Source organism: Phyllostomus hastatus, unplaced genomic scaffold (assembly GCF_019186645.2).
Source record: "Phyllostomus hastatus isolate PE091 unplaced genomic scaffold, TTU_PhHast_1.1 phas_contig_283, whole genome shotgun sequence".
NCBI classification, from domain to species: Eukaryota; Metazoa; Chordata; class Mammalia; order Chiroptera; family Phyllostomidae; genus Phyllostomus; species Phyllostomus hastatus.
The window spans coordinates 16067861-16138925 of NW_025333833.1; the positions used below are offsets into that span (position 1 = coordinate 16067861).

At 48.1% G+C, this 71065-nt stretch overlaps 2 protein-coding genes and 1 long non-coding RNA gene across 4 annotated transcripts; all 3 read right to left on the reverse strand.

Annotated features, from left to right (window-relative positions):
- Positions 1 to 284: 284 nt before the first annotated feature.
- Positions 285 to 5677, reverse strand: LOC123818519. The gene is made up of 3 exons (XR_006785636.1): positions 5470 to 5677; positions 2472 to 2644; positions 285 to 1813 (listed from the first exon to the last, which is right to left on the reverse strand). It is a non-coding gene; the product is annotated as an uncharacterized LOC123818519 (long non-coding RNA).
- A 2212-nt stretch (positions 5678 to 7889) lies between these two features.
- Positions 7890 to 11207, reverse strand: GARIN4 (golgi associated RAB2 interactor family member 4). The gene is given in 2 exon segments (XM_045838375.1): positions 7890 to 9621; positions 11167 to 11207. Coding segments are annotated over 2 exon segments (1773 nt in total).
- A 2567-nt stretch (positions 11208 to 13774) lies between these two features.
- On the reverse strand, positions 13775 to 26679 carry ATF3 (activating transcription factor 3). 2 transcript variants are annotated; one of them, XM_045838543.1, is made up of 4 exons: positions 26489 to 26679; positions 20297 to 20540; positions 16381 to 16488; positions 13775 to 15220 (listed from the first exon to the last, which is right to left on the reverse strand). In XM_045838543.1, exons 2-4 carry the CDS (start codon positions 20534 to 20536, stop codon positions 15023 to 15025), a joined length of 546 nt encoding a protein of 181 aa, XP_045694499.1. In that variant the 5' UTR covers positions 20537 to 20540; positions 26489 to 26679; the 3' UTR covers positions 13775 to 15022. The 2 variants fall into 2 exon arrangements, with proteins under 2 accessions (XP_045694499.1, XP_045694500.1); XM_045838544.1 differs by lacking the exon at positions 26489 to 26679 and adding an exon at positions 26241 to 26448.
- Between the last annotated feature and the right edge of the window lie 44386 nt (positions 26680 to 71065).

Here is a 71065-nt window from a genome sequence, read left to right on the forward strand (position 1 = left end):
CAGATCTCAGAGCAATGTGCCAACCCTTGCATTCTCTCCAGCCCCTGCCTGTCCTTCCAGGTCCAGCCCCTGTGCTGAGGGGCGTCTGGTGGCCCAGCCTCCCCTCTCTGGGCCCTTGCCTCCTCCTGTTTGCAGTTATCAGAGGAAACTGACTTTTTTAAAATTTTTAAAGATTTTATTTATTTTTAGAGAGGGGAAGGGAGGGAGAAAGAGAGAGAGAAACATCAATGTGTGGTTGCCTCTCACGTGGCTCCTACTGGGGACGTGGCCTGCAACCCAGGCATGTGCCCTGACTGGGAATCGAACCTGCAATGCTTTGGTTCGCAGCCTGTGCTCAATCCACTGAGCTATGCCAGCCAGGGCAGGAAACTGACTTTCACGTAACGGAGTTGCTTTCTCTTGGGCCTGGCCACAGACCTGTCCTCTTGCCCTAGGTCACCGCAGATTTGTCCTCAGCCTGACTTTAGTCAGATCAGCTTCAATTAAATTCACCATCTCTGGATGCCCAGAAAAAGTTCAAACTGGCTGCTAGTTGTTGCTTGAGTTCGGACGATTCTTGGACTTCGGGACCAGAAAGGACCTACTTGTGTCTGGGTTGCAATGAGATGGTTGGAGGGGGGCTGGCTGCTCCATCTGCAAGCCCCCTAACCCCCCACCTCCACTTCTGAAGGCCAGGACCCGGGCCGGGGCTAGGACAGGACTCTCTGGGCAAGACGCCTGAGAGTACCGATTTCACCCCTTGACCAAGAGGCTGAAAGAACATTGTAATATTGAGGCAGTGAACGTGAAACAGAAACAAGTAGCTTCAGTTTCAGGAAGTCAGAAATGGAAAAACAAGTGTTGACACTCTTTGAGACCCGCTGTGGGCTATATTTTGTGCTGTGCTGGCCAGAACTCTGTTTCTTACTTGAACTAGGACTTGGGAAAATCCCTCTCCTGTCTAGGCTTCAACTTCCTCATATGTAAAGTGCTTCTGGGATTAGCCAAGACCCTTCTGGGCTTGTCCAGCTACGGTGCGAGGGGTCCCAGTAATCTGTCACCCACGGGGCAAAGTGCTCGAAGACCTGAGGGGAGAGAACGGGAGGAAGGGCCTAAAACATGAGTGGGTGGCGGGGGGAGGGGAGTCCCTGTGGGCTTAGTTAACTGCAAGTGGGAAGAAAGAGAAGGGATTAAGAAAACAAAGTGCAAAGAGGAAGGAGGAAAGCGAGTGAGAGAGGGAGATAAGGAAAGAAAAAGTATGAGAGACCGGTGGCCGCCACAGACACCTCAGGAGTCCTCAGGCCTCCAGTGGCCGGGTTGACTGTTCACTTTGTCAGGCTGGGGTGGGGGGACAGCGTGGCAAACTGTCTTTTCCAAAGAGGGCCACAATAATGTCACCACCCCCACCCCCATGCTCTTTTACAGTGTGATCTTGCCATGTCCCTATGAAAAGGTGGAGGCTCGTTGCCCACCCTTTAAATCTGGGCTGGCCTCGTGACTTGCTCGTAACCAATAGAATGGGGGAGAAAGTTTTTGCTGTGGGACTTTGAGGCTCAGTCAGAAGCAGCCACCGCTTGGGGATCTCAGACACTTGCTTTGGGGGAAGCCAGTCTGACTACCTGAGACCATTGTGCTGGAGAGGCCACACCTAGGCATTCCAGTCCACAGTCCTGGCTGGGCCCCGCCTTCCGGCCGTCCCCCTCGCGACATCAAACACCTGCAGGAAGCTGTCTTCACCTCCTCCGACCAGAGTACCGACCAGTCTCACTGGAAACCGTGGGTGGCAGAAGAACTGTGCCGATGAGCCCTGTCCAGATTCCTGATGTCAGGGTATCTGAGATATAAGAAAGAAAAGGCTGTTGTTTTAAGTCACAAAGTTTTGGGGTAGTTTGCTGCAAAGCAAAAGGTGCTGGAACACGATAGTATGAGAGGTTTGAAAACATAAGCCTCCTTGCAAGGGAAAAACCCTTTGAAAAGTAGAAATGAGACTTAAGATTTTGGAGATGTTTGAGATTTCAAAACTGATTTGGATGCCAAATTTTAATTTCGCCCATTAAGGACATTAAAACAAAACTACTATTTTCAAGGTCACCATATTACTTTTTTTAAAGTGTCTTTCATTATTTAAAAGAAGAAGAAAAAGTGGTGCATCCCATCAGAAAGGCTAAAATGGAGAAGATGAGCAGCATCAGGTGTTGGCAAGGGCGCAGAACAACCAGAACTCCCGTGCACCCCGCTGGGAGCCCGAGAGGCACAGGCGGCTGTGGGAATGGCTTGGTGGTGCCATCCGAGCTGAACACATGCGTATATTCAGTTCCGTTCCTAACTGCGCACCCAGTGGAAGTTTCCACACTTTTTTTGCCCAAAGATCCGTACAGAAATGTTCAGACCAGCACTCTTCCTAATAGCCCCAAACTGGAAAAGAGCCAAGTGCCCGTCAACAGCTGAATGAGCAGATAAATTGCAGCATAGTCACACAATGGAATACTTACAATGTATTGAATTCTTGCCAGATGGAATTATTGTAGCTGTAATGAATTCTTATTGCCAGAGAAAAAATGATGGGCAGATTTCATAAATAGGATGTCAAGGAAACAAAACCAGCCAAAGAGTACATACTAGGTGATTCCGTTTATGTATCATTGAGGAAGCAAGCAGGATGAACCTACGGTGTGAGAAGTGAGAACGGGTTACCCTCGGGGCAGTGACTGGACGAGAGCGTGGGGGGCCTCCAGGAGCGTGGTGGCGTTCAAATTCTTTGGCAGGGGCCGGCTGCACCGGGTTGCTCGTTTTGTGAAGTGCCATCAACTCGTGCCCTTTTCTGCCGGTATGTTATACTGCCAACAAAACGTTAAAAACAGAAAGGAGGGCCTGATCTCGAAGCAAAGGATAGGTTTTTTAAAAAACCAAGTTAGTGCCCTTGCTGGTGTAGCTTAGTGGATTAAGGGTGGGCCTGCAAACCAAAGCATCACTGGTTCAATTCCCGGTCAGTGCACATGCCTGGGGGCCAGGTCCCCAGTGGGGGGGTATAAGAGGCAACCACAGACTTATGTTTCATTCCCTCTATTTCTCCTTCTCTTCCCCTCTCTTTAAAAATAAATTTTAAAAATCTTTAGAAAAAACTAATTTAGTTTTATGGAAGTTTTATGAAAATTTGCTATTTTTTCTCATTTTTCTAATTTCTCCTTGGACCGGTGTAAGTTGCATGACAGGGACCTGGGGGCTGAGACAATGTCACCAGGAAAGATACAACACGGAGCAGAAGACTTGGGACGCTAGGAGCACCGGCCCCTGGATAACTAAGTGGACACTGCTTCTGACCGAGTCTCAGAAGCCACCCCGCCCAGCTTCTACCCTGTTCAATTGGTTATAAGCAAGTCACCAGGCCAGCCCAGATTTAAACGGGGTGACGTGGTCGGCAGCAGCCGAGGCCTCGTGGGGCCAGCTGGCTGGCTGTCCAAGGCAGGCGCTTCTCAGCTGCTCCTTGCTGCTGCTGCGCCCCGTGGTTCGCCCACAAATTGCACCGTGCACGCCTGTGTGCACATCTAGAAAGATGCTTCCTGACCTTTTGCTGTCTGTGGCACACGTAGAAAATGACAACATTGGGATGATGGGCTCTGGACAGCCACAGCCGACTGGCCGGGTGCCCAGGCACCCTCAGGATGAGGGGTATCGATATCTTGGCACACCTGTGGGAAAACGTCTACTTGGACGGAGAGTGTGCGGGAAGTCACACGCCTCCATTACACACTTCAAGTTCTTTCGATTGGCAAAGGGGAAGCGTCTGGCCTTGCCTTGTCCTTTCACTCCTGGAGAGCCCAGCTCCCTGCCCCTCTCTCCCGATTACTGGTTCTGTCGTCACATCACGGCCTCCTTTCCTACCACCCCCTCGTCCCCGCCCCACATCCCTCTTTCTCCCCCGAGCGCATCACACCCTGGGCATGCTGCACTTGTCTCGTGGGTGAGCATCACCCAAGCCCCCCCCCCCGCCCCGTCTCCCAGATGCCTCTCTTTCTCTGCCGTGCCGTCCGCTCTGCCAGGAGCGCTCAGCCCATCGTCTCTCTGCTGGGCTCTTGCCTCCCCTGCGAACTCCGCCCAAGGCCGCCCAAACACTTCGACTTGTGTTAACACTACTGGGCTGTGCGTGTGAACATCTTTGTGGTCCCTGATTTCCTCTCTTGCCCATAGTAGGCGCTCCACAATGGTTTCTCAAGTGACTTCCAGGCAGCAGAGGGACCCCACCCCTATGTTTGGTGGTCGCTCATTGTCCTCTTGAGTCTGACTCCCCATCTCTCGGGGACCTGTCTTGTGGGTCGTTCCACACTCTGCAATTCCACTGCCAGGGGCTGGGAGCCACGCAGCCTGGATGAGACACGTCCTCCTTCCCCAGACCCCCCACCCTTCCCTGCCCCCTCACGCCTCTGGGATGAGCATGAAGTACGACAAAGGGAAAAGGTGGCTGGACTCTGTCTGCCTCAGACAAGGCCCCCCTCCTTCACGCAGCAACCTGCAGTAGCCACGCTTGGCCACAAGGAGCGCTGCACCGCGACTCTGCGGTCCGAGGGTGGCTGGGTGAGAATGCGTCCTGCCCCGAGAAGCAGGGGGCCGCTCGGGGGCTCTCTCCTCTCTGACATCTGCAAGGCCAGCGGCCCCACAGCCCCGCTGGAGGGCTTCTCCTGATGTTTTACCCCTTAGCCATCTAGGAGACACTGTTTTATATCTTGACATATTCCTCTTTGCTTTCCCATGAGCCTCTCTTCTTGCCGCCCCCTTTACTGACCACTAATCAATCAGCACAGGGGAAGACCCATCCACTTTCATCATGTCCACCTCCTTTAGATGAGTGCTGAGCCTAGACCCGGGCTCCCTGTCCTCCCGGGTGTGGGGTGGAAATGGTCCTCTTCCATCTCTTCAAATCCCTGACTCTGCCCCTCCCGTCTCCCCAGCACCACCCACGGTTCGGGGCTCCCCTTCTCTGACCCGGATTAATGCTTCCTGGAGGATCCCCTGTCTCCAAGGTCCCCTGTCCATGAACTCCCCACCCTGGGGCTAGAGCAATCTGACTCCCATTAGTGACTCTCTAAATTCTGGGACATTGACCCAGCACTCCAGCCCTGCCCCCTCCTATCCCGAGCCCCCCCACCCCAACACACACCCCACACCGCCGCCAGGATCGGGCTGCCTGACCCTCCAGCCTCACGGCTGCTTCCCCCCCGGCCCTCCGACCAACAACACTGAAATACTTGCAGTTGCTCAACGCAGCGTGGTGTTTCAAGCCCTTGCACTTTGCACACGTTCTTTCCCGTGGCCTGATGCTCTCCCGACCCCTCCTCTGCACCTCCCCCGCCTCCCCCCTGCTCCCTACACTTCCTCCACCTGGCAAACTCCCAATTCCTCTGGGAAACCTTTCCCCACCCACAACTCCTTCCCGTGTCCCAGAACCTCTCCTCCGGATGGCTCCTGTTCCCCGACACGCGTCTCCCCCCATACCTGTCACTCCTGTTTCCCCCACCGTCTCTGCGCCTCCGTGTGGGACCCAGGGATGGCACATAGTAGGCACTGCAAGAGAGCTGTTGTCCCGGAACTGCTCTCTCCGCACCGTCACCTGCCGCCTGGGACGAGTCCTTTAATTGCTCTAATTCCTGTTTGCTTATCTGCAGAACAGCAGGATGGGAGCATCCAAAGGGGCACGCTTATTGAGTGATATAAAAGGCTAAGTGCTGTGCACATGTGTTGGCTGCATTTTTTTCCCTTCCAGATTAGTGTTTACCTGCACCTGCCTGCGTGGAAATCATAAGGTGAAAGGAATGTGATGTGATCTTTTTGCAAATTCCCCACCTCGAGTCCAGGGAAAAGCTGGTCAGGAGTAAACCATTAATTCTGTCTCCCCGAGGCCCCCAGGCTTCTCTGAAGCTCCGGGTTAATGATTCTGAGGTTGTTTTCCTCACAGGGCCATTTCATCTCTAACCTCTGGAGCGCTGCCGTCTCTCTTGAGAATACCTTGACTCAGTGTAATAATCCCCCATCCTGGGCTCAGGAGTCTGTTTGGCCAAAGATGGGGGATGTGTGTAGGCCTCAGCCCTGCCCCTCCACAGCCCACCATCGCCTCGACCAACAGAGGAGACCTTCCCACCCCCGACCCGTGAGGAGGTCTGTGACAGTCACAAACTGTGAGGACCCAAGCGACGAGGATGCGTCCCCTGGGTCATAACTTCCTTCCCGAGAAGCGTGAGGATTTGTTTTCGGAACCCTGGAAGGAGAAGTTCCTGAAGACGTGGTATAGAGAAACCATTCTGAGCCTGGCTTTGGAAAGTTTAATTAGCAGCTGGGAGAGGACTGGGTTGCAGAGAGAGGCAGCCCGTCAGGAGTGGGCCGTGGAATTCCAGGCGGGCGGTCTGTTTGTGGCTGCAATGCAGGTCATGCCAGAGGCTTGGGACAGAAGTCTGGGGGCCAGACACAGCTCTGGGGGGGTCTGGACCCTCCTGAGATAAAACCAGCAAAGGGCTGTGTGCTCACTGAGAGTTCCCTGGAGTCTGCCACCCAGCTAACTCCCCGGCAACTGCACCTCGCCCTCCCATCCTGTAAATTTGGTGCTCATCTCGGCTGAGTTTTGGAGCAAGTTGGTAGGAATGCTGGTGTCTCAGGTTCTTAGGCCAGGTCAGCTCCTTAGATCTGTTTGCTCTGCCTCCTCCGCATGCCAGAGCCATGGCCGTGGTGAAGAAGTGGGCGGAAGCGACTTACCTTCTCTGAGCCTCGGCATTCTCACCTGTAAAACAGGGGCCTCACTCCTTCTTTCCCTAATAACAAAGAAGGGTTCTTGTCCTACTGGACCTAGAATCAGTGGAATTTAGAGGGACTAGACCTTTCAGATGTACTTTTGTGCAAACATCAGAGTGAGCATACAGGAAAAGGCATTGGCTGCAGTATCTCTGAGGCAATAATGTCATCACAACTGCCATGGTGATCATATCTCCGATTTCAGAGCATTACAGTATGGAAAAACATACAACGCCCGTGCACCCACTGCTCTGCTTAGGAAACAGACCAGTTCCCAGCAGCACTGATAGCCTGTGCTCAGCAATCTGATTTCTTCACCTTCCCCCTTAAGAAAACCACTGGGCTGAATTTTGTGTCTGCTGTTCTCTTTTTGACTGGTTTTAGCAAACTCTACAGGGTACATGTTTGATCTTGGTTTTGAACTGTTCTCTAAGTGGAATTATATCCTATTTTGTGACTTTTTTTAAATTATGAGTTTATCTCTGCTAACATCCTACTGTATTTTCAAGTCCGTTGTTGAAAATTTTGGCTGTTTCCAGTGTTTTGCTATTACGTTATTTTTGCTAGAAACATTCTCACAGGTTTCTCCAAGGTCCATACCTAGGAATGGATTGCTAAGTCTAGATGAGAATGCCCCCTGTTCTGACTGCCAACCAGTGCTGGTGTACCCCCTTCCCTTCCCTTCCCCGAGTGGCCCGAGGGGATGTGAGTCCTGTTCTTGCTTTGCCTATGCACCTTTGGTGGCGGGGAGGAATGTTTGTACAAAGGACAGGGCGATGGCGGATGGTCTGGCTTTCAGTCGTGGCCCTGGGGAGCAAGGCCAGAAAGGGGCTGAGGTGAGGGGGAGCCCTCCTGCTGGCCAGGCCCAGCAGCAATGAGGTGGGGCCACTCGTGACTGGACGCTGGGGTCTCTGGCTGCAGCACAGTTGACATCACGGAATCCACTGTGAGGTCACCGCTAGACCATAGGACACAGAAACTCAGACAGAAAGCAGCATTGGATCGATTATATTCAGACTGTACCCATCTTTATTTAAACTGCAGTAAGGAAAGCTGGAATAGGCGCTCCAGGGATCCTCCCCTGAGCCCAGGTCTCCTCTGCAGCTTCCAGTCCTGGGTTCCAGCAACAGGGGTCAAAGATCACAGGTATCCATGACCTCAGGTGCCACCCTGTCAATCCCCTCCAGCCCCTGCCCATGCTCTCCTATCTCTGTGATGGCTTCTGTGTTCCTCTCCATTGTCTTAGTCGAATTGTCCGCGCCCTTACCGCGTGGCGAGGCCACTGTTTTCGTAGTGAGATTGGCTTTCATGGTCCTCAAGAAAGAGCTGATCCTGCTGAGCCTCTGGGCTGTGGAAGCCGAACTACTTGCGGACAAGCTCCTCCCCGATTTGAGAGAGGTCCTGGAGTCCTTGGGGACAGGCCTGCTGCCCCTCGGGCTGCCACCGCCTTTCTCCTTTTTGTCATTCCTCTGCCGTGCTAAGGACCGGCCAGAGGGTTTTCGGAGTATCTTGTCACCGCCCGGCTTGTGGGGGCTCTCTGTCGCCCTGTGGTGGTGGGGGCTCCTGAGAGCTCTCTCCCTTGGCCTTTGCTCCCTCCCATCCCTTCTGCTCTTTGGGGCTTCGGCCCTGGCCGGGGGCCCTCGCTGCTGCCCTCTGGCCCCTTCACGCACACCACCTTCCCTGGGCAAGCTCGAGAGGAGAGGTCCTGTGGCACAATCGTTAGTTGTTTCTCCAGCAGCCTCGCTGGCAGGTTCTGCTTTTGCCATTGCAGCAATCAGGCTGGTCTCTGAGGAGAGGCTGGTGCTGGCAGCACTCTCTGAGGGCCAGTTTGCAGCACCCGCCCAGGCCATTTTAATGCTCTTGGGGGACGACGTGTTGGCAACAGCTGCAATGGCTATGCTGGTTCTGCTTCCTCCTGGATCCCGGGTGGCTGCCCCAGCTAGGGCCACGCTTAGTTGTTCAGGGGCAGCAGCCTCAGTTATCGCTGTGCCCGAAGCGCCTGCCGTGGTGTCTGCTGCCGCCCCAGCCACTGACACTGTGTCAGGCTCTGCAGGTTTGGTGTCTGGGGCGGCTACATCAGGCACGGCTACATCAGGCACGGCCGTGCACCCGTGGGAGTCATGTTGGATTCCCTGCCCCCCAGCAAAAGCTGCAGAGGTGGCTCCAGCCATCTCAGAGACCATGTAGAAGCTTCCTGTGCTGCTCTGGTCCTGATGCTCTTTCCCCGGGACATCGGCCGCTGCCAGGCTCCTCCTGGTCTCTTCCTCGAACGCGGGTGCGCATGTCCTGTCCCCAGCTAGGGTGGCGCAGGGACCGCGGTTACTGTCCACTGGTGGTCGCAGGATGTAAACCAGGTTTTCCCAACAGGCAAAGAGGTCTTCCCGAGCACCCACAGGGGTACAGAGCTGCAGGTAGCAGGAGCGGCCAGTGGGGAACTTCAGGCGCAGCTGTTTTTTCTCACGGTCGTGGACGGACATGCGCACGAACTTCAAGGGAAGCAGCCTGGTGAGCTCTAAGGTTTTCGAGGCCTTGTGGCCTTTTCCCTTGGGGCCTTTGCCACGCCCCACGTGCTCCTCAGAGCCAGGGGCCGGGCGGGCCAGCAGCATGACGTCCGGCAGGGGGAGGATGGGGCTGGTGGAGGTGATGCCCACGGTCACCACGCGGACGTGGTTGTGCACGTCGATCACTTCTCCCCTCTTCGTGGTCTGGATGAAGTCGCCCTCAAACACCTGCGAGTGCTTGAAAATGTCGTACTCCCCCTTGTACAGCTGTTGCTGCAGTTTCCCCATGACGCTGCTGAACATGGCTAGGCCGGAGCCGCACTGGGCTGCGGGTTATGGCAACAGAGGCTCACGCTTCCCGGCTCTGTTTTATCACGGCAGGCAGTGCTGGCAAGGCAGGCCCCCCACCCTCGGGTCTCCTCCTTGTTGGCCTCACAGGCAGAAGAGGGAGCGGCGATGCTCCCGCGTCGCACAGCGGGCTCTAGGGCAGGCCTCTCCTCCCCGCCCAGCCCCGCAGGACCCCCTCTGCCTCCCAGCCTCCCAGAGGCATGGGTGGGGTGCTAGAGGGTCCCTGGACCCCAGGCTGACCGTCTCCAAGGGTGTGGGGTGTAGAGTGGGAGTCCACTCGGCCTCACCTCGCCTCCACCTCTGATTTTTTATTTCCCCGAGAGGCTGTGAGCTCCACTCTCAGCCTGAACCCCCTACACAGCCATATTTATCCTCTGCTGCCCTTTGTGACCTGTCACTGTCACATACCCCTTTGTTCTCACCCCCTAGCCACCCCCTCAGGGCAGGGCCCCCATCACTTCCCCAGGCTGCCCCCACAGAGGACAGGCCCACCCTGCCAGGACTCAGGTGGGTTCCAAAGTGAAAACTGGACAAGACTGTAGGGACGTGAGAGGATGGGATACATTTGAACCATTTGAGCTCTACATTTAATTGTACCAAATAACCCAGAATTGGCAGTCTTGGTCCCTAGCCTATCCTTTCATAAAACCCCGGTAAAGGTCGACGACGACGGCCTGTAACAGTAACAGTTGCTTCCTCTAGGCACCGCGCTGTGTTCTTGCCCCAGGGTCGGAGGAATCCGTTGAGTTTGGTACCGTCGCTACTGCCCCTTTCACAGGTGAAGAAATCGAGGTCGTATCACCTGCCTAAATTCACACAACTAACGGCAGTGACGGCCGTGTTGGAATGCAGGCCCCGCTAATTCTAAGGTCTTTTTTTCGGAACCACTGAGGCAGTTTGCCTCACAAAGGAAGCTTGGGCCGACCTAATGGTTTCAAACTGGACTGAGTTAACTACGTCCAAGAAGACATTGTTAGAAATTGCATAATTAACTCCACGTATGTGTGTGTATTATAGAGAGAGTGCGAGATAGTGGCGGGGCTGAGAATCAGATTTTCCAGGGGGCTGCCTCCAGTCCTTCGCTCTATCGTACTTGCGCAAACGGCCTGTGTCAGCTTCAGTCCCGGGAGCCTGCCAAAGGACCTCCTGCAGAACCTTCTGCCTTGTCGCCGTTCCCACAGAGCCAGGCATGGGAATACATGATTTTTTTTAAAGATTTTATTTATTTATTTTTAGAGAGGGAAGGGAGGGAGAAAGAGAGAGAGAGAAACATCAATGTGCGGTTGCTGGGGGTCGTGGCCTGCAACCCAGGCATGTGTCCTGACTGGGAATGGAACCTGTGACACTTTGGTTCTCAGCCCGCGCTCAATCCATTGAGCTACACCAGCCAGGGTTGTGATTTCTAAGCTGTTACTTAAAAGTTCTGAGAAAGACCCCTGTTTCCAGCCCTCCTATCTCCCACCTTAGAGATTCATTCTTTGTGGATAAAGACTATCTTTCTGTTAAAATATCCCTGTCCATCAACAGATGAGTAGATAAACAAAATTTGGTCTACCCCTACAGTGGAATGACCTCCAGCCACCAAAAAGGGTACTGACACATGCCGCAACATGAATGGACCTGGGAAACGTTTTGCTAAGGGAAAGAAGCCAGATATAAAAGGCCACCTGTTGTAGGACTCCAACGGTAAATCCATGAAGACAGATTTAGATTCTTGGTTGCCTAGGACTGGAGTGAGGAGAGCATGCAGAGTGACTACTTAAGAGACACAGGACTTCCTGAGGCCTGGCTGGTGTAGCTCAGTGGATTGAGCGCAGGCTGCAAACCAAAGCATCTCAGGTTCAATTCCCAGTCAGGGTACATGCCTGGGTTGCAGGCCATGGCCCCCAGCAACTGCACATTGATGTTTCTCTCTCTCTCTTTCTCCCTCCCTTCCCTCTCTAAAAAAATTAAAATAAATAAAATCTTTAAAAAAGAGAGACACAGAACTTCCTTTTGGGGTGCGGAAAAATTCTGGAACTAGTGGTGATGGTTGCACAATATTGGGGATGTCCTGAATGCCACTGAATTGCACACTCTAACGTGGTTACAATGGTAAATGTTATGTGTATTTTAATCACACATACACATATACACATACACACACACGCACACACCCCCTGCTCAGAATGCTGGCTGTTAAAAAACATAGGCTTCAGCTTTAGAAAGGTCAACTGTGTGACCTTGAGCAAGCCACTCAGCTCTCTACTTCCTCATCTGTACAATGAGGATCATAACAGTTGCTGAGAGGATTGAATGATTTAACACATATGAAGGGTTGAGCATATTGTCTCAATAAACGTTAGTTCTTGTTGGCATTAGTCCTCAACTGGCCTTGAAGGCTCGGTGTGGATTCTTTCCTGAAAGCAGGTTGGATTAGAGAAGCCCCTGGGGCTGGAGCCCCCACGAGAGTACAGGAGGGTGTGCAGTGGGCAACCCTGGCCGCCTGCGAGGTTTCACTTCGGGCAGGTCCACAACCCTGTCCACTCCATAGAGGAGCTGCCTGAACACGACCAGACAGTATGGGGTGCAGAAGAGAGGAGAAAGCTTGGGTTCGGTTCCGAGGGTTTGTTAAAAGCCCGTGCAGAGAAATTGGGATAAAGATGAAAAAGTGTCAGCATTTTGGCCCTTGGCAGAAAGTGGAAGTTTCACTCCAGAACCCCTGTGCTGGGCCAGAACCCATCAAATCTCTTTACTCCGAAACAGGTACCGGGCCAGATCCCAGGGAGAGGCAAGGGGACAGGAGGAGGGGGAATGGGCTTCCCGACCTGGCAGTATGCTGTCGCCACGGAGGCAGCCCGGCGAAAAGATGTCATTCGGGCAGAGGTCCCACCCAAGTTCGTTCTCCCGGGTCCCCCACCCCCAACCTCTTCTCTTCACTGTGGAATGTGAAACAAGACGAACTAAATACCTTGATGGTAAATACAAAGTCATCCACTTTTGTTTTTATTCAAGTATCAAAACATAAACTTGGTTACAGAAAACAAAACTACTTTTAATGCATTTGTTAAAAGAACTTAGTTTCATTAACCATATACAGTGCATTTCTCAGATCAACTTTTCCTGCCACAGCCACCAACCCTTTCCTTCCTCATTTCCATTGTCCGTGGCAGCTTAAAAAGTGTCTTGAGTTTCCTAACAGCTGATCGGTGGCTCCCATACCCACAACCAGAGGGTAAATGCAGGGAATTTTTGCCCCTCCACCAGGATACGGAAAAGATTACCTCCTCAAAGATGGGGGAGGGGCACTCCCACCAGCTGGTTTTTACAGATTAGTAACTACCCCTGATGGACAATTAGAGCAGCGAGAGGAGGACACCTGTATCACAGGTGCCAGTTTAATGGAACCATACACGAGTTCAAAGGAGCAGACACCGTTATTGTGCACGAATCTTAACATTTAATGAAGCAAGCATCTCTCTGAAGCATTGGTAACAGAGTAGCCAATTATTATTTCTAGCCCGTGTTACATGTGTGCACAGGTGAAGAGCAAAGGAACCTGGTTCTGTTCCAGACCTGAGGGATCGTATGCCCGGGAGATTCCAGAAAATTAGGTGGAATCCTTTTCTTTAAATCACCACACCTGTCCCACCTAAAATTATTCCTCCTTCTTCCCCAGCCTCTCCTCACTGTTTTCGTGATAGTGGACTCACGTACACTTGCACCAATGAGACACGCACTTGGGTGTTGTTATGAATCTAACCGAAGTGGCTACTCCGAGAGAAGCTCCGTGGCTGAACGTAAGGTGTCCACGGCTCGAGCTGAGCGACAGGTGTACATCTCAGGCTCCATACCCTCAGAGAAAGCGATCGTTGAGGTATTTAGCAATTCAGATTTTACATCAGAATTCTGTCTCCACACCAAGCAGCCTGAGGGATATACGGGATGCTGCGTCCCAGGGTCCGTTAATGAGAAACTGAGCATCGGATGCCGCGGACTGAGGAGCGGGACTGGGAGGCTGCTCCCCTGGCCTGCGGCAGGCGCCCAGAGAACAAAGCGGCCTTCGGGGGATGTTCAAGGCCAAGTAACCCTCCCACCCCCCACCCCCACGGAGAGGAAAGGGACTGCACAGTGACTGGGTTTCAACCACCAGTCGGTTTCAAAGAACAGAAACCAGCACAACACTGAAGTTTACTGCATCTTGGTTTCAATATTTATTATATTGACAAGTTAGGAATACTAGGATAAATAAGTAACATTTTCTCTTACAGAAAATTGCATTGATACTATTGTGTAGCATTGAACACTCTGAGGATTTCACGGAAACATCAGAATTGAAACAGACCAGAGTCCTTGTGGCCAGTGTGAGCGACCTCTCACAGCTGTGTCAAGCTCTGGGCCAGATTTCTACAAACATCCGCGTGACAAACACGACGCCATCAACATCCAGTAATGCTAACGCCCAGGCATCACCTGGCTTCAAATGTGCCTCCACTGCACGTGGTTTCCAACTGCAGGAAAAGGAAAAGGGAATACTCTTTGGCTCTCACAGCCTGGAAATGAGTCCTGACCTAAGTCACTGAGCAGAGCGTCCTAACCCTCTGGCACGTGGACTTCCTGCTTTCACCTAGTGACAGAGGACCTGCCGCAGCCATGCCCACGAATTTTGCGTTACAGCCTGGGTGCCCAGGGACAGGAGGCCGCCTTGGCTGGCACAGAACGGCACTGCTGGCTAGCAGAACCCTGTTCTCCCGGGGCTGACACGCTCTTCCGGCCACCTGGACATTTTGTGAAACACTGCACATGGTGATAGCCCCTCGAACCCTCAGAAACCAGACCTGAGGAAAGTAATGAAAAAATCACACCGGTGTCATCGGAACAGACATCGGGAGCGCACAGTGCCTAGTAATGCGACAAATGCCTTGCACACAACGGTTCCTGTACATGACAGCATATTTGCTAGAAGCACAACCCTGGCCATTGTCCAACTTTGCTAAATGCCATTCTCACTCCATGTCCCCTACAAGTGACGGTGGCAGTGGCAACGGAGGAGGTGGCCCCACCCCACCCCACCCACCCAAGGTACAGACACTTCTTCTGCGGGAACCCTAATGGTGGGAATTCTGGTTTTTGTAGAATCCAGACGAAAGGTGGGTAGGACCCTAACCAGGGGCCATCTGGAGAACCCAAGAATGGCTGGTATGTTAAGGCCTAAATCCTGGAGTTGAGGCAAAAATTGCCCTTGCTCTGGTCCGAAGTCCGCTCGGGGGCAGAGTGGAGAGGCCCCGCCAAGTCACGGAGCCCTCCTGCCTCCCCGGTGCTTTGCGACTGGGATTCAAGAGGTGCACAGGAAGTCAGATCTCCAATGGCTGCAAGGGTTTGGATGTAGAAGGAGGATTCGACGAGGAGTCCCCACTTGCCCCCATAACTACAGCTGCTTAGCTCTGCAGTGTTCCTTCTTTTATCTGTTGGATAAAAAGGTTTCTCTCATCTTCTGGAGTCCGCCCGTTCTGAGCCCGGACAATACATGTGGGTCGATGAAGGTTGAGCATGTATATCAAATGCTGCTTCTCGTTCTTGAGCTCCTCGATTTGGGCCTTCAGCTCGGCATTCACACTCTCCAGTTTCTCCGACTCCTAGGGGATAAGCAACAGAGTTAGTAAGAATGGAGCCAAGTTCCAGCAAGAAGCGGGTGACCAGGGAATGGTCTCTGGGTGGCAGGGTGGCACCTGGGGCACGTAGGGACTCATCAGGCTGGAAATGGCCTGCAGAGCCAGTGCCACTGGCTCCCTGCCACAGCGCTGCCCCACACAGCCGGGGCGGTAGCCTTAGGTTCGGGAGCATCCAGACCCTGGAGAAGCCGGGGTCTTCTTGAACTTAGAGGCTTCTTCTGAGATGCCCTTGAGATTCCACTCAAGGTTTGAGCAGGGTGTGACTCTGACAGTAATGGAGCTGCAGTGGAACCAATGGCTCAGGGATCTCCTTTGCATGAGCCCAACAGCCCATGTGCAGGTCTTCTGGACCCACAAGGGCCTTGGGGGCTGGGACAAACTCCAGACTCATGATGCTTCGTCTTCTGTGAGTTACTAATTTCAATGGGAACTCCTCTCCCCAGAAAGAATGTATACAGCTACACACAAAATGTCTTAATTTTCACTGAGTCCCTAAAGCAATCAACAGAACCCTTGAGGACCTGTCGAATCCGGGTGAGACTCTGCCCCGGCCTGTCCACACCAGGGGGAAGGGCCACAACCACTGGAAAGGCTGCACCACGACTCATCCCACCTGCCACAGACGCTGTTCCCTTTGGGAAGTGGGACCGGCTGAATGCAGCCAGGAGCTGCGCCGACTGGGTGAGCCAAGAAGGGCTACACACAGGAACACCAAGAAAGTTTAACTACTGCTTGTGGATTAAGGAAATAACTTGTTTGAAGAGATTAATTAAAGGCATTTCATAGTGAGCCAAATGGGAGCTGGCAGCTTCCTTTTCTCAGGCAAAGGGGCAAGGGCAGCCTCTGTAACTGGGCTGACATATCCTGCAGCCTGGGAGCCGCCGGGCGTGTAGGGACTGGCCAAGGCTGCAGTGGGGTGTTTCATTCGCACACCTGCTTGTATACACCCAGAGCACATTTCATTCAGCCGCTGGCATTTCTGCTCCCAGCTACGACGCCCTGCTTGGGTTTTGAAAACACCTCTGAGTAGGGGGCTTGTAACTCCCCTTCTGAGAGCGAGTGCCACGAGGTTGGCCAGGGACAGGCGTGAGCAAGAGGGCGGGGAAAGGCGAGAAGACACTCACTTTCTGCAGACACTCTGTCTTCTCCTTCTTCTTGTTTCGGCACTTGGCGGCTGCGATCTTATTTCTTTCCCGCCGCCTCTTTTTCCTTTCATCTTCTTCTGGGGTTACCTATATAATCCAAGAGGTACTTGCTTAATGGGAGGCAAGAAAGGCGACCCACCTCAAACACGCTGCTGCCTTTTACTGCCACGAAAACCTAGCAAACCAGGGCGGCCGGGATTCTGAAGGACCTGGAAAGAGCAAAGCCCCGAGGCTTCTACATGCACCTCGCCACACACATACGCCTTGAAGAATGAATAATAAAAACCAAAGAACTTAAAATTATATTGGCAATATTGGTAAACTAAAACTGAGCTTATTTTAAAAATGCATTTGGATCTTAAAGTAGGTTTGATATTCAAATCAATAACTATTGCTACCAGTAAGCATTAAAACAGGAAACAGATTCTGCTTGGTAAATGTCCTTTCCCCTGAAACCATGAATGACCTCAGTGGCCTAGCCACCCTCGTCTCCCTGTCTCTCTGATTCCAGACCCGGGGGCAGCCCAGTCCCCTCTGGCTTCCCCTGGAGCCTCAGAGCACCCCTTCCCTGAGTTCAGGAGAAGCCCGTGGAGCTCCTGGGGAAGAGAGACCTGAGCTCACCCCAACCACAGAGGCGTATCGCCCCCTGGCTAGGTGCCACCAAGGGGGGGCAAACTAGAACCATCCACTGGTTTATCCTTCAGTTAAATACTGATCTCCTCCTCCCGGCCTCACGCTGCGCCAGCCCCGGGGCTCCTCAGAGAACAAAAACCCTATCCTGTTTTAGCATCAGGTCCTCTGGAAGTTCATCGGATCCTGGCTCGGTCTGAGGGCTGACGAGGGGTCAGCAGGGTCCGGCTGCTGGACCTGGCTTAGAGAACAGCGTCCGGTTGGGGTGAAGCTGGCGGGCTGAGTGGGTCATGGCGTAGGCTGCTAATGTCAGGCCTCATCACGTCACTTGTCACTGCTCTGGACAGTGGAAAAGAGGATGGGAGCCATGCCTCAAACCAGAGACCCTGGAGTGCTGTCATCACCGCGTGCCTGGCTTACTGCTGGGCGTCTGCCCTAGATGGCACTGACTTGGTCTGGACTGAGACGGACGGCCTTGCAGCGTGGGGGAACGAAGCCCACGGGGGAAGTGTGGCGAGAGACATCCCACGTTTTACACCCGGGGTCCCGTACCCACACAGGCAGACATTTGGCTTTAGACTTAAACTGCCTTTGAATTCCAGCTTTACTACCTATAAGCTGTGAGACCTCGGGGAAGTGAGCGTATTCTTCTGAGACTCAGTGTCCTCATTTGTAAAATGGGATCGATAATTTTACCTGCCTAATAGGGTTATGATGAGGGTCAAATCAGTGAATAAATGCAAATGCTTTGCTCGGTGCTGAGCTCACAGCCAGTGCTATGGAAGCTTTAGTTATTATTAACCTCACCATCTGTGTCTTCCTCAACAACTCGGTGATTCTGGTATTTCCTCTGACATTTTGACATTTTTGGATAGATGGGAGAGGATTCAGGGGTTTCTCACATGAGGAAGTACTTGACAGTGGAGCAAATCTCAAGTTCACATACTGTCAGAGATGGAGAGGCCTTTCTAGAGGCCATCTGGGTGGGTCCAATTGGTTTATTAGCGTGGAAATGAGGAATTCAACCAACCGATAACACTGATCTGTTAGTACAGTAAGGTGCCCAGGGAGGCCCAGAAATCGCCAGCTTGTGGTCAGCAGACCAGTAGGCTACAAAACCTGGTGTAACTGGGGCCTTTGTTCCCTTGTCCTGTGTCCTTTGCAGGTCACAGCTGGGTGACTGAGATCTGGGGAACAGGCTCACGCTGCCCAAACACATAGACAGGATGTCTATGGGCTTCCCAGGTTCACTGTCTTGTTTTAAGTTGAGAATTACAGCAGCCAAGGGGACCAGAGCATTCAAGGAGGTCAGTCAGTGCATTCTCTTCGCAACAGGAAAACCTACTTATTAGAGGAACCTGAGATCAGAAGATCACCTGATGAACACAGAATCACAGATGGGTTGGGGGGCTTTAAGGACTTTTCCCACAAGGCAGCCTGCCCTCTATTTCCTCTGGAGAACCCTAAAAGTGTCCCTCCAAAATGCTCTCCTTCCTTCTGTGATGATCCAGCTACTTCCATTCTATCCTTAATTATAAATTCAAATAAATATTACCTTGAATATCCCAATGTCCAACCTGCACTGTCCATTATTGTGCTGGGGACCTACCAGTGACATCCCCTTGGGTTAATTAGGGCCTAGCCAATGCCCCTAAGAACAGCATCATACACTGGTCCCCTCTCTCTACCAGTCCCTGAAATAATGATCAGCCAGGTCCTCTACTAGACCCTTAAAATATGTCATTTTATTAGCCCTTACATAGAATCAGAGATCCCTTGTATAGAATCAGCGCCCCTTTCATAGAATCATACAGATTCTTAACCAACTTCCTTTAAAACTCAGTTCCCTTTCGGCCAGTTCCGCTACTCCTTGTCCAAGGGCAGGTCCGCGTCAGTCAGGCCTGAAACACTCCCATCTTGTGCCCACAAGGGGAGAGCCAACCAAACATCCAGGACCTCAGCTCTGAGTCTTGAAGCCACCACACACAGCGTCACCAGCAACCACTGCACAGACTTCTCACCATGTCTGTCACTCCACGTGTCTTTAAAAAGGTCACCAAATGGGGAGCAGTGCAAGTGTCAGAGACAGAAGTGAACTTGAAGCAGAACCTGGTACTAAGGCTGTGAGCATGACACACAGCTGTGAGCATGGCTGGAGGGTCCTCACACCACAGCCTGGCCACCTGGGTCTTTGCAGCTATGAAAATAAACACTGCGCTTGATGCTTCTTCGGAACGACTAGACACAAAAGGTGATCTCATACAGGCTCATGTCTTTAAATAACCCCCACATGCTGACGGCTTCCCACTCTGCATCTCTAGTCCTGACTCTCCTCCGAACTCCCAACCCACATGCCCAGCTGCCTCCTCCGCTATGGCGTCCCACAGGACGGACCTGTGTCCTGGCGCCATCCAACCTCCTACAGTCCCTGTCTCAGCAGCAAAAGAGCGCACCATCCCTATAGTTGGTCAGGCCAGAAATGTGGGAGCCATACTCCATGTCCGATGCATCAGTACATCCGCTCTACCCTTCAAGACAGACCCAGGAGCCAACCGCTTCTCCACACCTCGTGGCTTCCCTCCTGACCTGACCCTCCACTGCGCACCTGGATTACTGCCACCTCTCACTTTTATATTCCGCTTCTACTCTCACCCCTACTGCCCATTCTCAATGTGGCAGGTGATCATCTGAAAACTACAGGTCGGACCACGTTGCCCTGCTGCTCAGGAGCTCTCCAGGAGCCGCCCACCCCACTCTGAGTAAACGGCTGCATCTTCACGGTGGTCTGTGAGACCCAGCACAATCCACCCCCACCGGCCACCTCTGCTCTGACCTCGACTCCCCACCCCTCACCTCGCTGCTGCTCTTATCCCCAAGCACACCGCCCCGCAGTGCCCCGATTCTTGCTCTTTTGCCACATCCCTAGACGGCCTCCTCCCTCTCCTCTTTTGAGTCTCTGCTCAGAGGCTGTTCTACCAGTGAAGGCTTCCCTGACCTCCTGAGGTAGAGCAGCCCCCCACCCCAGCCCTGTTCTCAGTCCCCCTCTGCTGCTTGAGTTTTCTCCTTTGCCAGTCTCTCACATTATGTCTTGTCTTCTTCTGTGCATTGTCTGTCTCCTCCCAGTGGAAGGTAAGCTCCCTGAGGGCATTGGTTGGTTTTACTCACGCTGCAGCCCCCCTGCCTAGAGCATGCTCTGGCATGTGGTAGGTGTGCAGGTGCACGACAAATACCTGCTGAAAGAACGGACACCTGTGGCAGAACCTACCTGGGCTTTCGTGATCGACATCTCGAGGGGTTTGGTGTTGACAGTGACCGACTCCAGCGCAGAGGACATCCGGTGGCAGAGGTGCTTGTTCTGGATGGCGAACCTCAGCTCTTCCTTGACAAAGGGTGTCAGGTTAGCAAAATCCTCAAACACCAGTGACCCAGGAGGGGACAGGCAGGGGACGATGGCAGAGGCACTGACTTCCGAGGCAGAGACCTGGCCTGGGTGCTGAAGCATCATTTTGCTGAAAGACACATCGAAACCCAAACTACTTCAGGGACCGGGGGCATGGGACCAAGTCCCCCAACACCTGCGACCTCCAACCCCAGCCCCACTCCCAGGAAAAGTCCCACACGCCCTCCAGCTTCTGTTCTGTCTTCACTTCATGCCACACTCAGTGTGAGTGAAACAGGTTCTTAGAATACACAGCTCAGTGATGTGGATAAAATGCCCACCTGAATTTTATCAGGGGTGGCATTTCAGGCTATTCTAAATTCTTAACAGCATTAGTTCGGGCTGGTGTGCTTATATGCAAATGAAGCCTCAAACAGAACTGAAAGAGGAAGAGCATTAAAAACAAAAAGTGAAACTATTATGTAAACCCATTTCCAGTCTCTTTTTGAAAAAAAGAAACTTGGCATCTCAAGTTGAAGTTGTCAGTAAGTAGAAGTAAAGCAAGGCATGGGGGGGACCCTTGAATTTAGCAAATATATCTCTGATGCTTCTCCCCCAGCAAGCTGGATCCAAATAAACGAGAAGGAGGATGGTAACCGTAGCAGGTGTGTTTCTCTGAGCCAGTCCTGGGCAAGGGCCGGGAGCCAGGGATTCAGACCACAAGGGGCCAGTAGCCCCTTTGTAAAGTTAAGCCTGGTGAATCCAAGACCTCAGAGTGAAGGAAAGTGAGGAGCTAAGATTCTGGGTCTCCTCTGGAGGTCTTGTTCAGCCCTGTGGTGTCGGGAGAGCTTTGGTCTGGGGGCCAGCGGGGGCCTGGGACTGGCTCTGGCCAGTGTGACCAGAAGGAGCAGCGAGACTGAAGTGTTCTGAGACTCAGTCTTCATCTGGCGAACGGTGGAGAGCGTCTGCAGCGTGGGGACTGTGTGTCCGCTGCCGCTCGGCCCCCGCGCCTGGCACAGCACCTGGCACCTGCTGCTCCCCTGCTCGCTCACCACTGGCGACTGCCCGACAGAACACGTAAAATCAGGAACAGGTGGTCAAATCAACTGGCTCCTCAAGTCCTGTCCACTTCTATCGTTTTGTGGTCCAGGGAACCCAAGCTGACAATAGGGAAGTAAAGGGTAGAAGAAGTCATAGTCTCATGGCCCCAGTTTGGAGCAGCCCCCATAAACCTCACCCTATCATACACTTCCTCCAGCAGTGGCTGTCCCCTCATCCAGGCGGTCAGTTCTCCAGGGGCGATGAGTACAGGTATTGTCTAGCCAGGGGGTCCCCTGGAGCATCCTCAATCTCGGGGACCTGTGGTCTTTAAGCCAAGTCCAGCCAGAGAGGAAGCCCACCAGCAAACAGCTGCCATGTAACGAGTGCCTCCTTCCTAGCAGAAACCTCATCTGCACTATCTCATTTAATCCTCACGAGAACCCAGTGGGCGAGGTCCCAGCCCCATTTTACAGATGGGGTAACTGAGGTTTATACAAGCTCAACAACTTGTCTAGAGTCATCCTTAGTGTGAGGAAATATCAGGGTTTGGAATTAGGTTTGACTCCAGAACTTACGCCCTTAATTTATAGAATACTATTCCACGTGGCAAAAACAAACCAGAAACCAGAGCAAGTGTTTCTTGGGAATGGGACGGGCATAAGGGTTGCGGGGGTCCTGGAACTGAAGAAACGCAGGAAAGAGTCACAGGGAAAACTTGCACTCGAGGTAACGAACTGCTGATCTTTCTGTGTCAGGGTGTGTACTCAGGCTGCTGCCCGCACTTCGGAGTATGTGTAAGTGGGTCTTTGGTCCACAAAAATTCCCAGAGTCGGGTCAGGAGATCATGGTATAAGGCTCACCCACTCATACGCCATCATTGTACCTCCCAGAGCCTGCCTTCTCCTCCGTAAAAGAACAGAATACTAACACGTGAACATGCCTGGAAACAATGTGACCAGGAGGCATGTTCTTACTGGGCCTCCCAGGGATGCCCCAGCACAGGGCTGGCTCTCTGACAGACGCTCCTCCGTGAGGCCCACGTGGGAGGCTGGCCGGCCACTCTCTTTGATCTCAAACACCTCTCAGTAGAGCGCCCTGACCTCTAACTCCCGCTTAAGATCTGAGATACCCTGTCGGAGGCAAGAATTCCAGGCCAACAAATGCCACCGTTGACTATTCAAAGAAACCCAATGTATGTTAACGCTCTTCCTAAAGCCCTGTGCTGTGAGTCAGAACTGATGTTCCACCAGTTTAATCCTATAATCTCAGGGCGCTGGGAGGGCGCTGGTCTCTGGCAGGTGATAAACTCTGTGAAACCAGCCTTCCAAAGCCAGAGGCTTAAGGTTCTCCCATGCATTCATGTTTTCCCTCCCTTTCCAACTTCTGATGGAATTCAGAGCTACCCCTGGGCTCGCCCTTGTTTGGAAGCCTAGAAGGCTGGCTCCCTTCTACACGGGCAGTTCAAACTCTATGGCAGTTGAGTGTAGTTCCATTTCACCACCCGACTAAGTTTATTAATGAGCTCTCAAGACTTGAGATCTGCTCTTTGTTGGTGGGTTTTTTTTTCCCTCCTTAGTGTAAAGTCAGCAGTCCCGATGAAAGAAAATGAAGAATGTCAGTGGTATGGAATGTCTTTATGAAAGCATTGGGAAGGCTTACTTGGGGATAGAAAAGAGTTGTAGAATGTTAAAAGCTTTTCAGAAAGTAATGTAGTTGTATCTGTAGAGATCTGGGCTTTCTCTGCACTCGGCTGAAGCTTAGTTTTTGGTTTCTTGAGATACTTTCTAGTGACCTCTTTACTCAACTCTCTTATGATATGATTCAGTCTGGACGCCTGCTATGTCCCTACAAGGAAAATAAAGTTAAATCTTCAGACATTTCCCCCCCACAAACTGAGACCCTCTGACATCCCCTTCACTGAAGAAAAAAAAATGTTTGAGGATTTTCTGAGCTGACTTTCTATATTGATCTTAAAATTGTCCAGGCTTGCTACAAAGCACCTTGCATTTTGCTTCTGCTTCATTATCTCTGATCAGAAATCATGTCATATCGTTGGCAGTTTCATCATTTTCAAGAAAGTGAAACTTTACTCATGTGTTTCTTTAACTGGAAATTCAGCGCCTGGACTTTGTTTCCTAGTACCTACAAGCAACCGTGCTGAATTTTCACTTCAATTCTTATCGCTTTCCACCAACTACTACTGCTCGTAAAACACAGTCAGAAGCCAGCATCAGTCTTTCGCTAACTTCATACCGTGCTGGGTCTTTCCCCCAGCCCGCCTGAAGGGTGGAGGTGTGAGGCCAGCCTCCGGGACCAGATGCTTCCAGGCCTGTCACTACCACTCACAAGCTGAGCACCCACCAAGAAGCGACTCGTGCTCCCAGGGCCTCCGTCTCCTCATCTGTGAAGTGAGACCAATGCCACCTGCCCTAGTTCCCTCACAGGGCAGTCAGGAAGACCATGCGAGATTCGTGAAGGTGCATTTCCATGCGTCCCGAGTACCCAACACTACGGTGACCCCACTTTCCCCGGGGCCCGGGGAGCTCGACACTGTTGTCAGTGCAGCTGAGTCCCGTTCATCAGGAATTCCCGGCAGTCACAGCTTCTTCTGCACTTTGATTGACCCCCAGCTTCCTGTCATGCCAGGTCAATCCCACCCCCCGCCCATTTGCTGGCAGCAGCTTGTCCCCACAGGTTTTACGTACTTAAGAAATAGCTAGTTCTCACTAGAGAAACCATTTCTGGTTTCTGTGGTGTCCTGGCTATGTACTTCCTCTTCCCCAGGGTGGGGGACCCCTGGAGTCACTGACCCTGCCCCCTGCCCACCCAATCTGAAAATGGAAGAAATCATGGACTCTATCTAACGGGACAGAACACTCAGTATTAGAGTCACCTAGGTCAGGCCTGCACTTGTAAACCGAGTAAAACCGAGGTGCCGGAAAGTACAGTGACTTGCCCAAGGCCCTAACGCTGGGGAGAGGTCCAGTTCAGGCCACGCTGCTGACCACCCTCCCACTGCCCATTTAGTTCCATCACCAACAGAGATGCATTCGGCAAGGCGACTGGAGAAAAGAGCCACTGGTCAGGTAGACCAGGGGTCAATAGTCCAGTAACCTGGTGCCCAGCACAGAGAAGGCTTGAACAGGACGCGACGGGGAGGGAGTGTAGAGAACAAGGGAAGAAACGGCCAACAGGGTGAGGGAGAGAGGGACAGGGTGTGGCTAAGACAACGAGGACCCAAAGGCTGAGACAGCTGCCCCAGGTGCGGAGGGCTGGGTCTCACCCACACTGCGGGCCTGGAGTGCTACCAGCCATGCCATCACTGAAACAGGCCCCACAATAACAACCACAAAACCCACCTCCGCTCCAGTCCTAGCAGGGAATACCCTCAAAGCAAAAGCCTATACACTGCAGCATTATTCTACAACAAATGCTAAATGCAAAACAAGGGGACAGTAATATCCATTTCCCCTTCATTTAAAGTTCTGCCGAAGCCCCAAAGACAGGTGACTGTCGCCCACACTGAGGTAGGTGCACTGGGAGACCACGGGACAGGCAGAACTTCGGGCCCTCAGTCTGGGTAAGATATGGCACCTGTGGCTGCTACTGGAGCCTTTGGGTTCTTCCTGTCTCGACCCCACCCTTCTCTCTGGCTCTTGGCCCTTTGGCCCTTTCTTAACCACCGCCCCCGCCCCGCCACAACGCACAAATTTTACCCCCCCCCCACCAAAGCTTTAGCAACTCAGAGCATCTGTGATCTAGGAAATGAAATCAGAGAGAAGAAAGTGGTTAGAAAGTAAGTAGGTGAGATGAAAATGCAGCGTGGGGGCGGGCGGAGACCCAGTTCCAGGGGGAAGAGAGCTGGACTGGGAAGATGCCCCACAGAGAAGTCTCCTTCCCCTTCTGCCTCCGAGGCTGCTCAGTGACATTAGAGACCCCCCTCGTTCAACTCATTCAAGGCCCCTCACTGGCCCCATTCCCCTCAGTTACACCACTCTAGAATCCGAGCATCTGGCCAGGAAGGACCTTAATGGTTATCTGGTCCAACCACCACCTGTGCTCGCAGACACGCCGAGGGGCCCGCGTCTTCCCGCTGGGGATGCCGAGGCTCAGGGTCATCAAGTGCAGTACAAGCTCTCCTCGCGGCCCCGGCCCCTGGGGCACAAAGCCGTTCTCTCAATTATATGGACATCTGGCTTCGCACCCTCGCTTCCCCCACGGCTGTTCTCCGGGAACGGCAAGCAGAGAACTCCGCGAACCTGCCGGAGGAAGAGCGCGAGCCACAGGTACCAGAGCAGAACAAAGCGTAAGAGCCTTGGAACAGGAAGTCTCAGACCCAGGAGCCCGACACCAGACACCAGCCCGAGACGCGAGCCCTTTCCGTCTTCTGCCGCAGGACAGAACAGGAGCGCTCGCCGCCTCTGAACTTATCTCAACAAACTTTCGCTCGCGGCTCCCTGCGCTCTCCGGTGCGCAGGGCGACTCCCAGCGACCGCACCCGCGCCCGCGCCCCGGGTTTGCCGGTCCCGCCACCATTCATTCCGTTTGGCCCAAGGGGCAGCACTTTCGTGAGCCCCGGGCCTTCGTGCCCCGCTGCGGACCTCGGGAAGGCGGAGATGGGAGTGGCAGTGCCGCGGCACCAAGCGAGGGATGGAGCGTGGAGCGGACAGTGAGCGCCTCGGCCACCCCCGCGAAACGCACCTCCCTACGCCCTCCCCCCGCCGGGTGAGAAAACGCCGAGGGCGGCGAAGAGCGGTGTCCCCGACCTGGCCGCGAAGCAGCAGCCCACCTCTTCACCAGGAAACTTTCGCGCCCCAAGTCAAAAGAGAAAGTTGTCGGCGAGAAACTTTCTGAAGCGCCGAGGAGCAGCAGTGGCTGGGAAGCGTTCCGCCGGGGCTCTTTAGAAGCGGGAGGCTGGGGGCGCGGGTCAGGGGTGACTCCAGGGGTCGCGGGGCTAGTTGCTACAGGGGCGCGAAGGGAAGGAAAGCGAGCGAGCCACCCTCGCCGCGCTCGTTCTCTGGGCTTCCAAGCGCTCACCTCCGGTCTCCAGTCGGGGCGGCCAGGGTCCGGAGGGCGGGGGGTGTCGGGGCGGGGTCGGCGGCTGAGCACCGGGAACTCGCTGCCGGCGCGCGGGCTGGCGGGCTCGCTGCGGCCGCGGCGCGGGGAGAGTGCTGTGCAGTGCCCGCCTCGCTGCGTGCGACTGTGGCTGCGAGTGCGTTGCATCACCCCTTTTATAGCCCTCTGGCTGGCGCCGCGCCCGATTACTCCAGTGCTAGGCTGATGTAATGCTATTAATAGTTTCCCCTGAGAACCGGCCGAACTAGGCTGGGCAAAAGGAGGAGGGGCGGAGGAGGGGCCAGAGGGGAGGTAGGGAGAGGTGGGGACTGGTGATGCAAGCTCGGGGCGGGGCCGCCGCGGCCCTTCCTCCCCGTCTCGCGCGCCGGGACGCCAACCTGCCCGCCCTGCCTCTCCATATCAGGACCCGCGTTGCCCGGGCTGCCTGCCAGATGTGCGTACTCGCTGCTGCGTGTTCCCGGCATGAGCCAATGGTGCCCAAGCCAGCTGCATGACTCCACCGCGCTGGCATCTCTCCCTCCGCTAGGTGGGGGGAGGGGCCGGTGGGGGCGAGGTGGAGAGGTGGATCCTGGCCGTATCCCAGACTAGGTGAAGCTGGGAAGCGGGCACGTCCTTTCCTTAAAATCCGTGATAATTTTCTGGAGCTTCGGGAAAATACCCCCCTCCACTGCCAAACACCTCCTTCTCACGTAGGGGGCGGGGTAAGCACTGTAGCGTTAGTCTCTGGTGGGGGAGAGGCGCCCAAAGGCATCCTCCGTGGGTGACCTCCGCGGCGGGGACCGCGGGTGGCCGGTTAATCCCCGAGCCGAGGGCAGCGCTCCGCGGGCGCCGTGCGCTCTCGGCCCCGAGGCTCCCCAGCCGACCGCACGAGCGGAGCCGCCCCGAGACAGGTCGGGAGCCCGGCACCCAGGCGAGGGCGAGTGATGGGAACGTTTGGGTTAGGATTCTGTTGTTTTAAACACCCACGGCGTTTGAAGTCGACAGTGAAACGAGCAAGACCCGGGAAGACGAGCGACCCGGAGAAATCCGAGGCAGCTCGGAGAGGGACCGGGAGCAGGGCTGAAGCCTGGAGGCCGGGCAGAGGAGGAGGGAGGGCGTCTCGGTCTCCTTCCCTGGGTGTTTGGGGGAAAGCCGTCTTCGGCTTGCACGTCTTTCTCGGCGCCCGGAGCGCACGGGCTGGCCCCCGGCCGCCGGCACCGGGACGGACTGACAGCTGCGGAATCGAGGCCGCAGCAGAATTCCCTTCCTCCCCCGAGCCCGGGCGGCGGGAAAGGCGCTGTCCCGTGACTCCAGATTCGAGCCGAGGCTTCGGCAGAACTGGGTTTGAACCTTAAGAATGACTTCTTGGCTTGGATTCCGCAACCGTGGCTGTCTGCGGACCTCCTGGAACCACGGACGCGTGTATCTGGAAGCGAGTGTAGCCCTCGCTGGTTTTGAACCTGCCTGGGAGGGAGCCCCGCGCGCGCCCGTGCGCTGCGGGGCCAGGCCGGGGCACAAACCCCCGCTCCCATCTCCCTCTTGGGAGAGGCAAGCGCCAGTCCGAGTTTGATAACGTGGGGTAAGAGCTAGATGGGCCTCCGAGACCCGGTCTCGCTGGTTTGAAGCCCCGCCCCACCGCACCTGCAAGCCCCCGGCTGTCACGGTGGCGATGGGGGGCGGGGGGGTCCCATCAGTGTCTGTTTCTGTCTCTCACACACGCACACGCACATAGTCCCCCACCCCAGGGTATCCGTGTCCCCTCCTCCAGCCCCCCCCACAATTGCCCAGCAGCCTGGCGCAGAGACCCTCCGAGCTGCAGGTAAAACTGAGTTGCCCGCCCCCGTGTTCTGCTTCCCCAGCCCCAGCCTCTCCCGGAACACTCCCCCCCCCCGCCCCGCCCCGAGATTCAGGCTCAGGACTACGCCGAGGGCGGCCTCGGAAGGTCCCTTCGTCCCGGCCCGTCCTGGGGCCCCGGGGTTCCACACAGGACCCACGTGCAGGTTGTTTGGGACTGGGTCCGGATTCCAGCTGCGTCGCGCGGGAAGCTCGGGGCGCTTGTTTTGCTTTACTTTTCGCCATGGTAACGGCGCTCCTAGCCACACCCTACCCGCCGCCGCGGCCCGCACCCCCGCACTCCCTGCCCCACACCCCCGCACCCGCCCTCCCGCCGACGCGTCTGCTGGTAAACCCGAGGCGGGCGGGGCCGGCGGGTAAGCCCCGGGGGTGTCGGCCCAGCCCCCAGACCGGGAGGAGGGCCGTTTGTCAGTCTGCAGGAGCGCTGCTTGGGATTCTCTGCTTATCTGCTGTATCTACTTATCTACCGTCTGGGAGGAACGGCGGCGCCGTCGTAAAGTGAAACTGGGAGGTGGGGGAGGACGCGAGAAAGCTCTCCCTTCTCGTCCTCTGTGGAATGCCAACGGCCAGTGCGCACGTTAAACTCCGAGCCACTCGCACGCCCAAGCCCGATTTGTGGAGGTTGGGTCCTGCGCTCAACCGCAGGCGCAGGGTAGACAGCGGCCAGCCCGGCCTGCTCACGCCCTTGCCAGGGACTTGAAGACGAAGCCCGCACGCCCGTGGGCTTATTCTTGCTTCCACAGTGCCTCCCGTTCCTCTTGGTAGGCTTATTGGCATTGCGAGAGTTCTTGGTTTTGAATCTCCAAGGCACACCTGGGTAGACAGACCTGCTGCCAGCCGTTCTCCGCAGGCTGCGGCTGAGCTGCTTGCTCTGCCGGCTTTCCCGCTGACGCTCGAACGGCTGCGAGACTCTCGACGCGGAAGTCAGCCCACCCCCTTGTGAATGAAATTCTTATCTCAGGAAAACAGAAAGGATGCCTGCCTGCCTGCCTGCCTGCCCCCAGCCCCCGGCCCCGGGGAGAACTGGGAGATAAGCGCCTGGCAGATGGCGGGGACTGGGAAAGTGGAAAGGAAGAGCCCCTACGTGGGTGCCCCCAGAGGGGCGATCGATATCTGGTCCTGTGCGTCCTCAGTTTACCCTAACTTTAGTTAATGGCACCCCATGTCCCGCGTGCAGACTCCCTACCATGGAAAGGAGCGGCAGGAACAGCTCCTCAGACGGAAATATTTCTCTGCACAAAGGCAAAGAATGCCTCTGCCCCCTGAGAAGGCAGCGCTGGGTTGGGTTATTGCAGGGGTTAATCCGCGCTGAAAGAGGGTTGAGCAGAGATTTGAATATTGTCGAGGTTTCCTGCTGGAGAACCGGCTTGGGAATCCACATTCAGACCGGCCTCCGCGTGTGTTGCTGAGTGAGATAAGAATTGGAAACTTCATGCCGGGGCATGTGCTAAAGGAAGGGGAAAAAGTTAAAAGGGGAGGGGATGGAACAAGGCAGCTAAAAACAGCCCACTCGTGGCAACCGAATCTAAACACCAAAACATTGCAGGGAGCCAAAAAAAAAAAAAGTCCAGAGATATTTAAAGATTTTAGCAGTTTCTTAGTCCAGGGAACAGTTTCTTCCCGCTCCCTCCTCCGCCCCATTGCTGCTCCTTGAACCCCAAGGTTGTGTTTGCTCACAGAGCGCGAGAGGGGCAACTGCAACCCAAGTTAAAATCAGTTGGGCGCCAGCCTTGTCTTTGTGGCTCAACCCACTTTGCTTCAGAGAGCGTGTGGGGTAGGTTTTCTATTCTGCTTTCCAAAGCCCACACTTAAGCTCAGTTTGAATAGGGAGGATCGCTAACTTCAGAACCTGCAAAATGGGCCTGCCTCCTCAGGAAACTCAGGGAAGCATTGCCTAGTGGGCTCTGAAGTGTGGAAAGGGACTCTGTCACCTTGGATACGTCATTTCGATTTCTGGGCTTACGTTTCCTTGGCTGAAATAAAGCACTAATGGCACCTAACACAGAAGTTTGTCGGAAGGATCTCTGAGAACGGAGCACACAGCCGGTCCCTCGGTAGTGGTGTCATTAATTGTGAATCAAGGAGGGCTTTGGGGGATACCCCTGGATTTCTCCCAGAGCCCGTTCTGTCCCCTAGTCTGTGGCGAACAATTGTGGAGGAAGTCGAGCTGTATCCAAGAATGATGACCATCTCCAGGGGAGTGGTGATAAGACTCCATGCAGAAAACAATGAGAGTGAGCCCTGTTCTCCACCCTCAGCCACTCCAGTGCATGTCGGGGCTCTGCCCCATGCACCGCGGGCCAATGGCCTGGGCAGAGTGCCCTCCCGGAGCTGGGAGCAGGGGATATGGGTTCTGGTCTGGTTGTGCCTTTGGTATTCTCTCCCAAGGCATTGCCCCTCTGAAGTGAGGAGCCCTGGGCCTCGAATGAAGACCCTCTGCCAAAGTCACCCTGTAAGCCCCCAGCAACCTCTCCTAAGAGAGTTGGAGGGAGAGAAGGCCTGGGGTTGGGGGAGGCATTGAATTGCACAAGGACAGACCCGTTTCCATCATCTCTTCCCCTCCAAAAACTAGAGTGGAGAAATGTTGTCCAAGTTGACTCTCAAACAGCCTTGGCCTGACATCTCCACCTCTCTCTGTCTGTCTCTCTCTCAACATTTCAAAACAGTTTACCTGTGGACTTTGTGACTTATTCAAGAAAAGAGTGGAAGAGGGCACCCCAGGCAGGGACCGCATCTTTGGGATCTTTCATGTGCTCCATTTTCAACCACCTAGACACCCACCTTGGACCAGAGGATCAAAGCCCAGGTAGCAGCTACTCCTAGTTAAGAATGAGGGTACCAAGGATGAAGTCCCAGCAGCCAGGAGTCCCAGTCCTGCTAATGCAGGACTCAGGAGACCTGAGACCCACTGGAAGGTTTCCCTTCAGCCAACTGAGTGGCTTACGTAAATCACACACACTTCGTCTGTGTTCCAGTCTATAAAACAGAACTACTTAGTACTGGCTCCACCCAAAGGATTGTAAGAATCCATGAGATAACAGATGTGACAGTGATTTGAAAATCATTTAAAAAATCGTACCTTTAAAAATCCTTTCAGGGGAACTTTTCTGTGTGTGTGTGTGTGTGTGTGTGTGTGTGTGTAACTATTGTGAAAGTTTGGGAAATAGGTAAGAGAAAAAAATTACCCATAATCTCAACACTCTAAGCATTTCGGTGAGTTCCCTTCAGTCTTTCTTCTCATGCATGCAATTTAAAAAAAAACACAGTTATGATTTGGAATTTGCTCTTTTGCTTAGTATTCTGAATTGGATGTGGTCCTAATTACCGTCATTTTTCTTCTCAAAAATATTTTGTCATTTTATTTTGAAATGTAGCATACATACAAATGAGTATAGAGAACACAGAGAGTCACTTTAGTAATAAAACAAACACCAAGAACCCATCACCCAGGTTCAGAAACAGACTACCACCGCCAGCACCTAGAAGCCCTTGCGTGGCCAGTCCGGACCACACCTGCCTGTCGCCACCTCCCAGAGGTAACCACCCTCCTGACGTTTATTACCGTGATTTTAAGTGGCCAGTGGAGGGGGTATGATTTACTCAGTCATTCTCCTACTTTTAGCATTTAGGCGTTGCTGATGTTCTGCTAGAGTGTTATATAAAGTAAAGTCTTTATAATGGAGAAGGGGGCATCAAATTTTGTCACCTTGTTGCTTAGAAGGGTCTAGAGAGCGGGTCTCGGTGTCTGTCTTTGAGGGCCAAGGAGGGCGCGGTGGGAGATGGACTACCTGCGCCTTTTCCTTGTTTCCTACCATCCGAACAAAAATATCCGCAGGCACTTTCCCCCACAAAGCATCACCTTCAACCCTTCCCCTCTACTCCCCACCCCTTATTTTCTCTTTGTCCACTTTAGAACAGAAGATCCAGGGTGGGGGCACGGTGGGTAGCACCGAGGCAGCAGAGCTGGCAGGATGCAGCCGGTGCCCTCAGGCAGCAGGCCTGCTGGAGCTCAGGTGGTGCCTCAGCTCAGGAATTGCTGTGCCGGCTCTGGGGCGTGGGGAGTGTGGGGGGCGTGGGGGATGCCGTATAGCAGCCACCAGAGCAGGTTCCTGAAGCCTGGTGGTGTTGATGCTCTGAACTATGCCACACCAGAGCTGAAAGGCTCCTGGCAGTCATCGACCGCCATCAAACTGCGTGTTAGCATGTGCAGGGTACGCCAGTGTGCACCAGAGCCAGGAGGTAGGCGGGAATCTTGCTGGAGTGTCGGTCTTAATTAATTAATATAAAGCAACTTTAAATGTTGCTTTATATTAAACAAATATGGGTATGTCACACAAGAATTTTTAAGAAAAGGAAAAAGATATCAAATACATTTTGTGCTTGTGGTGGGCTACTGAAATTTATGCTCCTGGGGAGAATGGTTGCCCATCTTCTGCCTCAAAGTATGGCACTCCCTGTGTCCAGACAGCCGGCTACGCCCTTTACACGTAGTTAATGCCTTAATCCTCATAACGACTCCACAAGGTAAGTCCTGTGAATGTCTCCATTTTATAGACGAGGAGGCTGAGGCACAGAGAAGGGGAATAATGGCCAGAAGTACACAGCTAGCCAGTGGCAGAGCAGTAACCAAGCCCAGGCAGCCTGGTCCCCGAGTCTGGGTGCTTATCCACAACACCTATTGCCTCTCTGCAAGTGCTCATGGGAGGATCTGAGATGCTTCGACATGGTTCAGTGTCCTCATTTGTTGGGTGGGGATAGTGAGCTCAGAGAGGAAAAGCGGCTCTCTGTGGTCTCAGAATCATAAATTCTTACACTGAGAGGAACCTTAGCAGCCAGGTGTTTGAGCCCCCATTTGGCCCTCTGCCCCAGGAGATGCTCTGTTCAGCAAGGTTGCGGCCAAGGTGAAGAACAGGTGAGGGGAAGAGCGACTGACAGGGGCTGGTGGCTGGCCACGCATAGCGTCCCTGGAGCTGAGAAGGTGAGTGGTGGAGGGGCAGGATCCAGGGATGGCGGAAAGAACCTTGGACCTACACTCAGATACAGCTGAGTTCAAATCCCCCGGCTGCCACCTCTGGTTTGGCTTTGGCTGAGTGCTGAACCTCAGTTTCTCCCGTAAAGTGAAAATGTCTTACAAAGTGATACTGAGGGTTAAAGAACTCACCCTCAAGTTCCATATAGGAGATAGTCAATAAATGATACCATTCCCTTTCCTCATGCCCTACCCTTGTCGCTGGCAAGTCATAGAGAACCCTCGTACGTCAGAAATGCCTGGACCCCGGTGGAAAGCACTGTGTCTCAGGCTGACTTACTGACTGATGTTAATACAAATTTTAAGGAATATATGTGAAGCCAGTTCATATTTAGTAATTACTATTTACTGAGCACATACTACATGCCAGGAACCACGGTAAGCACTTTTAAAAATACCCAATATCTCATTTCATTCTTGTAATAACCCTATGAGGTAGGTATTATTATTTCAGGTTTACAGGTGAGGAAACCAAAGCTCAGAAAGGCTAAGAAAATTGCTCATAGTCACTTGATTGAAACCCAGGTCTGACTTACTTCAAAACTTCTACTAAGTTGTACTGTCCCCCAAAGCCCAGAGAGCTTTGCATGTGCTTATTTGTTTTCAGCCTTGCTCCTCTCCAATCCCTGTTGAAAATGGGCACCCCTGCTTTCCCAAGGTCTGGTTGAATGCACAGAACCTTCTAGAGTTGACCTTACCAGATAATTCACACTCCTGAAGTCCCAGAAGATTCCCACTTGAAAAATTCCAGATCCCTGTGCCCTCTGCGATGCTATCCCATCTGCCAAGTTTGCACTTATTCCAGAATTTGCTTTAACCACAAACATAAGCCCTGCTATTGACTGAGTAAACTGAGTAGGGCTTTTTGGATGTTTGTTCTGTTTCCCAAAATATGATGAACTGAAATCATCTGATGATGAGCTTGTACTTGAAACTGGAGTGGCTGCGGGTGGAGTGAGTCACCGTGAGTTTATACCTGTCAGTCAATTCTCCATACTGTTCCTATCACCAGATCCTGACCTCAGCAGCACGTTTAGCCATCTGGGGCATTGCAAGGGCAATCTAAGAACACCCCTTGCCCTTGAGGACTTTAGGTGGAAAAGTAACATGCATGAAACACTATCTAGCACATAGCAGGTGTTCGATAACCAAATATTTATTCAGCAAACATTTAATGAGCACCTACTATGAGCCAGGTACCATGTCCAGGGCTGCAGGTACACAGTGATGCTTCTCTGCCCTGCAGGTGCTCACAGCTCCTGGGGAGACTGACTTTGACAACAGATAGTTACAGGCTTATATAATAAAAGCTAAAGTGGGGCAGGAAGGCTCTGCCCAGGAGAGCTGGCAAAGGCTGATGGACAAAGTGACTTCTGAGCTGGAGGTTGAAAGCTGAGCATTTTCTGGAAAGGAGAGGAGGGAAAGCATTCCAGGCACAGAGGGAGGCAAATGCAGAGGCTGTGGGTGCCAGGAAGAGAGGGGCTGTGCCCTGTTATTCTCTGTGCTTATTCCCAGCTCCTTGCATCATTCCAGCTCCTAGCACTATTCTCTGTGCTAGGCCCACAGTAAGTGTGCAGGCAATGAGTAAAGTATAGAATGGTGAAAACCTGTAGCAGATCTGCAGAACGGTGAGGCAGCTGCTGAGCAGGAGTATGTGTGGAGGGGAGGGGAAGTTAGGGAGTAAACGGTAGTGGCCGGGAGGGTGGAGAGCGGATAGGGAACAGACTGCCATAGGCCTTCAAGGTTGGAATCATCGGTTTGGATTGTGTCCAGGCACAACTCGAAGAGGTGGGTCACAGGGTCTTTGGCCAGCGGATGGAGACGTGGATGCTGCTCAGGAAGGTTGCTGGTGCGGGGCTGGGGGTGGACTGCGTGGGAGAGGAGGGTGCCGGCAGAGGCATCAGGAAGCCACGACACGCTGGTCAGGGGAGGGGTCGAAGGCCAGACGCACCGAGAAGATGGTGGTCCAGTCTCATATGTCATTCAGTCTCCATAAAAATTACCCACAAAACAATGCTCTGGTGCATAAAAAGTAAAATAAGATTGTGTCATTGCAAAACTCAAGATTCCATCATTACAGCTGAGCTTCCCTCATTTTTTGTGGAGGAGGGGTTGGGGGTGCTGTGCCTACTTTACCAATGCCCTAAGCAAGTGCCTGGTGGACCCTGGGAGGGAGGCAGTGCTGCTGGTCCTGGGGAGCAGGCGATGAGGTGCACAGGGAGGGATGATTTGGGGGAAGTTCCAGGCGGCCACCTTTAAATTTTGGCGGCAGCTTGGTGTCAGGACAGATGGAGAGGGTAGGCGTCCTCTACCTCAAGGTGTTACAGAGCAGAGCTGGGAGCAGGGTGGGGCGGGGCTGATTGGTATGATAGGGAGTAGGGGCTGAAACAGGCCCAGGGGTTTATGTGGGGGCAAACACAGTGCTTAGCGCTGGGATGTCAAGAAAAGAGTGGCCCCTGGGCATCAGCATGTTGGTGACACCAAAGTGACAGAAAGGCTCAGAGGAGAGAAGGCAGAGAAGGAGGAAGGGCAGCCAGGCTGGTCCCTAGGACCCAATGTAGCCTGTTCTAGATTACTGGGAACTTACTGCTAATAGCCAAGTGCCACATAAATCTGTCCCCGCTGGGGCACAGCTCTCACCTGTGATTTCCCTCGGGCTTTGGACAGTCATACTGACCCTAACTCGACAATAAGAGGACAACTCGATTTAAAAGTATGGTCCAAAAACACTAACAGACATCTTGTTGCAGCAGATATACACACGGCATATAAGCCTATGAAAAGATGCTTCGCATCATATGGCATCACAGAAGGACAAACCAGAACATCAGTGAGGCACAGCCACACACCTGTGAGAATGGCCAGAGCCCAGAACACTGACAACACCAAATGCTGGCAAGCACGTGGAGCGACAGGAGCTCGCATTCACTGCTGCTGGGAATGCAAAACGGTGCAGCTGCTCTGGAAGACAGTTTGGCGGCTCCTTTAAAAACTTAGCACACTGTTGCCATACAATCCAGCAAGCACGCCCCTTAGTATTTATGTAAAAGAATGAAAACATGTCCACACAAAAACCTGCACACGGATATTTATAGCAGGAAGTCATCAAGGTGTCCTTCAGTAGATGAATGGCTAGATTGGCTGTGGTACGTTCAGACAATGGACTATCATTCAGCACTAAAAAGACATGAGCTTTGAAGCCGTGAAAAGACACAGAGGAAACTTAAACACATATCACTGAGTGAAAGAAGCTGATCTGAAAAAGGCTACATATTGTATCTTCCTCTCAGTTTTGCTGTGAACCTAAAACTGTTCTTTACAAAAGTTAGTCTTAATAAAAAAAAATAGCAATGTTGACCTCAGGTAGCTTGCTGATAAAGTGGTTGGCGACCACTGGAGAAGCCACCAAGGGACCAGAGAAGTCAGTGACCCTCAGGCCAGCCTCCTGGAGAACGGACCGAGGAAACAAGAGTCTGTTTTTCCCAAGCCATGCCACTATTTCAAAAGATGTCAGCAGAGAATTTATAACTTAGAGAATGCTGTGGGGATAAGTTTAAAAAACAAGACACATGTATTGTAAATGTAGACCAATTACAACTCAATAAAGCCCATAAATAAATAAATACAAAAGAGAAAAAAATGCCATAAAATATTCAAAGTGTTTCAGTCTGGATGGTGGAAATATAGGTGGATGATACTTTCATCCTGTATTTATATTACTGAATTTCCTTTAATGGGGGTGGGTTCATTCTTAAAAGATGAAACTGCAAACTTTATGTTATACTATTATCTGATGCCTTTGAAAGGGGTGGTTCCCTACTTTTTCTGGTCCTGCCACTGAGGGATACGAAGGACAGAGATCCCATCCCCATCGAATCCTGGCTTAGTTGTGTCAGGCACTCATGGAGTGCCTGCCATGAGCCCAGAGCTGAGAGGGATTCAGGAAAGAATAAAATCGTTTCTAAGGTGGGGGATGGGATGGCTAATCCATCTCCTGTAAACTCAGAGAACTTCTGTCCTGCTAAACCTAGCCTTGGCTGACATCGACGAAACAAAGAAAACCAAAGAGGGTTCATCTAGAATGGAGAGCACTGGGTAAGCGGAAATGACATGAGCCTTGGGTCCACTTTCCTTCTTGCAGGGCTGGTAAGCTGGGGTGTGGGGGGCTAGTGTGTGTGTGTGTGTGTGTGTGTGTGTGTGTGTGTGTAGTGTAACTTAGTCCAGAATGGAACAAATTACCCCCAAACGGAAGCACCTCGTATTGTAAATTTTGAAAGTCCTTACAGCCCTTCAGTTCTATGATTTCCAGCTGTGTCTACAGTCAGTGGTGATTGTGAAGATGGTGGGCATGGCGGAGTTGTTGCACTTTCAGTGCCCTCTTTCTCTCATCTTCACTCCCTATGGAACAACCGTTCTACAGAAGACGCATGTACCTGGTCACACAAAAGCTAGTCATGGAGGTGGCCCCATGCTGTCTCTGTCTGCCTGGGACGTGCTTGGCAGGGTGGACCGTCACCTTCCCTGGATGTCAGCATGGAGTTTAGTCTCTGTCTCCTGATCTGAAAGTTACCGCAGCCACATGGGACTGCCCTGAGGAATAAATTCATTTACTTATTCACCGGATAATTTATTGAGCGCCTACTGCATGCCAGGCATCGTTCAAGGTGCTGGGAACACGAGAACGAATGAGGCAGACAAAGGCTCCACACCCAGCACTTAGCAGATACCCAAACACAAATGTCCCCTCTTGTGCTTGATTTAAATTGAAACAAGGCTGTGATGGAAACCCAAAGAGATGCTCAATTCAGAAGAACCAGTATCGTGTCTTCAGCATTCCTTTAAAGAACCTGGGTACAAAATATGGACCGTTTCCAGCTCATCATCCACATGCTGAAGGAAAGCCACCCATTTTTTTCTCTTTCATGTTGGCCTTGGAAAGGGAGAGGCTTGATGAATAGGGACTGTGTACTTTCCTTCTGACATATAAAGCCTTAATTTTAACTTTCAAATTGCCCAGCACGGTTCTGCATTGGCTCTGTGACTTATCCGGACATGTTGGACCAAAGAAAACACAAAATGAAAACGAAACAGCGTTCCACCTGAGTCACTGTCTGTGTTTCCCTTTTATCACCAAAGCAATGAACTCCCACACAATTGAGGCTTGTTCTATTTTGGTTTTAAGACGTCATCTTTGTAATTAAAGCACACTATTATTGCTATAAAGTAAACAATCAGAAAACAGGTTCTTAGAAACATTGCTCTGATTCATAAATATTTGGATGGTGAAGTCACAGAGGTGGAATGTTAACTCTGCTACGTGCTGATGATAAAGATCAGTGGACGCTGATACTGCACAGTGAAAAGTTAGCCTCAGTCTACTGTGGAAAAGAGAGGTGGAAAACGGGGCAGTTATTTTGTAATCGTCGTTTAGAATAATATAAGTTTAAAAATAAGTAATCCTTCTAATGTTGTGACTCACTTGACTTGTATTTATTAATTCATTCAACAAGTATTTATTGAGTGCCAGCCTCCTGGCGTGACACAACAGGTCCTTCTCCGTCCCTGTGTTTCCAACTCAGCTGGGGCCACGCCCCACTGGCACTTTGAACTCCGGCCACTTGAGGCGCTAGCGGTTTCAGTTTCTCTTGGAGCTCTGTCACCTGGCTGCTTGGTCTCCACTGATCCCCCTGCCTGGAATTTCCTTCTCCTCTCCCCCAACCCTAACCTAGGCCTCTCCGTTTGGAAAACTGCTATTTTCTCTTTCAAAATTCAGTTCCACAGTCACTTCTTCAAGTATATAATGTAATGTTAGTCACACCCAGGATTGGCTATGTAATTTGTAATTTAAGTGAAAGTGTGGATCCCCTTGTTAGACAGTTGTTAAGAATTTCAAGCTGGTGACAGCAGAAGATTAAACCAAGTGTGGGGCCCTTTAAGAGCGAGACTGCACAGGTCACACATTCATGAAGTCAGCCCTGGTCACATCTTTTCTGTGTTCCCATAATTCTTAGTGGGTATTGTTTCTTGGCTGTTCAGCATCTATCCACCCTGATTCAGGTAGTATTTCCCATTTTCCCTTTTCTAGGAAAGCCATTCCCCTCATCTTCCTGGCCCTTGTGCATTGGGTGACCAGTCAGAGCAAACCTGTGCCATGAGCCACGGTGATTAGTCCAGGAATGGGCTTGGGACCCAGTCAGAGCCAGCCAACTGCTGGGGGCATCTGGCTGTGGCTGCTGGAGACCAGCTCTCTCTTGCTTCTCTGTGGGACTTCAACATGGGAGCTGTGAGGCAGAGGCTGCTCCTCAGCCCCACCCACCCGAAAAGTAAAGGAAATGGAATTCACCTCCAGGAAGAGGGCGAGACTAGACGGGAGGAAGATGTACTCTCTGTGAGAGCCTGGCCATTGGAGCCTGCCATCAAGGCAGGTGGGTGAGGGTTCCTTTCAGGTAGATCTCTGTGGCTCTGAGTGGGTGCCCCTCTGTGGGCAACTCAAAGACCAACTGGAAGTGGAGAGCCATCCTGGGTGCAACCTGAGAGCTTCAGAATCCTAGGAGTGGCTGTTCAGCATCACAGACTGAGCAGGGACAGTGGGAGCTGTGAGGATCTACAGGACAACTAGAGGACAGTTCTAGGACTGAGCGTGGTGACTGATACAGATATATACATAGAGAGACAGACACATGCTTAAGGTCACTCACAAAGACTTAAGAGCACTTATGGTAAAAGGCTATACTCTCAATGGAGAGATCAGGCTGGAACCCACTGGCCCATCGGAAGATCTCTGGAAATGGGGCCAGCAGACTCCGCGAGCCGCTTGCAGTGCTGTAAAGGGGCACACTGCTCACCAAGGGAACTGAATTTCAGAAAGCCCCTCGATCTGCCTATTAGTCTTCAGGGAATTCAGGGCCTAGTGGAAATGATAAAGTAACGCTGTGAGGACGCAACCAGCCCAATCCAGAATGGGGGAGATTCTATGGGACAAGTGGTTTCATTTTTTTCCGAACAAATAAATAGCATGAAAAAACAAAAGAGAAGGAATTATCATAAATTAAAGGAGGCTTAGGAGACATCAACCAAATGCAACACTCGGACCTTGTTTGGCTCCTGATCCAGTCAAACTAACCATACCATGACATCTAGAGAGGTGATTTGGGAAACACACATGAAGACTGGCTAATTACATGATGCTGTGAAATTACTGTTAATTTTGTTTGTCGTGAAAATTACACTAAAAGCCTTTATCAGTCTTAAAAAGAAATGGAATTCGGAGGCATGCTACAGCATGGATGAACTTTGAAGACATTAGGCTGAATAAGGCAGACACAAAAGGACTCGTATCACAGGATTCCACTAGTATGAGGCATCTGGAATAGGTAATCCCATAGGCGCAGAGTTGAACAGTGGTTACCAGGGCCGGCGCGAAGGGAGAACAGGAGTTACTGTTGGTGGGCACAGAGCTGCAGTTTCAGGCGAGGACACTGTTCTGGAGATAGATGGGTGCCGGCAGTGGTGGCACAGCCACGTGAATGTACGAATGTACTTAACGCCACGGAACTGTTCACTTACAGTGAATAATGTGGTCAATTTATATTATGTGTATTTCAGCACAATTTTAAAGAAATACTTGTCTGTTAGAGAGATATACAAGGGGGAACTCAAAAAACACCCCAATTTATTTCTAAAAAATTGTATATTTACTCTCACATGTTTAAACTTCAGTCGCCTTCAAAGTCCTCTCCATGTGATACAATACACTTATCAAGACTCCTCTCCACTGCTCAAAACAGTTTTTGAGCTTGTCCATTTTGACATCTTTAGTGCTTCTGCTGCTTTTTGCTTCACCTCTACCACATCCAACTTTCCCTTTGAGGACTTTTTTCATCCGAGGAAATAAAAAAAAAGTTGCTCCGGGCAAGATGGGGTGATTAGGGAGGGTGGGGTATGGGAGTTGTGCCATTTTTGGTCAAAAACTGCTGAACATTCGAAGAGGTGTGTGCAGGTGAGCTTGTACATCACCCATCATGAAAAAGGAAAATGTGTTGAGTCTTCAAAAATAATTCACTGAAGTGGAATGCAGCCTCTCACAACAATGCCAGCTGGCACACTGATACAGATGGGTTCCTAGAACACTCACCTGATGGGAGAAGCCTGGACTACAAGGGATCCACCCTCCAGAAGATAATTCTGGGGTTTTTCGGATGCTCTCCTTGTATAGCCTCTGAGATGCCTGTGAGTTGCTTTAAAATACTCCTCCCTTCCCCTCCCCCATAAAAAGTTGTGTGGAAGGATAGGTAAAATAAGATTGACAAGACATTGATCATTGTTAGAGCTGGGTTATGGGTATATGAAGATTTATATGTGCATGTTTGAAATTTTCCAGAATTAAAAAGTGTTTAAATGACTACAAAATGCCTGATTTTTGAGGGCACATGAATGCAGAGCAAATCTGTCTACAAACACAACAGTCCAGCTGGCTGGAAAGGCACCTGCCATGGACAGGGAGCAGGGCTGTGGAGAGCGTCCGCATTCTCCACGGCTAATGCGTAGGCCATCGGCGTCTAAAGGGTGCTGTTTTCTCAAAAGTGCATCCCTCAGCGACAGTATTTCCTGACCTCTGCACTTGCTGGAACACCTAATGCCTTTCTCGATCAGCTTGGTGAGCTTCTGGATTATATTTTTCCCATGGATACAAATTAGGATATCATTTTTGAGTTTGCCTTCCAAAAGAGGCCTAGTGGCAATGTTTGAATATAGGTTAAAGAACCTCTATTGAGTACCTGGATGGGATACGCTGCTGGGAACCCTTGGGAGATGCCCTCCCTGCCTCTGGAGCCTGGGAAGGCTGTGCTGGGGGAGGCTCCTTTAAAGAAGGTAACTCGTGAAGGCAAAAAGGTGGGGGAAGGCATTCCAGGCAGGGGAATCAGGATAGACAAAGGCAAAGGAACACAAAGGAGCATGTCCCCCTCCAGAGACAGACGGTAGGCACCTGTCCCCAGAATGGGGACACAGAAGGGGAGAAGAAGCTGGTAAAGCTGGCTGGGGTCACACCGTGGCTGCTCTCCTATGTCTTCCTGTGAATTCATTCTTTCAGCAACTTGAGAGCCTACTAAGGGCAACTTTCTTGGCAAAGATGACACTGCCCCTTTCCCTTTGACTAAGAAATTTGACTGAGAGTTGGGACGATGAGGGGAAATGTGGTATCCATTGTACAACCTAGGACAGCTGGCTACAGGGTCCAAAACTACTTGTTATACCTTGAACCTCTCATCTTCCTTTAAACCCAGCTTTGCCATGTGGACGGGGCTTGGGCAAATCAGAGAGACTTGCTTCAGAAAAAAAAACAGGATTTCAGACAATAAATAGAACTTGGTACAAGAAACCAGATGCACCATAAGGAAGCATGTCTTACTTCTAGGCAGTCTCTCGTTATTATCTAAGTGGTGGGTGCACTTGCCTTGTAGCCAACAGTAAGGGCAATGAAAATACGTTATACTGCTCTTAATGTTGCCCACGTCCAATTCTAACTCTGTAAATCTCTCAACAACAGACCTGTTGAGCTTGTATTACCATTTAAAGAAGCGCCTGGGAAATGTGCATTTTTGAGGGAATAACAGTAGAGATTGCCATTGCAGAATGAGTGTCTGGGGTCCTGGCACCTGTCTTTGCATTGAACTCAACTTTTAAACGTGTGTCCTTTTTAAAATGCATTTCCCCTTCCACAGCTTTGGCATTGAAGTATTATGTGCACAAGGTTTTAAAGAATTCAAAAGTATGGGGGTTTAAACATAGAGAAAACTATGTACTCACACCACACTCATGCCACTTGCAAGAGATCACTATTTTGTTTTTGCCTTTTTGAAAAATTATTCAGAATGTTTAAAAAAACAATTTCCTGTTTTTAAAAACAATTAGACAATCTGACATTGTCTATTGACTCGCTTTCAATGAACATGAGGATTTAGCTTCCTGATTCCCTGCCCCCAACTTTCTGATTTGTGATTTGTTTCTTTTACTGTTCCCTCTATACAAGTATATGACAAACTTAACCCTCCATTTCTTTTTCCATCGACACCATGCCTTTGGGCCCACCACTATGTCAGATGAGGTTATTAGCACAGTTCCCATCTTTCCATCTCTCCCCTCCACTTCCCATTATCTGCTATTTGTAACTTTACTTTACATCAAAAGTGAAAACATGGAGAATCAGCGCTCTCACCATAGTCAAGTCATCCTTGCCTTACAGGCAGGTGGGTTTCAAGAGTGGAAAGCTGGTAGACAGGGTTGGGTGTATTGACTATGCAAATCTGGAATACTATGCTGCCCAGGGGCATGCTGGGATCACGTTTCTTTCCATGCCAAGTTGAAGTCATTGCCTCTCTGCCACTTAAAGGAGAACCTGCCTAGCAAAACCCGTTACATGGGTTCTCTCTTGTGCTCAAAATGACACTTTGTTTAGTTGGCTTCAACTAGGACAATACTTTTCTTTAAAAAAATATAAATGTCTACCTAGTCATGAGAAAATGTCATATCCTTGTATTAGCTATGTTTTTGAAAGGGAAAGTATTGCCCAAATATGAAGACAATTAAAATGTAGGATCATTTTGAGCATTTGAAGGGATGATACAGGTGGTGGAGGAAGAGAGCTGAATCCAAAACATCCTAAATTAGAAGTCAATAGATAAAGTCCAAAATGGAAAAATCAGGAAGTCAGCAGTGTAAGCACGTTATGTATAAATGCAGAGAAGAAACAGCTAAAAGAATGGAAAATAGTGGCCCCAGGGAGTGGGAGTCAGGGGTGGCATTGCATGAGCTGGGAGACTTGTTTTTTTCAGTATGAGTCCTTGCAGCATTGTTGGGCTTTTTAAACCTTCATACATGTATTCCTTGGACACAAATTAAAATTAAACTTCAGGAGAGAGTAACTGTTGCCTTGACCAGTGTGGCTCAGTTGGTCCATTGTCCCATCGCAAAGCAAGGGATTGCTGGTTTCATCCCAGCCTGGCGCCTGCTAGAGATACATGTTTCTCTCTCACATCACTGTTTCTCTCCCTCTCTTTCGCCCTCCCCTCCCCACCCTCTAAAAATAAATAAATAAAACCTTAAAAAGAGGACGGGGAGAGAGAGTCACTGTCCCTCTTATCCCACCACCCAGATAACTGCTGCCAACTCAGGCTAGTAGCTGAGAACGAGGCACTGACACAAGGTGGGGCTCCATGTAGGGTGAGCCTTGGGGCTCCACTGGGTGATGAGATGTGACTCCTCACTGGAGGACCTCAAGGTTAGCAACCCTACGTCTTTTAAAAAAAGATTTCATCTATTTATTTTCAGAGAGAAAGGAAGGGAGGGAGAAAACTCTATGTGCAAGGGAAACATCGATAGGTTGCCTCTTACACACCCCCAACCTGGGACCTGGCCTGCAACCCAGGCACGTGCCCCGACTGGAACTGAACCAGCAAACTTTCAGTTTGTGGGACAACAGCCAACCCACTGAGCCTCACCAACCAGGGCCCCAAGTCTTTCTCTAACATCGCCCTGTCTGTCGGGCTAGTGGTGACATGCCTGGTTGGGGGCTGTGAGCAGAGTGGAAAGTGTGTGAGCGTCCCCAGGTTCAGAATGTGCAGTTTCACTTAATCCCCTGGTTTCCAGCCAAGTCCACACCCTGCCTGGAATCTTCATGTCCTGAGCCTCTCCAGTTTCAATATCTCCTTAAAAGAAGCTTCTCAAGGTGGGTGGGGAGTTACCTGGCTGCAGGAAGTAAGAAATGACACTTAAGAGTCACCCCTCTTGCTTCAGATTTATAAGTAGTTTCTCAGGTTTCAGCCTCACCCCTCACCCTTACCTCCCAAGTTACCGGTACCCCCAGATGCTGAGCTTTAAAGGGGTGTGTAGAGAGACTCCCACACCCCCTAGCAGGCACATCACTGGGACTCCTTCTGCTTTGCTGAATTAATTACATGTGTCTCTTTCCACCCCCACTTTCCATCTCCCACGTTATCTTCCTGTTCTTTGTGCCCTTATAAGTTAATATATTTTTAAACATCCCTTTGGTGTTATTTTCAAGGGCTTGTGGAGAGAGAGCATGGACGCACATGAGTATTTTTTCAAATAAGTGAATGAATGAATGGCTGGTTAATACTCTGTTTTGACTGAAGGCACTCCTAACTGGAAGACAGAAGGGCTGGATTTTAGGTACCATTTTCTGCCCTCTGTTGTGAGCTCACATTCCAGAATATTCCTTTGTTAACAAGACTTTGTTTCTTGGCCAGTGACTGCTTCCCTGCACCCAGGCTGTGGGCTCCTAAATGTGTGGGTTGGTCATGAGAGGCCCGGGCTGGAGACTGTGGTCTGTGTCACGTAACCCACCCCCACGGCAGAGCCCCAGCTTCCGCAAAAGTCCACTGCAAGTCAGTTGTTTGGAATGCAACACGTATTTTCCTATAGAAACAATGTGACAAACAAATATTTTAGTTCCCAGGCTCATAGTTATGAATATTCTTTCTTGATTAATGTACTTATCCCCCACGTTTACTGAACACCAGTTGTGGGTGATTTGAGCATTATAAGATCCTATCAAATACAATCTTTAAAATACATAACTTGGCTCAATTTTTAGCTTTCATTGTTTTTAACTTCCCAATGGTCATCTATTTTCCAGACATAACCCACTTTTTCTCTCCTTCTGCCAACTCACCTGCCCCACCTTAAGAGAAAAAATTAAAGAAGCAAAGCTTATGTCAGAGTCAGTGAAAAGGCTGATTCATTAGGGACAGAAAGTTCTAGATGGTACTGCCGCACCCGGAGGCTCCTCTGCCCAGGGGAGGGCCACCCGGAGAAGTCACTTTCTGTGCTTTCCCCAGGACACCTCAGTGACTTGGGTGACATTGGGAGTCAGCGCTTTATCGCCTGTCTTTGGGACTCCTAAGGCTGTAGCGCTGACATGAACAAAAAGCCATTTTTTAAGGCTTAACACCAATAATTGCTGATAATTGTTATTCCTCTTCCCACAAAAGTCTGGGGTGACTGGCGCGTGTTGCCAGGGCAGCGGTCCACGCGTTTGGTTTCGTGTACACCGCGCGCTCCTCGCACGCAGACAGCAGTGCCGGCACGCAGGAGGAGAGGGGACGACGACTCTGCAGGGGACATTTGAAACTCTGACCAAATTAAGTTCTTTGGCACTTTCTCCAAGGTTGTTCTGGGTGGGAGTATCATTCAAAATGGCCAACATACTGGCGTAGTCTTTTTTGTTCATTCATTCTTTTATTCACCGAATACTACGTGAGACTTACTATGTGCTGGGCACCGTGCTCCGGCCCCGGAGGCTCCCCTGGAGTTACTTCTGCACCACGAGCTCTGCACCCTCAGCAGTGGAGGGGAAGAAGGTACCCTGGTCCAAGAAGAGTGTTCCCTTCCATTGACCCCTCCCGCCCCGAGTAAGGGTCCGCCAGCTTGGTGGAGAAGGGAGCATCGGGGGTAGGAGGGGAGGGAGAGCGGGAGCTGCCCGTGAGGGTCTCCGCCCATCTCCAGTCAAGCTCTGGGGTCAGAAGGTAATGGAAACTCCATGAAAAGAGAGAAGGAGCGGTGCTAGGGCTGGCCGGTCTGTGTCCCCAAAGACCTGAATTGGAATCGAAGCTCTGCCACTAGCTGTGTGGCTCCAAGCAAGGGGCTCGGCTTCTCTGGGCCTCTGTTTCCTGGTTTGTGAAGCGCAGCCATACCGCGGCAGGTGGGAACAGGGAGTAACTACATCAGTGTGTTTACACCACGAGCTCAGTGAAGGTGGCGCTTCCTCCCACTTCTCTTAAGTTTGGGTCTTGTGGCCATGCCTGATTTAGTCTGAAATCACTGCTTCTTTTTTAGGTTAAAAAAAAAAAACAACAAAAACGCTGTTTGTCTCTGTGCAGGGCAGATGTCAGGGATTTTGGCTGGTAAAAAAAAAAATGTAGGCATGTTTCAGAACGAGGCTCCAGAGTCCTCAGCTCAGGAGACAGATCTTTTCTCTCGAGCTCGCTTTCAGGCACTGGTTGTACTGACTCCTGTGACATGGCAAAAGGACAATCTCATGACCAGGGTGCTTTTTCTCCAGCGCTAACGACTGTGACTAAAATAGGGCGCTATGGGGGACAGCCCACACAGCCCTCCCCCTGGAGCAGTGCCAAAGGCCACACTGCTTTCTTTACAAGGGCACAATGGGTTTGAGAGCTGCTGGCTGGTGAACCTCATCTTTTCACAAGCCTCACAGTGTGTGAAGTGAAAATGTATCAATGCAAGTTCACGAGTGTAGAGTGTAGGGGGTTTGGGGTGGAGGCTGGCCAGCTTCCTTCCAGAGGGTGGTGCAAGACGAGGATTAAAAAAGTGAGGTGGGCAGGGCTGCCAGATAAAGTACAGGATGCTGGGGGGGGGGGTTACATTTCAGATGAACTACAATAATTTTTAGTGTAACAGTAGATTCTGTGCAACATCTGGGATTAATTTATAATAACAATTCTTTGTTTTCATCTCATATTCCCATTTACTTGGGCATTGTGTGCTTTTATTTGCTAAATCTAGAAACCCTGTGTGTGGGGAAGAGAGGTGTTTCAGTGACCTAAGAGAACATCATTTTTGGCTCCTCCCACACTTTAGAAACTATTGTTTATTCAGAAACCAATGGGCTTTTCATAAATGGCTTATTTTATATTCATTAAGAGAGGACTCTAAATAACATTCTGTTAGTTCCAATGTCTATGTCCTTGAAAATAGTCGAATTGTATTTCTTTAAGAATATGTAACTATATCCCTCCAGGGAGACTGGATGCAAACAAAGCTCCAGGTTCAACTTCAAAGGTATAGTTTGCAACTTCTGTTTGCGACTTGTTAGCCTTCATTCTTTCAACTTACTATGTGTTGACACTATTTCATACACTGGATATACAGTGGTGACCAAAACATATACAGTTCCTTTCCTTATGGAGTGTGTGATTAATAGTGGTACATGGGATTGATTTTCAGGCTTTGGAAGAGAGGCTGAAAAGCTACTCCAGCTAATTACTTGGGCTGCAGTTCTAGAATCTGCAGGCTTAAAGACACAGGAGAAGACACAACCTGCTAATTGGGAAGGGGTTGGTGACTGGATCTGCTGTGCCCCTATTATCACCACACAACCACAACCCTGAAATGCCACCAGAAACTATGGTTCAGGGTTAGGGAGTAAGAGGGCTGGGGGCAATAGTGGGAGAATGGGCAGGGTGAGCCCTGAGTGAGGAAGAGAGAGAAAGAAAACAAGGAACAAACATGACTTCCATTTGAAAAGAGTCTGCATACCCAAATTCCAAAATAAATAAAGAAACCTAATGCTAAGAAAGAGAGCCAACAAAGTCAATAATCAAGACAGGATTTTACTCCACATTGAAACTAATTTTATAGACCAATGTAACTGAGACTTTAGAGTAAGTACATTTGAGGTATCAAAAGAGATAGTGTATAGCAACACAATTTACAATAGCCAAGTGTTGGAAGCAACCTAAGTGCCCATCAGTAAATGAGTGGACCAAAAAACTGTGGTACATTTATACAATGGAATACTATGCAGCAGAAAGCAAGAAGGAGCTCCTACCCTTTGCCACAGCATGAATGGACGCAGAGAGCATTATGCTTAGTGAAATAAGCCAGGCAATGAAAGGCAAATACTGTATGATCTCACCTATAAGTGGAACCTAATCAACAAAACAAATAAGCAAGCAAAATATTACCAGAGACATTGAAATAAAGAACAAATTGACAATAACCAGAGGGGAAGGGGGAGAAGGATAATGGGGGGAAATAGGGGAAGGTTCATCAAGGAACATGTATAAAGGACACACAGACAAAGACAAAGGGAGTAGGATCAAGGATGGGAGGCAGGGAGGGGTGGTGTGGGGGGATTGGAAGGAGGAAAATGGAGACAGCTGTACTTGAACAACAATAAAAATTATTTTAAAAAAGATGGATAACAGAAGTTTTTAGAAATTATAAAACAAACTAGGTAAAAACAACATCAGGTTTATATATTTAAAAAAGCCAACTAAAACTATCACAAATAAAATAATCATTGAAATTTAAAATGTCCTGGATGATAAAATTTCTGGACTTAATAAAGCTGAAGAGCACAGTAGGGAGGTGGAAAAGGGTGCTGAAGAACACACCCAGAGTCCAAGCAGAGAGAGAAAATATTTAGACACCTGGAGACTTCTGGTAAAGATGGAGGCATAGGTGAACATGGATTACCTCCTTGCACAACCACAGCAAAAATTATAAAACTACAAAACAACTATTATCCAGAATCATCAGAAAATTGAGCTGTATGGAAGTCTGACAACCAAGGAATTAAAGAGGCCACATTCCCTAGACAGGTAGAAGAGGTGGAGGGGCTGAGAGGTGGAATGGGTGGTTCCACACACACATGTGGTGGGTAAAAATCGGGAAAGATACTTCAGGAGCAAGGGATCCCAGCACCACACCAGACCACCCAGCTCAGGGTTCCAGTGCCAAGAAGATAAGTCTTTATAACTTCTGGCTGTAAAATACAGTGGGGTTTGGGGCAGTGGAAAATACTGCAGGATTTTCAGGTGTCTCCTCTTAAAGGGCCCACAGTGGACTTAGGACTTACACAGACTCACTCCCTCTGGGCTCCAGCACCAGGGCAGCAGCTGGAAGGCCACCAGTGGCATACAGGGAGAGACTGAATTGTCTGGCATCAGGGCAAGTGCTGGAGGACAACTTGCCCCCAGACAAAACTTCAGAGGCCAGGCAGTGGCCATTGTCTCTTTTCTGAGCTCTCCCACACACAGGACCACAGAGTGGAAACATCATATCTGAGACTCCATCAGTCTGGTTCACATGGGTTGCCCTGCCCTGGCAATAACCTAAAGCTCCATCTCATCCAACTTATGTGTGTGCTTTTCTACAACAGGCCATGCTACTAAGAAAGGGATTCAAAGCAGCTTTACCTAATACACAGAAAAAAAAATACAGAGATGCTACCAAAATGAGAAGACAAAGAAATATGTCCCAAATGAAAGAACAGAATAAAACTCCAGAAAAATAAATAAACAAAATGGAGAAAAGAAATCTAACAGATGCAGAGTCCAACAAACTGGTTGTTAGGATGCTCAAGGAACTCATTTGGTATTTCAACAGCATAGGAGACCCAGGCAGAAATGAAGTTTACACTAAGTGAAATAGAGAAAAATTTACAGGAAATCAATAGTGAAGTGGATGAAGCCAAGAATCAAATCAATGATTTGGAACATAAGAAAAAAAGATTCAATCAGAATAGCAAGAAGAAAAAAAATTAAAAAAAAAACAAGGGTAGGATAAGGAGCCTCTGGGACACTTCAAGTGTACCAGTATTTGAATATAGGTGTGTAGGAAGAGAAAGAGCAAGAAACTGAAAACTTATTTTAAAAAATAATGGAAGAAAACTACCCTAATTTGATTAAGGAAATAGACATACAATTCCAGGAAGTGCAGAGAGTCCCAAACAAAATGGACGAAAAGAGAACCACACCAAGACACATCATAGTTAAAATGCCAAAGGTTAAAGATAAAGAGAGAATCTTAAAAGCAGTAAAAGAAAAGCAGAGTTACCTACAAAGGAGTTTCCATAAGACTGTCAGCTGATTTCTCAAAAGAAACCTTGCAGACTGGAAGGGATTAGCAAGAGGTACTCAAAGTGATGAAATCAAGGATTTACAACCTAGATTACCCTATCTAACAAAGATATCATTTAGAATCAAAACACAGATAAAGTGCTTCCCAGACAAGGCAAAGAAAGGAGTTCATCATCACCAAGCTATTATTATATGAAATGTTAAAGGGAATTGTATAAGAAAAAGAAGAAGATCAAAACTATGAACATTAAGATGGCAGTAAATTCACTATGATCAACAATTGAATCTAAAAAACAAACTAAGAAAACAAACAGAACAGAAACAGAATCATAGATATGGAGGTCATTTGGAGGGTTATCAGTTGGGAGGGAGAATGGGGAGGATGGAGGAAAAGGTGCAGGGATTAAGAAGTACAAATGGGTGGGTCCAGAATACACAGGGGGCTGTTAAGAACAGTGTAGGAAATGGAGTAGCCAAAGAACTTATATGCATGACCCATGGACATGAACTAGGGAGGAGATTGCCAGAGGGAATTGGGGGTATTGGGTAGATGGGGTCAAAAGGGAAAAATTGGGACAACTGTAATAACATAATCAATACAATATATATATATTTTAAAAAGCAGTAAGGTTTGATTAAGTTTTGATAAAAATACATTTTTAAAAGAAAACATAAGGTTTGATTAAGAGACACCAACTGCCATCTAATAGGAATTCTGAAAGAAGAGAAAGGAGGAAATGACAGTCACGTAATATTTCAAGAGATAATCATTGAGAGTTTTTCAGAATGGAAGACTGCAAAAGTACATTTGAGGACCAACCATTGAAATAAGAATAAATCTACATCTAGACACATGGCAGCAAATTGCAGAACATTAAAGATAAAGAAATAATCAAAAGTTAACAGAAACAAAAGATGGATTATTGACAAAGAAATGAAAATTAGTTTGATAGCAGCCTTCTCATAGACAACAACAGATTCTAGAAGGCCAAAAGTGCAGTGTGTTCAAAGTGCAGAGGGAAAATGATTGTCCACCTAGAACACTGCACCCTAATAAAGACATTTCAGACATTCCAGGACCGAGAGAGTTTAACAATCACAGACTGTCACTAAAAAGACTACTAAAATATTATAAATATAATTATTGATTGTAAAAGTAACTATTTTTTATATTTTAAAAGGTAAGACTACAAATCTGGGACATAAATAGGGTGGGAAGCAGAGGTCAACAAGTATCTAGAAAGTGCTGGGGCCTTAGCTGAGGTTAAGAGAACAATGAATACTTAAAAATAGATTCTGTAAAGACAAAATAAAAAATTGAACAAAAGCAGAACAATGAATAAATAAAATGATTGACTTAAGAAACTACAAAAAGAACAGCAGAGAAACCCAAACTAGAAATTAGAAAAAATCAATATAAGAGAAAAATTAAAGACATTTTATTTAGGGAAGAGGAATAAAATGCAAAGTTGGTTTTATGAAACAACTTGTAGAAATAGACAATCCTTGAGCAAAAGTGACTAAGGAAAAGAAAAAACAAATACAAACAGAAGGTAGGAATAAAAGGGGTTTAGAAATAGATAAAATGAAGATATTAAAAATACATTTAAAAACTATTAAAACTTCATGCGAATAAATATGGAAACCTAGAAGAAATGTATATTTTAAGAAAAAATAAAATTCTGACAATTTATTCAGATGAAACCAGAATAAAGTCTTAGCCATTACAGAAATTAAATTATTAACACAAAGGTCTCCCACCTTCAAAGATACCAAGCCCAGACAGTTTTAACACATCTTCAGTAAGTGGATAAATACTGTCTAAAAACAAACAAACAAAAAACTGTTCCAGAGAATGAGGAGAAAAAGGAAGATGACTCAACTTATTTTTTGAGATACTAAAGCCAGAGACAGTACAAGTAAAGAAAATTATACATTATCGCACTTTTGATGTAGATACAAAATCTTAAAGAAAATATTGTGGCCAAATAAGATTTAGTTTCAAGAATGAAAGTATAATTCAAGATTAGAAAACCTATTAAGTCAACAGATTAAAAAGGAAAAAGCTTTAAAAAAACTTTTCATTATCATCGTGACAAATGCAGAAAATACATTTGATAGAACACAGCATTTATTCATTTCAAAAAAGTCTTTGCAAACTAGGTATAGAAGACAACTTTCTTTACTTGACAAAAGCCATATATCAAAATTCTACAAGCAAATATACTAACTGGTCATATTTTAGAGGCATTTCCATTAAAGTCAGGAATAACATAAGGATACCAGTTATAAGCCTTGATTCAGCATTTTACTGAAGGTCTCAACTGATGCAGTAGAAAAGAAAGGGGGGAGAGAGTGAGGAGTTGGAAGGAGAAAGAAAATTGCTCGTTTCCAAAAAAAAAAAAGTGATTATTAAGATAAGGAATTCAAAAACTTCAGGGAAACTCTTAGACCTAAAAAGTGTTCAGCAAGGATGCTAGCTACAAAAACCAATAGCATTTCTAATAGTGATAACTAATTAGAAAATGTAATAGAAAAGAAGTCCATTCACAATAGTAACACAAATTATGTGGCACCCGGGGATAAATTTGTATAAGACCTCTATGAAGAGAACTATGAAAGCATTATTGAACAGTATAAAGAAGATGTAATTAAAAGCAGAGAATTACCATGTTCCATTGATTAGAGTACTCAATAACATAAAAATGTCAATTATCTCTATATTAATCTGTAGACAAGGCCAATTTAATTTTAAAAATCCCCAATGTTTGTGTGTATGTGTGTGTGTGCAGGAGATTCTTAATAAACTAATTTTGAAATTCATGTGAAAGGAACAATTTTGAAGAAGAATCACATAGCAAGACTCCTCTTTTTAAGCATTTAGGTATTAAAAAGATCGTGATGGTATTGGCCCAGGCAATAGGCATAGAGATGAATGATGCAGAACAAAAGTGCAGAAATAACCTATACACATGAGGACACTCTCTCCACAACTAAGGTGGCATCACACAACACAGGAGGGAAATAGTGGGACTAGAGACAACCAATTATTTCTGTGGGAGAAGAGTCAGACTCTTAGTGCCACCAGCCTTAAAAATACCTCCTGTTTTTGGTTAGATGCATTTTGAATATCTTCTCGTGTTTTATAATCAAGTATATGCCTCTTACTTGATTGTTTATATGTTTGCATCTTATATGAGAAATCTTTCCCTACTAGTGATAAATGTTATTTTCCCACATTGTCTTCTAAAAGTTGCAAACTCCTGCTTTTCACATTTAGGTCTTTAATCTTTAAGAAGCAGAAATTATACAGGCTTAAATTTTTTATCACAAGGCAACAAAACTATTAATAATAGAAATTAAAGCAATGTAAAGTATGACAGAGCAAAGATGAAATAAAAACAAAAATTGAAGTATATAGCATGCAAAAGAAGTCTTGCATTTTTGTCTGTAAATGCAGAATCAGTTAAAAAAAACTCCCTCTATAATCAACATTATTGGTGAAAAATATCAAGCTTGATATTTCATAGCTATAATTTTTTTAAAAATTTAAGTTCTCAAAAATTTAGCAAAACCTCATTTTATAGGAATACTCCTTAGAAGTCATTTTGTTCAACTCTCTTGTTTACAGTTGAGGCACCAGAGATCTTTATAAGGCCTGAGAGAACTTTTCCCATGTCTTACAGGTAGGTCAAGTCAGGGCTAAACCTAGAAATCTGCTCTCTTGATTCCATCTCAGTGTCTTTTCAGGTAAATTTGTAGAAAAAAAAATGTTGTCTTAATTTGGCATGATTGAAATAATAAACATGAGATACTATTTAACGGGTGCATGTGAAATTTCCCATCATCAGATTGCATTACAAGCTTCTGTTGAATAGCCTCATGCATATGTTTGGTTTAAGTGTTTAGCCTAGAAATCCCCTCATTTGTAACAATAAATATTATGAAGTGCAATGTCTTTTTAGAAAGGTATTTTAGAAAATGTATTATGCAGCAGTTGTCTGGGTAGCATCTACAAAATAAAGGATACACAGGCTTCATAACAGCTTTCTTTACATATCAGAAGATGCTTTAATGGTATAGGAGACTTTTAATTTCTATTCTTTTTAATTGCTATGTGAAATATAATCAGATTCTTTTACTACCAAAGGTTCCTTTAAGAGTCCCACTGTATTAATAAGCTGATAATATATAAATTAAATAGTTTGTCTTCATTCTCTCCACATTTAGACATTTTTGCTGTGTCTGCCTGCTTAGTCATGTAGGTGAGCATTAGGCAAATACACTGTTGCGAATACTGAAATCACAAGTAACTAAGACCTTAAATCATATGTGGCTCTAAATGTTCTATCTTCCTATTCTTTCTACCTAATGTACCTTAACTTTGACCATGCTTGTATGTACAAGAAACAAGCTTCAGAATTATAATCTGGTGTGTGTTATATTGCCCATAAAGCAAACAAAAAAGAAATGACACTTGGGGAAAAATATGTATGAAATTCAGAAATTGAGGTCCAAGAAAACATAACATTCTTAATTTATCCTTCAAAGTATCTCAGCTCAAAAGTTCTCCTAAAGTTATTATCTGTATGGGGAATTACATTTAGATTATAATCATTCAAAATATACCACCTTGAAAATTAGTTTTATCAAAAACAAAAAAAAGAAACACTGTTTATAGGATATATCCCCAAATTGTAATCCTCTGCCACCTTAAAAACATTCAAGTAATAGTTTTCCTGGAGCTTTGCACATTTCTATTCAGTGTTTTGGTGTATGCATAAATTTTTTTAATGACCTTTATAAGAACTAGGGAAAGATCAATGTTTACTATAAGGAAAAACAATAAAATAAAAAGATAAATAAATGATCTTTATTTTCTAGCTTTTAAAGGAAATTAAACTATTATGAGAGTAAATAAACTATTTAAAAATGTGAAAAAAATTAAAGCATTACAACATAGCAGTTAGAAGATAATTAAAATAAGAATAGACCATATCAGAAATTATAAAATATTATCAAAGTGTATTTTGATGAAATTATAGTCTTTATGTTTTCATTGTTTTCAAGGAAAAGAAAAATGAAAGTATTCAACTCAAGGATTTATGAAAGCAACAACAATAAAATCCCTAAGGAATCAAGAGAAAGAAGAAGAAAGGCAAAAACAAAACTAAATGAATTAGAATATAAGAAAATTCATAGAATTAAAACAAGAGCTTCTTTAAAAAATTAATAAAATGCTCAAAGTTCTAGAGAAAGTAAAGAAGAAAAACCCTATGGATAATAAAATTACAAAGTAAGAAAGGGGACTGAACATTGGATAAGAAGGAGATATTTTAAACATAAAACAATACTTGCAAAATTATAACTTACAAATTTGAAAACCAGGATGAAATAGTCTTCTGGAAATATATACATTACCAAGCTTAGAATTATAAAACTTTAACACACTAGTTACAGCTGAAGAAACTGGAAAGAGAAAAGTGAGAAAGAACTCCTTCCACAAAAAAATTGTCAAGGCCTAAAAACTTTATAGGGAAAAAACCTTCAAGGAGTAGGTAGTTACTATGTCTCAATAATTATTTCAAAGCACTGAAAGATGCAGAAAAATTGTCCAATGTACTTTATAGAGATAACACAAATGTCAAAACCTGAAAGACAGGTCAAAACAAAGAAAATAATAAAACTATTTAAGTTGTGAACACCAGAAGAAAATCCAAACACAGATAACAGAGTATCAGAAGAATAATCCCAGTAGGATTTAACTTAGAATGAAAAGGTTTTATGTTTTAGTATCTGAAAAATCCAACAGTACAATATATCACATCCACTGGATAAAAAAGAAAATCCAAATGAAATTCTCAATAGATGTAGAGAAGACATTAAAATTCAAAAGTTAGTCCTTACCAAAAAATTATTACAAATTTAAAACTCCTTCTTAACAAACAGTATTTATTTCAAACAGCCCAAACCATCCTTAAGAATGAAATACTAAAGCAATATTATTAAAACCAGGAACAAAACATGGAGATAGTTTATTGCAATTTTTATTTCATTTAGACATGAAAGTTCTGATCAATTAAATAGAATGCATACAAAAATAAGATGCATAGATATTAGAAGAGAAAAAAACAGATTTTAAATTATTTATGGATGATATAATTACACTCCTAGAAACTCAAAAGAATAATTCAAGTGACATTATTAAAATTAATATGAGAATTCAAGAAAACTGCTAAATATATAAAGGGGACACAAAGACAGTAGCTGTTCTAAGTAGAAATACTCTCCAGTTAGAAAATACAGTGAAAAAAATCAAATTGCAATAGCAAAATTAACAATGATGACATTAAAAACCTCTATCAAATGCCTTGGCACACCTTTAATGAGAATTTGAAAGATCCATGTAATTAAAATCACAAAACTTTACTGAGAAATGTACAAGAAAATTTGAATATTAAATTGTATGGCAATGATGTCAGTGTTTTTAAATTCACTTGAATGCTCAATATACTTCCAATAAAAATAGCAATAAGATACTTTCCAGACATAATTCTAACATTTACTGAAAGGATAATTAGGTATGAACAACAAAAAAATGTTGAACATGAAAAGGTCTAGTACCAGCCAGGTATTACACCATTTTTAAAAGCAAATGTAAATAAAATAGTGTGGACCTAACAAAGAACAAATGTACAAATGTATAAATGAATTGCATAGAATAGATATTTTAAGGCCACATTATATGTAAGAACTTAATCTATGATAAAGAAAGCATCATGAATCAGTGGGAGTAAAATTATTATTTAATGAACTATTGTGAGTAAATTATTTAAAAATATAAATTTGGAGATTTACTTCAAATTATAATCAAAATTACTTTAGATTGATAAATAGATGCAATTACAGATAAAATACAAAACTATTAAAACAATAAACTAGAAGCGCATAAAATATTTCAATAACTTTAGTATCAAGGAAATGAAAATTAAAGCTATAATGCACTACAATTGCATACTCATAGGAAGGCTAAAATCACAAAAGACTGATAGCAGCAAATGTTGGCAAGGATATGGAGCAACTAGAACTCTATGCATTTTTCTGGAGTATAATATGATAAAATCCCTTTGGAAAAAAGTCTGGCAGTTTCTTATAAAACTAAGCATACGTCTGTTCTATGACCCAGCAGTTCTACCCCGGGGTATTTCCCCAAGAGAAAAGCAAACACATCTCCCCAGAAGGACCTGTGTAAGAATGTCCATAACGGCCTCCAGCTGGAGACAGTGCAGGTGTCCACCAATAGAGAAACGGAGAAACAAAGTCTAGTACAGGCAATTAATGAAATAGTACTCTTAATAACAAGAGGGAACTCCTGGAGCACAGTAACACAGATGAGTTTCTAACACATTAGGTTGAGTGAAAGAAACTTTACACACAAATGTCCACTCTGTATGACTCTACGTGATTCTATTTATGTAAAATGCTAAACCAGACAGAGCTAATCTATCACGAAAAAAACCTGAAAACTGGTTGCCTCTGGGGTAGAGCGGGAGTGAGGATCTATTGGAAGTGATACTGGGACGATGTTAATTTCTCTATAAGTATGTTCCACATCTTTATTTAGATATAATTCACGTACTATACAATTCATCCTTTTAAAGTGTACAATCCAGTAGTTTCTAGAGTATTTATAAATATGTGCAACCATCAACTCAAAAAGAAGTCTGTACCCTTTGAAATTCTAAACCTTAGGTTTATGCAGTTGTCACAAATCTTTGAATGATCGACCCAAAATCTGTACATTGTACTATAAAGATGTAAAATATGTAAACTTTACCTTTAAAATTATTTTATTAGAAGAAAATGTGAAATATTTGCAAAGTTCTGTATGGAAAAGTTCATTCCTCAGAAAAGAAAATATTGATACATTTGATTTCTTCTAATCTAAAAACCTTCACAGTGACCAGAAGGGAGGGGAAAGGGGGGTAATGGTGGAAAGAAGGGGAAGGGACCAATCAAGGACATGTGTGAATGACCCATGGACATGGACAACGGTGTGGAGACTGACTGTGGGAACGGGGGGTGGGCTGGGTGGAGGAGGGCAAAGGGGGAAAATTGGAACAACTGCAATAGAATAACAATGAAAAATCTTTAAATAAACAAATAAATAAATATACCCAACATTAAAATGCAAATATCAAGCCAGAAAATAATAATTATTTTTAAAAAATCATATTAGACAAGGAAGTCTTTGTATATATATATGATGTGTACAGGGTCCAGCAGAAGTAACACCTGTTTGAGTGTGGTTGGTAGGGTAATAATATGGGTGTAACAATTTATAGTTTTAATTTGAACATTTCACCTAAAATGTCCTATGGTGTGCTTGAGTGTGATATTGTCATGTTACAGAATTACATGCTTATGATTTTGTAATAAAAGATGTTGTAATAAAAAAGGGGCATTATTTGTGCCAGACCCTGTGTGTAAAACACTCTAAATCATTGCAAATGTTAAGATAGCAACAGACACATGGGCAAAGACTCTGAACAGAAAATTCATAAAAAACAAATAAAACTTGTTAATAAACAAAGGTAAAAATTTCTTCATGTTAAGTTTAAATTATATCAGAGGATATAATTATATATATATATAAGACTCTAGGATTTATACACTCTGATTTATTTTCCTTTGAAAATTATAATCATTCTCCTTTGAGAAGAGATATTTAAAGTAAATAAGAATGACTATGCACAAAGATTAAGCTACACGAAATTTTATGGCACCACTATTTGTAATATTTACAAATTAGATGTAACTCAAATGTTTAACAGAATATTAACTAAATAAATTACATTACAAAGATATAAAATTAGCTTAGGCCTTGTACAACCATTAGAAATGATGTTGTAGAAGAATATTTAATGACGTGGGGAGGTGTTTACATCTCGAGTTTAAAAGGAAAACAAAAATGCCAAAACTTCCTTGATCCGGGTAGGCTCACCCATCCCCCTAAGTCCCTGCTGTGGCCACACAGGCACTTGGCTTCTGTCAACTTTGTCCCTTCCCTCTTCCCCATTTCCCTTTGGAAGCTGTTCCAGGAAGAGAAAATAGTCTGACATTAAAATTGGGGGGGAAATAAAACACTCTTAAAAATGGAAACAGGAAGAGTGCAAAATACTGTGTGGGTTAACTTTTTTTTAATTGGGAAAAAGCATACATGCATATGATTTAAAATAGAAAGTCAAAATATACACATGATAAAAAGTCTCTATCTAGTTCTTAATCAGTTTTTTAAATCTCCTTTTAGATGTGTTTTCTAGAAAGACATCTACCCAAAGCAACAAACAAACAAAACACAGGAAAGCAAAGAAAGAGGAAAGAAGGATGGGGCGGGGGGAGGAAAGGTGGAGGGAGAAAGGAGAAAAAAATTGAGGAGAAGAGGGGAAGGGGGCAAAAATAAAGGGAAAATATGAGGGAAAATTAGGAGTTTATTCTATTACAGTTGTAAATAGCCAAAGTTTATTTTAAAATATATGTTAAAAGTTTGGATCTTAAATGCACAGCAACCTGCTACTAACCTAATATTATTAAATGAATATAAAATTACTTGTAAATATAAAATAAATACTATAAGTCAGGGTGAACATGAGGCAGCTGGTTACTTGAGGTGCCTTAGGGCAGTGACCGCGGGTTCCCAGCCTGGCAAGCATGCGCGTACCTGCAGGAACAATGAAGACCTGCCCGCAAGTGCAGCTCCGACACAGAGTAGTGCAGGTTCAGGGCCTTAGAAACGCCCCCAGCCTAGACTTACGCCGCCACCCCCCGCCCCGGAGAGTATGCCTCAAGCAGAAGCACCGAGTAACAGACACTGGGGGCACACACAGCACTTTCTCCCCCGGCATCATCCGCAGGTATTTGGGATGGGACCACAGATGGCGACTCTCCCTAACGATCATTTTGGATTGATTAGCCTTGAATGTACTGGCTTATATTTACTGCGTAGAGTAAGCCTAACAGTATTATTTTAGTGGGTGGGGAGGGGAGAGCCCAGTCAAGGCAGGCAGCTCACAGAAGGTTACGGTTAGGGTTCCCAGGGTGTGTCTTTCCCTGGGGCCACCCCTTTATTCCATGATGCAAATATTGAACATTCAAAGGTCATGTGCTGAAGGAGCACGATGTGATCAAGTTAAGTTTTACAGCTTCTTCAAAGACATTTTCAGGTGAACAAAAATATGTTGTGCGTGTGTGTGATTAAGCTTGGAAGCTTAAAAATAATGACCAATTTATGTAGAAGTGATCTTCTGATTAGTTCATGACTTTATATATATTTTTCAAAACGTTATTGATCACAGGTGAATGACTCTTTGCTGGACACTGTAAGGAATTTTACACAATGACAAGGGGTGCTTGGGGAGGCCAGCAGCATACCAACAAGAACAGAAGCAAGGGGTTAACTGGGATGAAGGAAGGAGGGAAGAAAGGAGACAGAGGCAGAGAAGCCAAAGCAGGAACGGAAAGAACAAGAGAACAGAGACATCTGTTGCAGAGAGAGGGTTTCAGAAAAGGCTATGTCGTATACTTGTAAGCCCTCATCAAAATTTAGAAACATGTCCTAGCATACAAAATCATGTGGATGTTTTTCCCATGAAAAAAAAGCAGGATTCACTTTCCACCAGTTTTCCTTTTCTTTTATGTATATAAACACATATCAAGGTTGAATGTTTGTTTTTCAAGAGCTGATTCAGTCCAACGACGTACCCTTCACCCGCCCCACGACGCCCAGACCCGAGCTGACTTTGCTGTCATCACACCTGCAGTGATGACATCAGCTCGAGAATCAGCAGGTGGAACAGAGTCCTCCAGCTCTGATTTACCTCCAACATAGGCACAAATTAAAATCACTGCTTTGCTTTGAATGAGCCTTTTTTAAAGGAGTTCCGGAGTTGAGTGTTTTACTTTCATCTGGTTTTAGCAGTTAATTCCTGGGGACATAAGCAGTTAATTTTCCTTTTTAGGGCTAGTACTGTTGGTAGGTGCGTCTCCATGCATGGCCCCACTTGCTGAGCACCCCCATTCAGCCCCGGGGAAGGGGGAACTAAAGGCAAGAAGACCCACTAACCAGAAGAGCAGGGTTCTGGTGTTTGAAGCTCTTACCTCATTCATTAAGTCTGCAAATATTTACTGAACACTCACTCTTGGCGGTCTCCAAGTTAGACATGGGTGCTAGAGAGGTGGGCAGACACTGTCCCTGCCTTTCCAGAGCTCAAGGCTCTTCCTTGAGGCAGGCAGAGCAAGTGCCACCACTATTTTCCACTAGGAGGGAAGGGACAGACACAGCTCTGAAGCCGGACTGGAGTCTCTTGCCTCTCCTGAGGTCTAAACACTGGGCTCCATTGTACTTGGTGTCTCCCAGATGTTTCCCTTACTAATCCCACAAAGGAGCTTCCAGAAGGCATTTAATGCCCCTCCCCCACCCTCCCCACGGGCTTCTGCTCCCCACCTTTAACACTGGGAAATGAAAAATAGATAGATAGATAGATAGATAGATAGATAGATAGATAATGATTTGTTCCTGTCCTTGCCTTAGAAGAAGCCCCACAATTCTCTACACAAATTTACAGTTATTATAATTATTAAATCCATCTTTCCCTACGGTTGCATAAATGAAAACAAAGACTATAAAAAAGCTTTTTTTTTCCATATAACATGATCAGACATCCAGGTATTCACATGAGGATGCTAGACCTGGATCCCTCCTCCAGGAACTCCGAGTCCACCTGCCTTTCCAGGCTGAACCCTTTTCAAAGGCGGAGCCACCCAGAGAGAAGGGATTTTCTGCCCCGAGCTGTCTTAGCCCTTCACTCTTCTCAGCTGTGCACAGCTGCTGGCTCCCCAGTGTGCTGAGATGCCCGCTGCCTTGTAAACATTCTCTCTAACACTGCGCATTACTCATAGTTTGAAAATCACTTGGACTCCTGAAACATAATGATGTTAATGTCAGATGAGTCAGCAAGTCGCTATGCTGCTCCTATGGCAGCCGCGCCTCCTGCCAGCCCCTCCACCCTCGGCACCCAGGGCTTCAACGTTGTTTTAAAAAAAAAAAACAACAACACACAGAGAAAATGCCTTTTGCTGGGAGGGAAGAAGTCATGCTTATGGCTCAAAGAACAGCTTCAAAGAAGTGGTCAGTTTCATTCGCAGGAAGCATGAAACGGAGACTCAACGTGAAGTCGCTAACCCTAGTTTAATCTGTTTACGTGAAGAATAACCGGGAATTTGAAGAGTTTCTCCGGAGAATCTTTGATTTTCTCCGAAGGGATGAGTTGAGACAGATCACTCTGGTCAATCAATATACAGTTGTTATCTGTTATTGCCAGGGCTCCCCATCGAGCCGTGTGCACACCTGTGGGAGGGGGTCAGGGCGAATATTACCCCAGGTCCCTGTAGGAAATGGGAGGCTGCTCATCTGCATGGGATTCAGGATCCTGGCTGGGCTCCCCTCCGCCCGCTTTGCTCTGGCACGGCGCCTGCTGAAACAACGGTTTGCAGCCACTTTCCTGGACTGTTCTCAGTATCATTTACAACCTCTCTATTGTTTCCCCTCCCTGAACTGCTGGGAAATAACCAGGAACTAAACAGAACAGGACAGAACTGGAGCTTTTCACGGCCTGGCTGACCACAACCACCACCTCCTCACCTTCCTAGCCCAGGTCACAGCCCAGTCTGCCAGTAAGTAACCCCAACTGTTCTCTCCAGCTCCTTTTACCTTGCCTTCCCTTCTAAACTCAGGGTGCCATTTGAGTACTCTTACATACTGCCTCTGACGAGGCTTCCCAGTTCATTGTCTCATCTGTGTCTCATAATAACCCAAATTATGTACGTGGGAGGCTGGGGTTCAGAGAAGGTGCGTCCTTGTGCAGGGTGGCGCGGTGAGTGGCAGGACCCAGATCCTTTCTACTCTGCAGCAGCAGGTCAGCAAAGCCACACATAGGGGACTGGAGCATGCTAGGTTGGGGTTGGAAGGACCACAGGTGTGCACATTTTTATAGATAAGAGAAGTAACCAAAAGCTTAAGAAGGGCAGTGACTTGCCCAAGGCTACACCGCTCCAAATGTGGCAGAACCAGTTGACAAACCCCTGGTCCAGGGTGTGTTTTTTTTTCCTTTCTAACCTCTGCTTCCTAACTCTGTACTTACTTCCAGTTTAGACACAGGTAGAGGCTGCTCCCCCGAGTTAACCTCTGTGTCTGACGCTGCTGATTCAGAGCACTGTCTCCCCAGAGCACACATCCCCGCAAGAAGCAGAGATGTCAAAGGGGAAGGGCCTCATCACATCCAGTGGGTTTCCATTATGACACGACTCATCAATTGCCCAGATTAACTACAGCACAGATCAGTAGTACCTTCAAACAATGGCTCCCTCCTGGCTAATTTCAGAGTCTCAAATGACATCATCGCCTCCATAGGGTGCTGATCTGGCCCCACACTTTTTACGTACAAGCCTGTAGGAGGTAAAAATGCCTACTCCAGCCCAAATCCAGCCTCATCTGCAGCTCCGTAACTCCAGGCCTTTCAACCCTCGTCCTTGGACCACCTCTCTGGGCGCCATGGAGGCACCATGGAGCTGGTCCCCAGAACACTCTCTCCCACCCCTCAGCCGGGTGGCGAGGATGCTGGCCACGGTGGGAGCCCAGCCGAAGGCTTCCTGACCAGGCACCTTTCTCTCATGACTCTTTCCTGCTTGGCCCCAAAGACAAAGAAAGAAAAGTCAAGACTCACATTTTGAGGTGAGGCGCCGAAAAGCCTTAGAAAACTGTGGAATATCCTAATTAGAGGAGGGTTTCTCCCGTTGTTATGTCTTCCTGGCTGGTTCCATCCAATTTATCCTGGAGATATGGCTGGTCGACAAAATCTGACCCCGCCCCTGCCCCCTAAAGCAACCAACAGCTGTTACTATATTGAGTGGCAATATGATGTCACTGCATAGGTGACTAACCCACCGAGGCTTCCCTACGAGCCATCATCTAAATATGACAGCCTCCCATCATCCTGACCTTTTCACGGCAGAGAGCTGAGTGAGGGGCTTGACACTGCCTTCCACAGCTCAAGTTCATGTCTGACCGTCTGTAGTCAGCACCTCTGACTGGGCACTCGAGGACACACGTGCCCACTCCCACACACACAGATTGCCTTCCTGGTAGAAGGTCACTTTCACCCAAGACAGCTTTCCTCCACTGGCTGGACTTTGAAATTAATAACCATCAGAATGTTTAATAATCACAGTAACTAGGGAGGAATCAGGGAGGTAGTTTATGTATATTTACCATGCTATATATCCCAGGAACTGGGTTAGAATCTTGACATATAGATTTTCCACTTAATGTTCGAAACCCTCTGAGGAAGGCATGGCGGCCCTGTGGAGTCAGGAGACACTGAGATCAGAGGTATTCAATGACTTTCCCAAAGCAACCGAGCTGGTCGTGGTGGGGCTCAGAGTCCCAGTCAAGTCTCAGTGACTCTCCAGCGGACCTCACGTCCATACAGAAAGGTGTCATTGCCTCACCTGGATTTTTTTATTAGTAGACTTTCATTTGTAAAGCAGTTACAGGTTCACAGCAAAATGGAGCCGAAGGCACAGAGTTCCCATAGACCTTCCTCCCTCCTCACGGGCACAGCCTCCCCCACTATCAACATCCCCCGCCCAAGTGGTGCTTTTTTTTTTAAACCAAAGATAAACTCCCGTTTACACCTCATTGTCATCTAAAGTCCACAGTTTGTGTTAGGGCTCACTCTTGGTCTTCTGCACTCTATGGTTCTGGACAAATATATAATGACATGTATCTATCATTATAATATTGTATCAAGTATTTTCACTGCCCTAAAAATCCTCTGTGCTCTTCCTTTTCGTCCTTCCTCCAGCCCCTGCCAATCACTGATCTTTTTACCGTCTCCAGAGTTTGGCCTTTTCCAGAATGTCATCTAGTTGGAATCATAAATATGTAGCCTTTTCAGATTTGTTGCCTTCGCTTAATAACATGCATTTAAGTTTCCTCCATGTCTTTTCATGACTTGATAGCTCAGTCCTTTTTGGTGCTGAATAGCACCCCATTGTCTGGATACTCTAGGGTTCATTTGTCCATTCACCTACTGAATCACCTGGCTTTCAAAACTCCATTCTAGTGCAGTGAACACTGAAAACAGAGGTGGCACAGGGCCCGGTCTTCCTCTTCTGGCCCCCACCCCTGCCTCCTCACTCCCTCGGTCCACAAAGCACCTGTCAGGGGGCGCCCCTTTGGCACCCCTCGTCTATTTCAGTAGCCTGGGAACCAGCCATTCCTCCGGAACGAGCTCTGGAGCCAATCAGAGGAGAGCTCCGAGCTCACTCACCCACCTTCCCTAAAGTCAGGACATGCCCCTTTCCCTCCAAGCCAAGTACACTCCCCTGTGCTCGCTCTGACCTCCAGTACAGTCATTCCTACTCTGTCTCATCCGTGACCACATTGGCTTCTCTTCTTGCAATTCCCCCTGACAGGTGTTTATTATATGTTGGTCCTCGATGGTTAAGGTGGTAAGTCCTTCAAGGACACTAAGCATGTTCATGAAAATCTGTGTGCAGTTACACTCATCACAGCACCTCATTCCATTAATAAATACTTTTTGAAGGGGGGGTGGTGTGGGGGGGTGCAGGGAAATAAAGGCAAAGACAGACACAGTGAGACTGAAAGTAAGCCTGTAAGACCATCTGAATTATTACTGTCGTCAAATTATACTACAGGGTTATATTTATTATATATAACATTATATAATAATCATATTATTATTATTTTAAAACCCTTATATAGCACATTTCTGTACTGTAGGATTTGCCTAAGTGCTTTACATAAATGGTAAATCTACTTGTTCCCTGAAAAGGCTGGACGGGCTGAAATATAAATAGATTAAAGAAAGTTTCAAATAAATTCCTGGAGGGCAGATCTATAACAGTTATTAAAGTGGTGTTAGGAATAACTAGGGTGCATTCCTAACCAGTGAGAATGATGTCACGAAGGGTGAGTGCTATAATCCAGCCCAAGCCATCTCGGTGGCTGCATCGGAGGCAGGTGTTTAAGTGGGGCAGAGCTCAGGGCTGACCAGGGGGCCACCGCTCAGCAGTTACTGGGGGGACCACTGGGCTTCCACTGTGCTGAAAACCTGCCGAGTGGCTTCTCCCCTACCCTTCCACCTCTGTCAGGCCAGCAGCTGTGCGTGTCGTCCCACATCTCCGAGTCCCCCCCCACCCCCGAAGCAAAGCTTTGCTTTGTGTCATCCAGTGAGTCACCGGCACGGTTGGGAACAGACCCAGGATGCTGCTGTGTTCTTTGCTGGGGCTGTTTTCTGGACATCACAATCCTTCCACATTAGTGGCCAGTTACACTTAAGGCTCTTAATGGTATTTAATGGGGCTTCTGGGATCAGAAAATGATGAGAAGTGAAAGCTGGGAGGTAAAAAGTCAAAACCTGAAATGACACACAGGGTCTGGATTACTGAAGGTTTATAAATGGCAATCCCAGTCATCGTGGAACTCATTCCACTGGGAAATGGTTCCTAAGTCTTGAGACTGGGTGGGAGAGAGGACAAGGGGGAAATGGGAACAGCCAGGGGTCCTCAGAAACTGTGTTCTCCAGTTCCTCCCCGTGACTTCATCTCTATATTTACTTCAAGCCGCCATTTGTCTTCCCTTCTCTCACTTACTTGGCAGGTGACAACTTACCATGCACATTTATGCCCATTGTTCCACTTGAAATTTAGAACAGAAATGTGATCCATGGAAAGAGCAGTGAACTGGAAGTCAGGTGACTAGGACTCTATACCCCACAGGCCAGGTGACCTTGAGCAGGTCATCTCACCTGGACATAGTCCCTTAGCTATCACACAGGGGCTGGGTTGGTTGGCCTGAAGGTACCACGCCAGTCTAAGCTTCCACGTCTGTGTGTCCAGCCCCAGTACAGAGGAAGGAGCCACTGCCCCTGCAGCTGGGGCTGCCTGTGGTTTTCTCCATGTCCTCCTGAGGCTGTGGGGGGGGGGGGAGCACACACAAGTTGTTTGGTCACAGCCTCCAGAAAGCTTGACAGAACAGGAAGAGCAATGGTAGTAACCCCATGAGCATGATAGAGGGGACAGGAGCAGGGGACCCAACGGGGAGAACCTGATAGTGGCTGGAGCCTGGGTAGTAGGGAAGAGAGGTCGGTTTTAAGGACTCCCAAGGGGAGCTGGGGGAGAAAGGTGCTCCTGGCAGACCTGGCAGATGTAGCCTGAGGATGTGGCTGTGACTCTCAGCTGAGGATCAGCAACGGTTGTCGGAAGGTGACAGTGACAGCAGCTTACCCTCTTGGCTCCATTTCCAGTACACAGGTACCATCATTTCGCTCAAAACTTTGAGAAGCCATTGTCTCTAATATGTCTTTGGCATAAACATGCTGTTCTACCAGGAATTTTCTATTGTTTTATAGAGAAGGGATTAGGATGGAGGCAAAATGAGTATTTCTTCTGCACTTTGACAGCGCTGGCCACCGGTGTGCCAGGTGAGGATGCTGCAAGCAGGATGGCCTCTCTAGTGTCAAAAGAGGACACACAGGGTCAAGGGGAGGCCTGGCAGGCGCAGGAGCAGGACCCCTGAGAGGAAGCACCTTCTCACTTGCCTTTCCCTGAGGCCTGGGCCCTCCTTCTCTGGGAATCTTCTCAAATAGGGTGGATTGTTTGTCCAGAAGCACTGGGCTTGTGTTAAAAGGGACAAGCTTGTTCTAGGGGACTCAGTATATCCAGAATAAGACACACATTTCACAGCCCACCTCCATCAGCACACACAGTCTGGAAATGACTTCCAGTTTGCCATTCTTTAGCTGTGTAACATAGGGAAACATATTTAACCCTGTGGTCTTTCCTCATCAGTAAAATGGGGACAGTAACACCCCAGAGACAGGAGGATTAAATGAAGGGGGAGGGAGGATAGTGAAAATGCCTGCCGTATAGTAAACCTCAGTAAACTGTTAGTTTCCTGGGAGGCTGGGATAATGCTGAATGACCGAGTGTTGGAAGGGCTCCTCCTGCCTCTGGAAGCATCCAGGGGCAACATTAGCATAAGTGGAGGGTTCAGAGACCACCTCACAAATTTCACACGCAGAGATTTTAATAACTTGTTTCAGGTCACACGACTGGCGATAGAGTTTGGACATCGTCAGAAACAGTGATAAAAGGGATCCAAGTTGATGTACACATTCAAGACCACAGCCTTTGTCTACCAGCGATTTGTAAGCATATGGGGAAGAGCTAAAAGTGAAGGGTGGTGAGTTAAGGGCCACAGAAAACTTTATGACTTTGGGGTCAGCCTCAGACTTGGGTTAATCAAGGAGGGCTTCCAGGAAGAGGTTCTGAGGTGTCGGTGAGCCTCCCATTACGCTCAGTTGCTATCCTTTGCTCATCACCATCTCAACAGTCAACATTTCTCAGTACAAAGGGATACATGATGGGCTTTGAAGCTACGGATGGGTGAGTGGAACCATCTCCCCAGATCTTCCATTTCCCGAGGCCTGGTCCCTTTAAGGCGTGGAAACTCCGTGAACGTTCAAGGGTAGCTTCGCGGCCTCCCCGAGACGCGCTTACGTCACCCTTCAGGGAAGCTGCTGACGTCAGCGCGTCTTCGACGAGTGGGGGCGGGGTCGTGACTCACCCGGCTCGGGCCCCCCGCCCCGCCCGGGCGCACGTGAATGCACCCCCGGCTGGTTTCTAAAATTAGGTCCGGCGGCTCTGGTGGGGTCAGGAGAGGTAAAGGCGGGCAGAGGGAGCTAGGGAGCTCGGGGCGCGGCTCTCCCGGACCCTTACTGCTTGGTGGTCTGTCCTCCCGTAGGACGGGGCCAGACCGAGAGGGAGTGGGGGTGGGGTGCCCGCGGGGAGATTGGAGGCGCTGGAGCGCAGTTGCCTGAGGCGAACCTGAAAGGGTCTTTTCCGCGTGCAACCCCGCCCTGAGCTCACCTGCCTCAGGGGCCACTCAAAAATGAACCAAGGTTCCCTCCTGGACGGCGAGTCGGGATTTTACTGAGGGAGCCAGGGTTCTGGAAAGTTCCCTGGCGGACGAAGCAAGGTGTGGGCTTAAGTCAGAACAGCAGTCGGTTTCAGCGAGGTTATGGGCAGACGGAGTGGACCGAGCCCGTCGGGGCCCAGCCCTCGGTGGCCTCGTGGAGCTGTCTTTCAGCGTCTCCTGGCTTCCCCCATCCTCATCCCCACCCCACCCCACCCCCAACCCGGGTCTGGCCATCAGCGCGGGTTGGGGTTGGGGCTCAGCCCGGAGCCCCCTCCTCCCCACCGAGCTGTCGCGTCCGAATTCAGTCTGGCAGTGAGCGTGAAAGTGTGCTTCTTGGTGTGAAGGGCAGTCAGGGGCTGTTCTGGAGTCAGGCCAAGCACAGGGGGCTGAAGGTCAGCGGTTGAGAAGCCAACGCTGATGCCACAAAACTCAGGCCCTCCCTCCCGAGCTGGTCCGTGCAGCAGCCAGATAAAAGCTTCATCTAAACACATCCTGTGAAATCCACACTTTCCCGTTCTTTGGGGGAGGGGACAGGGTTAGGGTTCTGGAAAGAAGCTCTGTCAGCATAACGTGAACTGCAGTTTTGACTGTGCGGAGTGGTCTGCGCAGTTACAGTGACCCGCATCCTGTTGTTGGCGTGGCATCTGCAGGTTTCACAGGCTTGTCTCCGTGGGAAGCTTCTAAGACAACGTTCAGGGAGCTTTGACCTTGTTCCGTGAAGGGCGTTGGATGTTACAAAAGAGCGTTCAATACAAAGATCGACTGGGAACGTCGAATACTAGTGTGGGCAGGCTTTTAAAGTGCTGGGTTGTTGAAATTTTCTATTTCAAGGGTTTTTTTTTTAATAACCTAAAAAAATACTTTCTGTGCTCTTTTATGAGAAAGAAATGGTGGAAAGTTAGTTGTGGATTAAAGGTAGCTTTGGGGGTTATGACACGAGTGAGGAACATATCCGTAAATACAAACGTGTAATTTTCATTTGTTTCTCAAAA

Coding starts and splice junctions, on each gene's coding strand:
- ATF3 (XM_045838543.1), bottom strand. CDS start 20,536: ATGATGCTTCAGCACCCAGGCCAGGTCTCTGCCTCGGAAGTCAGTGCC. Junction 16,489..20,296: donor TGTCGATCACGAAAGCCCAG/GTAGGTTCTGCC, acceptor TGGATTATATAG/GTAACCCCAGAAGAAGATGA. Junction 15,221..16,380: donor AGACAGAGTGTCTGCAGAAA/GTGAGTGTCTTC, acceptor CTTATCCCCTAG/GAGTCGGAGAAACTGGAGAG.